The sequence below is a fragment of the Strongylocentrotus purpuratus genome, unplaced genomic scaffold (genome assembly GCF_000002235.5).
Source record: "Strongylocentrotus purpuratus isolate Spur 01 unplaced genomic scaffold, Spur_5.0 spur5_scaffold_13, whole genome shotgun sequence".
NCBI classification, from domain to species: Eukaryota; Metazoa; Echinodermata; class Echinoidea; order Camarodonta; family Strongylocentrotidae; genus Strongylocentrotus; species Strongylocentrotus purpuratus.
Window position 1 is genome coordinate 35,696,569 of NW_022145598.1, and position 72,089 is coordinate 35,768,657.

Sequence of the window (72,089 nt, forward strand, 5' to 3'; positions counted from 1 at the left end):
AATACTAAAGAAAAAGATCACTATAATAAATACAAACAAAATGAGAGCATCTGCTTAGTGTATCATTTCAGATTTGTTAGCAATTGCAGTCTCGCATGGTATTTTGTGCGTAAGCTGCAGAAATAGCAACATGTGTTGATAAAATAAACACCATATAAAAATTCTACGTTATGCTGGTTTAAACAAAGTGGGTTATTATGATAACAACTCCTTTCTGGGGGGAAGTTAAATATTTTTATTCAATGTGCTTGAACTTTTAAAGCAATAGGCACTGAGAATGGAAATGAATACAGAAAGAAAGGGAGACCTACCTGTGAGCCAAAATACCAAACGAGTTTTCCACTACTCGCCTAGCTCGGCTTAGTCTATAACTGAAGATGATCTCCTTATGAACTTGGGACCTATGTGAGAAGGGCTTCATTAGCCAGGGCTTTATCGCAAATGCATCGTCAGCCACAAATTGGAAAGGTATGGGCATGTCATCATTGGGCATTGGTTTCGGTGGCGGCACCCCTGCTCTTTCCCCTTCTATGGCATCATACAAGTTGCAGTTTTTCCAAGTTCCACCATCTGAAGAGCCACCCTCTGCTCCAACATCCACATACAGAAACTTATATTCTGCATCTGCTACAGCCATGAGAACAATACTATGGAAACCTTTATAGTTAAAGTACAAGGACCCAGACTTTGGCGGCTTCCTGATTGCCACGTGTTTGCCATCGACGGCACCAAGGCAATTATGATAGTTCCATCTGGAACTGAACTTCTTGGCCACATCCTTCCACCCATCTTCAGTTTTTGGACAGCTGAGTACTTCCTTTTTATACACTTCAATGAGTGCATTACATACTTCGGGAATAAATCTCGATATGGTGCTTTTCTCAACTCTAAAGCTGTACTGTAATGTAGCATATGAATTTCCTGTTGCCAAGAAACGGAGAGTGACGGCTAGTTTCAGTCCAACTTCTAGTGGTTCTCGCATAAACGTTGTTTTCTTCTCCAGATGAGGCGTTAGCTTTCCAACCATTTCCTCAAACAGATCAGGAGTGATTCTCAAGAAATTCTTATAGCTCTTTTGATCCTCCCTATGCAGCTCTGCCAGTAAATGATCAAAATGTCCGTGGATGTGGCGTCTTGACAGCCAATCTCTCACCCACAATGTCCTCCTTTTTCTTTTTCCTTTTTTCTCCTCTTCTCGTCTTTCTTCAAGATCTCTTTCTTGTTGATAAACTATTAATGTTCCTGCAGCTACATATAAACACCTTCTCTGTTCTAAATTAGCTTCTTCAGAATTCAACATCTTAATGACGATAGTTATGCTGAATTAATGAAAAACACGAGAGCGAATAGACGTCTGCCTTGTTTTTTGTGATAGTTAACACAATGCGCAAACTAGTTGTGAATATGCGTGAACTATGCGTGAACTATTCGTGAACTATGCGTGAACAATGCGTGAACAATGCGGGAACTATGCATGACAGTGCGTGTCACTGAAGTGGCACGCACTGTCACGCAGTGGCACGCATTCAATGCGGGGCAGTGCGGGACCAAAAATCGTGAAAGTGTCAACTAGGCATTTCCTTCCTGCCCGCAACGGCGCGTGTCGATCGATGGGATGAAAAGAGAAAAAGAAAATGGCTACAGGTAATGATATATCCCAGTTGATTTGTAGTCAGGTTTATTGTGTGGCGGCTCTTTTATGTTTCGATCTGCCATTGCTAGGGGAGGATAACATTAATTTTGTAAGCATTGAAAACACGTGTCGAGATCAGTGTTTGAGGGTTTCTTCTCTCTTTAGAGAGACTGAAAAAGAACAAAGTCAACAACACAATGTATTGAAAGTTGAAAGAGATAAGTATTGACGGATCAGGTATGTTTACACGCGTCAGCTTGGCTTTCTTGTTGGTAAAGGGAAAGTCCACCCCCAAAATAAGTTTGTTTCGATAGAGGCAGAATAATAAGAAAATCAGGTGAGTGAAAGTTTTAGCAAATTCTGAATGAAAATAAGAAAGTTATGAATTATTGAAGTTGTGATCAATCAAATACAAATTGGCAACTGTGACTTATTATACGAGCTCTCCTTCATTTGCTTTGTGCATAATATTCCATAAAATCATGTTTTCTTCGTTATTGATGACGGAATATATATTTGTTCCTTGCAGGGGGAGTATAGAAACATATTTGCAATTATTATATTTAGGGTGCATGTATGGTTGAAATTTTTCTTGAGGGAAAATGAAAATTTTAGATTTTTTTTAGTACTGAGCAAATGGAAGTTGAGCTCGCATGATACGTCATAGAGTTGCCAATTTGTGTTTGATTGATCACAACTTCAAAAATCCTAACTTCCTTATTTTAATCGGAATTTGCTCAAACTTTCACTGACTTGTTTCTCTCATTTTTTCTACTCCTATTAAAACTAACTTAATTTCAGGGTGGACTGAGTTTTGGTGTGCTGTAAATGAGATCATTGTAAACAATGCACCAATTTCATCGATCGCGGAAGACACGTGGGGGTTTATGTATTTTACGTCTTCACTGCTTCTCCTGATCTGTGGTCGCACGTGATACTTTTAGAGGAGCGATCTCATCAAGAATTGAAAAATGCAATTCCATTGAAAGGCGTATAAATACACGACTATTAAAGATAAAGAGAGTAAGTCGTGTTTACTCTTTTCCAAATGTCCCACTCACCTTTCTTGTTGATTTAAGTAATGCTACGCAATTCGCAATACAAAATACGAGTTTGCATTGCAATTTCACGTTTCAGATGCTTGTTTATTAAACACAATAACACTATCATTCATTATCTGCGCAATCCTTTTATTTGAAAATGTACATAAGCCTAGTGAACTACAATGCAATGAAAAATACATAAATGATTTTCAGTGATGTAGAAAAACTAAAACTGCACAATAGAATGGGTGTAGAGATTTGCTTCGTACTAATACATAAGCCATTGTAAAACATTCTGAAGAGCTGTCCAACTTTGCAATATCTGTAAACTTCAGTTCAATGCAGTTTTAATCATAGTTTTGTAACACTATGATGATAAAACTTCAGAGAACATAAAATTATGTTGCCGCATTTATGTCATTAAGTTCCTGAATAATAAGGACTATGATACATATTCTGAAAGATGTGCTTAAGGTTTTTTATTTTTATTTTACTGGAACATTATAAGTGGCATGCACAGCTCTTTGGACTCTTGGCTGACATACAATTTACTCTCGATGTGCTTTTTATATATTTTTTTCTTGTTTTGTATTTATCATCATATGTCGATTCTCCTTTGCTGATTATGCTAGCATAGCATGGTCAGCACTCGAGTGACAGTAAAATGGCGCCTGGGCTCGAATACTCCCCAGGGAGTGGAGGATGTTCACATATTATGTGCGGGCGAGCTTGAATCCGATGACTGGGTTAATTATATCTGTAAAGCGCTTAGAGACATCGTCGATGTATTAAGCGCTGTATAAACGCTGAATATAAGTTGGAATATTTCGATTTAATCTCAACGGACCAAATCTAACTATCAAAGCGGAACAAAAATAAACAGACGATAGACATACAATGTCCTAACACTATGAATATGACTGACAAAGAAAGCGGACAAAATTTACAGTTCCGCAGGTAGACAAAGGATCATCCCTTCACTGCTATTATGTAAAAATGTGTAGAACAGGTGTCACATGCATATTCACCTTTTTACATAATAGCAGTGAAGGGATGTTCCTTTGTCTACCCGAGGAACTGTATATTTTGTCTGCTTTCTTTGTCCGACATATTCATAGTGTAACAGGCTTTAGACCAACAACTAACTCTAAAAGTCATTGTCAAAATTCATTGTCAAAAAGTCAATGTACGAAGCAGCAAACGTCCATCACTCACTCACTCACTCATTCAGCCAATTATTTCATTCATTACCCATCATCTATCAAAGCAACCAATGAACCAACCAATCACTACCATCAAATTATCCAATCAATATTATTTATCAATTAATCAATCGATCAATTAATCAGTCAACTAACTTTCCCTCCAATCAATCAATACATCAATCAGTCAATCAATCATTAGTTAATCAATCATTCAATTAATCAATCAATAAATCAAACTGTCAATCAATCGACCTATCGTTTAATCAAGGACAATTATAGCTACTGTCTATGCTGGTCAGTCATCTTTTTATTTCGGCAACACACCACAAGACCGATATCCCACTATACCGCCATTGGAGGTTGTCACTGTCGGGGGCAATCTGATAATTCTGTGAGGATTCACTTAAACGACAGCCACTTGCGTACTGGTGGGGGGGGGGGGGGCTTGGGGGCGCTAGCCCCCCCCCCCCCCCCCCAAAAAAATAAAAAAAATTGAACCATGACTTATTTTCAATTCCGTGATGTATAAATGTTCGTGATATCACATTATTTTCAACAAAATGCGCGTTTCTCCATTTCTGTTGCAAACGGACACATTCCCAAATAGCCAGGAAGAGCATATGTTTTTTTATAGTCACTAATTAGGGGCCGTGGCCACTAACATTAACACTAGTAATTAAAAAAAATCCTTTCCAGAAGCATGACAAGCACTGCCGGGCGTTCCATACTTACATCATGTAACACTGCAGATGTACCGTTAAGGGGCCCAGTGGGGAAATTGATTTCAGACAAGATTAAGAGTAGAGAACGGTAGAACGAATCGTCTTCTTTCTCTTATAATTTAATAAAACGGCAAAGCTTCCGCGCTTCGGGAGGGGGGGGAGCAACTGAAGTCAGACTAGGATTAAGAGTCGAGAACAGTACAACGAATCGTCTTCTTTCTCTAATAATTTAATGAAGTGACATAGCTTCCGCGCTTCGCGCGGGAGGGGAAAACTGAATTCAGACAAGAACACGATACAACGAATCGTCTTCTTTCTCTGAGTCGAAAACGGTACAACGGATCGTCTTCTTTCTCTAATAATTTAATGAAGTGTCAAAGCTTCCGCGCTTCGCGCGGGAGGGGAAAACTGTTTTTTTTTTTTTTTTTTGTTTTTTTTTTTTTTTTTGTAGTATTGTTTTATTGTATTCATTCAGTACAAAATATATAACAAACAAACACACAGCTTCATTGATTTACATATATCAAAATATAAAGAAAATTGTACATTTCTCAAAAAATACATAAGATAGTTTAATACACAGTACATAATGTTTACATTTAATTATACTGAACGAATATTATAAATCAAAGAGTTACCTACAGACAGACAGACACACCACACACGCTCACTTACTCAGACACACATACAAACTGACATATCCCCCTTCCCCCTTCCATTCCAAAGCTTAACAAATCCCCCCTCCCTGCCCGAGAATTCACATCTACATATTTGTTGGAAATCCTGTCTCTTCCTTTTCCTTAAGACCAAACTATATATGTTTTAAAAAAATGTCTGAGTATGAAAAAGAAGTATTTGGCTCGCCGTCCTTAACTGTGGAAGTTGTCCCATTTTCTGAAGTGAAGTGTTAAAGTGCCTCTCTCCCCCGCTAATTCCTTTTCTTCTTGCCTATTTTCTATAATTCTTTTTTTAATTTCTTGAGGAATTGGGGGTCTAATTTGAGTTGAACTATATTTAAAAATCATATGTTTTGTTAAAAGAATAATGTGATTTAACAGTTGTTCTTCTCCCACATTGGATCTTTTTATCCCGATATGAATTTCTTGCCAATGTAGATTTTTTAACGCTGATAAAGAAAAAAGGTCACCGCAGTCCTTCCAAATATTTGCTACCTTTTCACAGGTAAAAAACAGATGCTCATAGGTTTCTTCGTGTTTATTGCAAAAGGAGCAAAGATTGCTCACTACATGTTTGAAAGTGTATAGATGCTTATTTGTATAGATTAAATTATATAACATTTTATATTGAAATTCCCTCAGCTTTCTGTCTATAGTGGATTTTCGGGGTCTTAAGAAAATTGTTCTCGTGTCATTTTCGACCATATTGTACGTACGTTCTAAGTTGCATGTAGCATAAGATTTTTCCGTTCTCATTTTTAACAATGTACTATAGATATATTTTGATGTTATGCCTTGCAAAGAGTGAGGGTTTCCGTTAATAATGAATTCTAAACTTAATTCAGTATCCTCACAAGGATGTTCATATATATTCAAAAGAGTTTTCCATAAGAATGGAATGCCTTCATATAACTGTTTTATTATATTTATTTCAATGTTGTTTAAACCCATTTTCTTAAATTCTGTGATAGATTTCAATTCACCTTTCTTATCAACAATATGATGTATTTTAAAAACATTTTTTAGAAATAGGTCTTCATGGAAACATATTTGCCCCTGAATGCGGATACATCTATTATTGTAAATAATTTGATTTCTTTTTGAAATTTCGTTCTTAAGCAAAAAGGCTTTTGTCCCCAGCCAAGCCTCCAGCATGCTACGGTAAAAGTCTGGTAATGACAGTGCAAGTAAATCTGGCGATACATTACTGAAAAAAATCAAAAGGCCGCCATATTTTCTAGTCAGGTATTTAAAATAACGTTTCCAAATCATATTTGAATCTCCTGTTATAAGTCTTTTCATCCACATGATTCTTTGTGTTCGAATAAATAATTGAAAATCTGTCAATTTAAGACCTCCCTTATCGTAATCTAAAAACATAGTACTCCGTTTGATTTTATCTTTTCCATTCCATAAAAAATCAAATATTAACACTTCAATTTCACGGAATGCCCACGGCGGTACAGGTGTGAGTGATGATACATATACTAATTTTGATAAAACAAAAGTCTTAATTAGTTGAATTTTCCCCATCAAAGTCAAATCTCTTTGTTTCCACCACATAAGCAGCTTTTTAATTTTACTTAAGATTTCTTTGTAATTGATTTTTTTTCCTGGCTTTCCACGTCTTACGTAAACTGTATACCTAATATCTTTACAATGTTTACTATCTTACCAAATGGAACTATTACATCTTTATCCGCGTTAGGACCCAACAATAATACAAAGGTTTTGTCTCTATTCATCTTCAATCCAGACATATCTGCAAAACTAGTAAACAATGAGTTTAGTCTATTAAAAGATTCAATATCTTGAACAAACACCGACATGTCATCTGCATAAAGAATTTGTTTAACGTGAATATCATCAAAGGGAATCCCATGAATAGCCGAGTCGCTGCGGATTGCGCGAGCAAGAATCTCAATGCAAAGTAAAAATAAATATGCAGACAAAGGATCGCCTTGTCTTACACCTTTCTGAATAGAAAAATATCCAGTTGATACGTGTCCATTGAAAACACAACTTTGAATAAAGATAAGAACACGATACAACGAATCGTCTTCTTTCTCTAATAATTTAATAAAACGTGAAAGCTTCCGCGCTTCGCGCGGGATGGGTGAAAATGAATTCAGACAAGGATTAAGAGTAATAGTTTATTGAAATGTCAAAGCTTCCGCGCTTCGCGCGGGAGGGAGAGGAGCGGGAGGGGGGGGGGGGGGGGGGGGGAACTGGATCCAGATAAGGATCGAGAGTCGGGACCTGTACAGTGAATCGTCTTCTTTCTCTAATAACTAAATGAAACGTCATAGCTTCCGCGCTTTGCGCGGGAGGGGCGAAACAAGAATTAAGAGTCGAGAACGGTACAACGGATCGTTTTCTTTCTCTAATAATTAAATGAAACGTCATAGCTGGGTGAGGGCGAAACAAGAATTTAGAGTCGAGAACGGTACAACGGATCGTCTTTTTTCTCTAATTATTTAATGAAGTGTCAAAGCTTCCGCGCTTCGCGCGAGATGGGGGAAACTGAATTCACACAAGAACATGATACAACGAATCGTCTTCTTTCTTTAATAATTTAATAAACCGTGAAAGCTTCCGCGCTTCGCGCGGGATGGGCGAAAATGAATTCAGACAAGGATTAAGAGTAATAACATGAATCGTCAAAGCTTCCGCGTTTCGCGCGGGAGGGAGGGGGGGGGGGGGGGGGGGACTGGATCCAGAAGAGGATTGAGAGTCGGGACCGGTACAATGAATCGTCTTCTTTCTCTAATAACTAAATGAAACGTCATAGCTTCCGCGCTTTGCGCGGGAGGGGCGAAACAAGAATTAAGAGTCGAGAACGGTACAACGGATCGTCTTCTTTCTTTAATAATTTAATGAAGTGTCAAAGTTTTCGCGCGGGAGGGGGGAGGGAACTGAAAAATAACTTAGTTCCTGGCTCCGGGTTTATAGGGTTAAATTTGTAGACATTTGGACATTGGCATTAATATATTTGTCGGTAATTGGTTGCTCGTTTTGTCGGTAATCGGTGGCCTCTACACCCTCCCCACTCCCCAACTGAAAAAGATCTAGCGATGCCCTTGATAACGACACAGTTTATACACTCGAGATAATTTTTGCAAGTACTACTGATGAAGTACCAGACCACCGTCTTTGTGCATTGTGCGGCATCAAAGCATATACAACGTCTCACGACTTGACAGATCACTTTTCTCTAACTTCTAACCAATCAGAAGGCCTCGTTTTTTGTTTTATAAAGGTTAACTTTACATTATTATCCTATTTTTTATCGTTTTGGGGGGCTAGGGGGGCCGGGCCGGAATAATCGCTACGTGGATCCGCCCCTGGTACAGCAAGACCTCTGTTATATCATGGAGATTCTTATCTCCATGGTTATATCCAGTCAGTTGGTATTCAACGTTGTACGGACGCGGTGCGACTTCAGCCGAATTAGGGTTCACGACATTTTTGCCTAACTCTATGATAGACGCTGAAATCTATGCCATCACAAATTGTCAAATCGTAGTGAACCTAACTAGACTTACATGTGTCGAAATAGATTGAATCACACGAAAGAATTAACATTTGTTGAGATGTGCCCGTACATGTAGGTCTTATAATCTATTTTCTTACTGAAAACCGTAACTTAGGCCAATATAGTAAAATCAAGACTTTAAGTGCTGGAACGGCTGAAAATCTCCTTAAAATTGCATATTCTATGCCTCAACATAGGTTTCTACTACAAATCTGAAAATATGGATTGTTTTATTGATAATCTTTTTAAAGAAATACATTTTAGCTAATAAGCCAAGATGGGTAAGTGCAGTAACTTCTTGGTAAGTGCAGGTCCACTTGAGTTGTATGCATTGACCTATTCTTGCATCAATTGACAAACATTACTGTATGTTCTCATCGAACAGCTGATTCCTGGAGACCGGCATAAGGGTTCCTGAATACATTATGAAGTGTAACGCGTTAAATGCCGGTACCGGCTCCGCCCCTTAAATAAAGTCAGTTATCTCATTGGTCAGAGCTCGTCGCGTGCTTGGTACACCACACCCCCTGCTGGCCTTGTTACACATCGAGAGTAGTAATCGTGTGCGAGATAGAGACAGCGTAGTTATATGATAATCACGATAAATGTATGAATGTTTCCCTCTTTATCATTCAATAATTTTGAGAAAACGTTAAAATGCTGAATTCAGTAACTACTTACGGAATTATGACCAAAATAAATCATCACTGTACGGCCGTGTGCTACATATACACCGTCCTGTCTCGCAAGTATAGTACGCGGGGGTGTACCCCCTATTACACATGTTGTACAGTTTAATTGTGTGGTGAAGCGGCTGAAAGGGAAGTATCAGGTTTATTCATCTTCCATAGAAAGGAATCACCAACGGATTTTTTAGATGTAAGGTGGAATTTAATAGTGCCACCGACATGAAGACTTTTCGTAATATTAAGAGAACTTTCAAAAGGAGAACTGCTGAACGTTAGGAAATAAGACAAATATTTTTTTCCAATCGTTATTTTGCTATATGAAAATTGATTTACCAGATTGAGTAAAGTAATCCTTGCGTCGCTGCTTCGCAAGTTTAGTGAATGAGACAGAATCAATTTGACAATGTTGTGTACCAGTCTACCATTGTATTTACACGAAATAAATTTTGACGAATTTAATGAAATTAAGACATGGCTTCTTTATCTCTTTTTTTGTCTTCTTCTTCTTCCTTATCTTTAGTGCTAGTATTTTTACATTTATGCCAACCATCTCTTTTATTTCAATTTCGAGGGACTTAATTGGTAATGACGACGAATGCCTTACCAAAGGGCACTAACGTATACTATCGAATTGGTTTCGAACCTGGGACTTCCCGGTTACGAGGCCACTGCTCTACCAATGAGCCATCGCTCCTCACCTCACTCATGACTGGGAAATATTTCCTACTGATAGGCGCCTATACATGTTTTTAACGCTTTTCAAACATTTCAAACATTTTCTAATTTCTGCAATCTTGGATTCGACAATTAACATCACGTCCACACCATCCGATTATAACATAGCAGTAATACCCCCGGTCGCGCCGCGATATAAGCTTCAGCGCTTGTGATGCGGTTTTTAAAAGGGTAATGTATGCAAGCATTACTTGTGCGATAATGCTCTTGCGAGTAGTAGAGTTTACGGTACCGCAGCATTTCTCAAGAGTAATATATTACGTCTGAACATACTTCGTTTTGGGTTATTCTGTCTGAGTCAAGCAAGGAGTAGGTCCATGGCCGAGCGTAGTTTCACCAGCAGATCGCCAAACCTCGTCGGGTTTTTGGAATTATACTTTGTCAATTTGCTTCTGTTGCTGGATATTCTTGCACATTTCCGTAAGTATTCTCTTCACTTGTATGTAGTTGAGTTTTCACCTCGATACGGGGTTCTTATGTGCTCATTTACAGCGATTTTTAGAATGAATGAACTCTTTCTCATTTCCTCCTCCAATACTATGCCTAATCTTGCTCGGCAACACAGTTCATTACATTTTTTATTCAAACAAACTTCTCTGTAATAGTACCTTTTGCACTGAAATCCATTCGTGTGATTTCTGACTTATTAAAAAAACGCTGACAAGTTGAGTTTAGAGTCTATACAACTACAGTACAGCAAGACCTCTGTTATACTCCAGGCAGTAATGTTGGTATTCAACGTTGTACGGACGCGGTGCGACTTCAGTCGAATTAGGGTTCATGGCATTTTTGCCTAACTCTATGATAGACGCTGAAATCTATGCCATCACAAATTGCCAAATTGTAGTGAACCTAACTAGACTTACACAGGCGCGGATCCAGGATTTATTAGGGGGGGAGGCCCAAATTTGAAATTATGCGAGCCAAATATTGGTACGTAATGGTGACCAGCCGTGACGTAATTAGGGGTAGGTGCAGAAAGGGGCGAGTTTTCCCCCTTCCTCCTCCGCGGAGCGCGGAAGCTTTGGTATTTCAATAAATTATTAGAGAAAGAAAACGATTCGTTGTACCATTCCCCAAAATAATCCTCGTCTGAATTATGTTTCCCCTCATCCCGCGAGAAGCGCGAAAGCTTTTACGTTTCATTAAATCATTAGAGAAAGAAGACGATTCGTTGTACCGTTCTCGACTCTTCATCCTTGTCTAAGTTCAGTTTTCCCCCAAGCTTTTACGTTTCATTTAATCATTAGAGAAAGAAGACGATTCGTTGTTCCGCTTTCGAAAATAATTTAGTTTCTTCCACCCGCGCGAAGCGCGGAAGCTTTTACGTTTCATTAAATCATTAGCGAAAGAAGACGATTCGTTGTATACCGTTATGATTTTTAATCTTCGTCTAAAATTCAGTTTCCCCCCCTCCCCCGCGAAGCGCAGAAGCTTTTACGTTTTATTAAATCATTAGAGAAAGAAGACGATTCGTCGTACCGTTCTCGACTCTTAATCCTTGTCTAAATTAATTCCCCCTCCCCTTCGACGCGAAGCGCGGAAGCTTCGACGTTTCATTTAATTATTATAGAAAGAAGACGATTCGTTGTAGGCCTATATCCTCGTCTGATTTCAGTTCCCCCTCCCCTCCCCCGCGCAAAGCGCGGAAGCTTTGGTGTTTCATTAATTCATTAGCGAAAGAAGACGATTCGTTGTACCGTTCTCGACTCTTAATCCTTGTCTGAATTTCAGAAATGTTCTTTGTCTATTCCCTTTTCTTCCTATGTCCTTTTCCTTTTCACTCCTCTCTTTTTTTCTCTATGATAGACGCTGAAATCTATACCATCACAAATTGCCAAATCGCATAATTCATTAGCGAAAGAAGACGATTCGTTGTACCGTTCTCGACTCTTAATCCTTGTCTGAATTTCAGAAATGTTCTTTGTCTATTCCCTTTTCTTCCTATGTCCTTTTCCTTTTCACTCCTCTCTTTTTTTCTCTATGATAGACGCTGAAATCTATACCATCACAAATTGCCAAATCGTAGTGAACCTAACTAGACTTCTGCTTCTGCTTTCCATATCCAGTGGCGGATCCAGGGGGGGGGGCGAAACGGCCGCGGCCCCCCTATTGGCGGCGCAAAAAAAAAGAGAAAAAAAAGAAAGGAGAAGAGAAGAAAAAAAAGGAGAAGAGAAAAGAAAAGAAAAGAAAAGAGAAGAGAAAAGAAAGAAGAGAGAGAGAGAGAGAGAGAGAAAGAACAAAAAAGGAGAAGATACCACCCCCCCCCCCCCTCCCCCCTCCCCACCTCACTCCCACTCCGGGGTCGGAGGGACCGATTTTGTGTTCCCAAAATTTCTGATAAAGGGTTACTTTTCACGCAACAAAGTCCGGCCCGTGATTATCCGGCCCGCACTGACTTTACACACCGAAGATAAAGGGGTGCTTTCAAACTAAGAGAGGGAACATACATGCGCGTACCCTAGATAACACTGAGTGGGTGAGGGGGGGGGGGGGGGGGGGTGGGAAGGGGAAGAGAAAAGTCGGGTGAGAAAGGGGGAAGGACAAGGAAATGGCGCTAAGTGACAGTAACGACGAATAAGGGAAAAACTGTAATCGGGAGATTTGGGGTCATTCCAGAAGGCTTGGGAAACGTTATTGAATAGAGGGGGCCGGGCCGGCCGCATAAAATCTCGAGCCACGGATTCAAAGTTAAACGTTACAAACAGCCCCTGCTTTTTGAAAAAAAATTGAAAAGGGCACAATATTTTGGATGTCTTTCAAATAGAAGCTATATACTAAACAGTCAAATTTTAAATTAACGGTAGGGCCGCTTCACAACTCTTATTTTGCCCTTCATTTGGATTCATCTCATACCAACTCGCTTGTGCTTATATTTGAACTCATGTTGGTAGTGATAATGGACAGCGGCGGCGATCCTGGGCCTGATAGAGGGACACGTCCCCCGGAAATTTAGATATATAGCTAGAAAGAAATATACATGTAGCGGAAGAACGTACATATTGGACTAAAGGATTTTCTAGAATGCATAATTTCAGCATTCTACATTGCAAAATCTCGCTTGGTCGCTACGCCCCGGCCCTCGCCCGATAACACAATTTTAACTAAGATATGACGCTCCCGGTCGCGATTATTTCATGGTTGGTGTATAAATAGATTTTGTTTTTCCCCTTTCATTTCTACTGACCTAATTGTATGCTATCACAATCATGATTGTTTCATTTTCCCTTTAAAGCATGCATAGCTAGGGGTGGTAGGGGCAGTAAGAGGACATAGGACGAAAAAAGGAGCAGACAAAGAAACATTTTTGACAAGTCTAAAACGGTACAACAAATCATCTTCTTTCTCTAATAATTTAATGACACGTTAAATTCTGCGCTTTGCGCTGGAGGGCATAGGCGCCGGAAGTGGGGGGGGGGGGGGGGGCAGGGGGGGCAGTTGCCCCCCAGTCAAAAAAGTGGGGGGGCAAAACGCATTTTTGCCCCCCCAAAACGCCCCCCCCCCCTCCAAAAAAAAAAAAAAAAAACAGTAAAGGAGTAAACATGGTTTGTATTTTTAATCCAAAAGAACGTAACAATAATAAAAACTTGAATTAAATCACATATACAATTCCATTCAAAGAAAAAGAAAGTTCACAGGAATTAAATTTCATAAACATTGCGCATGCCACCTATACGGTATTTTAAATGGAGGTCTCTATAATAGCGATACGCGCATATCGTGGACATATTGTGCGAGAATGGGAAAGCGTGTCCGTTTTTTTTGTTATAGGGGTGAGAAAGACATGAGCCCCTGAACACTGGCGTACATGGGGGGGGGGGGTTACGTATTTCTTATTCGAAACAAGTGATTTACAAATGTTGATGTTGTGACATGATTTCCGGCATTTTTTCTCCATTTTTTTTGTAAGTCATACGTTTTTATGCGTTTGTTGGAAAATAAGAAATTCCCACATTACAGTCAGGCGAAATACGCTTATTCAGAAGCCTTTATGTCATGGTCTGCAAAGTGGCTGGGCTGCCGAAAAAAAAAGTGACCTGCCAATGTCACAAATAAGGTATAAAAAATGCTGATCTGACCGTAATTAAATGCTTAAAACCCCACAGCTTACGGGGGCTCCACCCCCGGACCCCACCAAGAGACCTAAGGCTAGCCCCTGGATGCTCATCTGACCGTAATTTAATACCTAAAACCCCCGAGCTTCCGGGGCTTTGCCCCCTGGACCCCACCAAGGGCCCTAAGGCGGCCCCCTTGATGCTTATCTGACCTTAATTAAATACCTAAAACCCCTGAGCTTCTGGGGGCTCTGCCCCCTGGACCCCACCAAGGGACCTAAGGCGGGCCCCTGGATGCTCATCTGACCGTTATTAAATACCTAAAACCCCTGAGCTTGCGGGGGCTCTGCCCCCTGGACCTCACCAAGGGCCCTAAGGCGGGCCCCTGGATGCTCATCTGACCGTTATTTGAATACCTAAAACCCCTGAGCTTCCGGGGGCTCTGCCCCCTGGACCCCACCAAGGGCCCTAAGGCAGGCCCTGGATGCTCATCTGACCGTAATTAAATACCTAAAACCCCTGAGCTTCCGGGGGCTCTGCCCCCTGGACCTCACCAAGGGCCCTAAGGCGGGCCCTGGATGCTCATCTGACCATTATTTGAATACCTAAAACCCCTGAGCTTCAGGGGGCTCTGCCCCCCCCCCTTGGAACACATCAATTGCCTTACAGAGGGCCCCTGGATGCTCATCTAACCGTAATTCAATACCTAAAACCCCTGAGCTTCTGGGGGCTCAGCCCCTTGACCCCCTGCTGAGGCTCATGCCCTGGACCCCACGCCAATTTACGCTCTACCTGATCGATAATACTCCACTTTGAAAAACGTTCCGCGGGACCTGCATGTAACGTGTAAGACTGGTGGTGATGCAGATTTTTCGTCTGCCCCCCCCCCCCCCTTCCGAACTTTTTTTCTCATTACGTCACTGCCCCTGGAAAGTGAGCCCCCTGGAATGTTTGCCCCCCCAATCCCAAACTGCTTCCGGCGCGCCTGCTGGAGGGGGAAACTAAAACGTCAGAAGATTACCCTCTACGCGCGGGAGTAGTAAAAACTAAATTCAGACAAGGATTTAGAGTCAAGAATGGAACAACGAATCATCTTCTTTCTCTAATAATTCTATGAAACGTCAAAGCTTCCGCGCTTCGCGCGGAGGGGGGAACTGAATTCAGACAATGATTAACAACCGAGAACGGTACAGCGAATCGTCTTCTTTCTCAAATAATTTAATGAAACGTCAAAGCTTCTGCGCTTTGCGATGGAGGGGGAAACTGAATTCAGAGAAGGATTAAGAGTCGGGAATGGAACAACGAATCATCTTCTTTCTCTAATAATTTAATGACACGTTAAATTCTGCGCTTTGCGCTGGAGGGGGAAACTAAAACGTCAGAAGATTACCCTCTACGCGCGGGAGTAGTAAAAACTGAATTCAGACAAGGATTTAGAGTCGAGAATGGAACAACGAATCATCTTCTTTCTCTAATAATTCTATGAAACGTCAAAGCTTCCGCGCTTCGCGCGGAGGGGGGAACTGAATTCAGACAATGATTAACAACCGAGAACGGTACAGCGAATCGTCTTCTTTCTCAAATAATTTAATGAAACGTCAAAGCTTCTGCGCTTTGCGATGGAGGGGGAAAGTGAATTCAGAGAAGGACTAAGAGTCGGGAATGGAACAACGAATTATCTTCTTTCTCTAATAATTTCATTAAACTATGAAAGGTCAAAGCTTCCGCGCCTCGCGCGGAAGGGGGAAAATGAATTCAAACAAGGATTAAAAATCGAGAATGGGACAACGAATCATCTTCTTTCTCTCATAATTTAATGAAACAACAAAGCTTCCGCGCTTCGCGCGGAGGGGGGAAACTGAATTCAAACAAGGATTAAGAATCGAGAATGGGACAACGAATCGTCTTCTTTCTCAAATAATTTAATGAAACGTTAGAAGCTTACGCGCTACGCGCGGGAGGAGGAAAACTGAATTCAGCCAAGAATTTAGAGTCGGGAATGGAACAACGAATCATCTTCTTTCTCTAATAATTTAATGACACGTTAAATTCTGCGCTTTGCGCTGGAGGGGGAAACTGAAACGTCAGAAGCTTTCCCTCTACGCGCGGGAGGAGTAAAAACTGAATTCAGACAAGGATTTAGAGTCGAGAATGGAACAACGAATCGTCTTCTTTCTCTAATAATTCTATGAAACGTCAAAGCTTCCGCGCTTCGCGCTGAGGGGGGGGGGGAACTGAATTCAGACAATGATTAAGAATCGAGAATGGGACAACGAATCATCTTCTTTCTCTCATAATTTAATGAAACAACAAAGCTTCCGCGCTTCGCGCGGAGGGGGAAACTGAATTCAAACAAGGATTAAGAATCGAGAATGGGACAACGAATCGTCTTCTTTCTCAAATAATTTAATGAAACGTTAGAAGCTTACGCGCTACGCGCGGGAGGAGGAAAACTGAATTCAGCCAAGGATTTAGAGTCGAGAATGGAACAACGAATCATCTTCTTTCTCTAATAATTCAATGAAACAACAAAGCTTCCGCGCTTCGCGCGGAGGGGGGAAACTGAATTCAGACAATGATTAACAACCGAGAACGGTACAACGAATCGTCTTCTTTCTCTAATAATTTAATGAAACGTCAAAGCTTCCGCGCTTCGCGCGGGAGAGGGGGGGGGGGGAACTCAATTCAGACAAGGATTAAGAGTCGAGAACGGTACTCTTTCTCTGATGATTTGATGAAACGTCGAAGCTTCCGCGCTTCGCGCGGGAGGGGGTATGGAAACTGAATTCAGACAATGATTAAGAATCGAGAACGGTACAGCGAATCGTCTTCTTTCTCTAATAATTTAATGAAACTTTAAGCTTTTGCGCTTCACGCGGGAGAGGGGGAACTCAATTCAGACAAGGATTAAGAGTCGAGAACGGTACTCTTTCTTTAATGATTAAATGAAACGTCAAAGCTTCCGCGCTTCGCGCGGGAGGGGGTATAGAAAATGAATTCAGACAATGATTAAGAATCGAGAACGGTACAACGAATCGTCTTCTTTCTCTAATAATTTAATGAAACGTTAAGCTTCTGCGCTTTGCGCTGAAGGGGGGAATCTGAATTCAGAGAAGGATTGAGGGTCGAGAATGGAACAACGAATTATCTCCTTTCTCTAATAATTTCATTAAACTATGAAAGGTCAATTCTTCAGCGCTACGCGCGGGAGGGGGAAAACTGAATTCAGACAAGGAATAAGAGTCGAGAATGGTACAACAAAACGTCTTCTTTCTCTAATATCAATTAATGAAAGGTCAAAACTTCCACGCTTCGCGCGGGAGGGGGGTGGGGGGGAACTAAATTCAGACAAGGATTAGGAGTCGAGAATGTTACAACGAATCCTCTTCTTTCTCTAATAATTTCATGCACCATTAAAGCTTCTGTGCTTCGCGCGTAATGGGGGGGGGGGGGGGGGGGGGGACAGCGAGCTGCCCGAATATGAATTTGTTATATCTTTTCTCGTATATTTTGGTGATAAATTACACTTTCACAAAATACATAATTATTATCCTCAAATTTTTGCTCGCTCGCTTCGCTCATTAGCCGAATTGTGAAACCATAAAATTACTTTTTCGGGCAAGAGGCTTCAGCCCCCCCCCCCCCCCCCCCCGATGTAAATGTCAAAAAAATTACCGGTATGGTGCTTCTAATATGACCTTGTCAGTATTGGTATGTTGAGTTGAAAAACGGTCTGCGCAATTTTCAAATTTCCGGCCCCCCCCCCCCCCTTTTGGAAAATCCTGGATCCGCGCCTGCATATCTATGTGGATTATACTAGCTGTGTAACTTTCAATCAAATGTTCTTGTGTAAATTTACTACGTTTGGCTTCATAGTCAGGCATAAGAGTTAGTAGGTTCTATTAACTCAAAATCTTTTTGACAATAATTATTGCATGGCCTCGACGATTCCACTCAAAACTGTTTTGCAAAGTTGAATTGCGATCGAGCGAGAATTAACGTTTTATTTTCCTGTTCCCCATATGGAAACGTTTGCTTGTCTCATAAAAGAAGTTGATCACAAACTGCCTCCCACACGGTGTTGAGTGCTCAGGGGTTACAGGCACTGATCTCTACGGAAAAAAAAGATTTTTCCGTAGAGATCAGTGGTTACAGGCCACTGGCTTCATCGGGCAGGTAGTTCCATTATATGAATGGGTAAATTAACTATTACAAAATGAGGGGACACATACATTGTACAATAGGGACACACATTGTTTTTATTGTGCAGAACATACTCTTTTATTGACTTACTTGCATGAAACTATAAAACCAAAATGCTTTTTGTATTCTAACAATCGGTGGGGTCACTCCCCTGCAGAGGGTGACACGTATGACCGTTACCACAAATGCAAATAACCCCCTTTTGCGGTCAATTTCAAGGACATTTTGTGAAATGTAACCCCCTTTTTTACATCAAAACAAAGACAAAATCGTACTTTGGAATACCCCTATTTATAAGATTGTAAGGACACTTTCGCAAATTTATCCCTATTTTACCATATTTTAAGGACAAGACTCGGCTCCGAGAATTTTTCTTCCCAGTTTTCTCTTTTCCCTTTTCCTGACCCCCTATTTATCAATTTCGAGGACACCTGTGCACCCCTATTTTCTATATTTCGAGGAATATTTTGTGCGCGGACATTGCTTGAAATTGACCCCTTTTTCCGCGATTTTGGTAACGGTCATGTGACCCCACCAGGGGTATTCCCCGATTGCGTACACATGCAACGTATAACAACACTCACAGGAAGTGCGCGTGCGAAAGCACCGGTAAAATTCCGTACATTTCCTCCACTCCTCCACGTTACTCCGCCATTTCCTTCCGGCCAAAACCAAAGATCGCATCGCGTAGTACGTACTCTACTTCTACACTTCTACTGAACGAATGTTCCTGAATCCTGCTTACAAAACTCGTCAATTTTACATATTTGCATCGTGCTTCTCTTCTAAAATAACAAGGATTCTCAAGCAAAAGTTCTGGTGAGTTTAACTAGTCTAGATACTAGCTCACTTTTAATTTATTATACCGTAGGCGAGGCGTACTAGCCTGCCTGCAGCTGGCCTAGGTCTACACCGTCATGATTTCATCATAGTCTAGGGACTTTTTTTTGCACGCCGACATAGTGGACTGCTACGTGTACATGCAGGCGCGTACGCAGGATTTTTTCAAGGGTTGGGGGGTTAAAATTTGAAAATCACGCCGAAAATTTCGCAACGACTCAGCCACCCGCTGAATAAGCGGGGGGGGGGGGGGTAAAAAGACGAAAAAATTGAAAATTTAGCCGATCAATATTTTTTTTTTGGGGGGGGGCAGGTAAATATGGTCAGTTTTTGGGGTCATCATTACCATAATCTTTTTTTTTAAATACAAAAAAAATGCAAAGGGGGGAGGGTTTTCTTCAAAAACATACATGTAAAAAAAGTCAAAGGGGGGGGGTTCGACCCCCCAAACCCCACCCCCCCCCCCCTTCGTACGCACCTGTGTACGTGTGACATTATTTTTTAGGCCACTTAAAAAAATATACATGTTTAGCGTCCCCGTCCGCTTCCTTTTGGGGGGCCGCCTCCTTTTTTTTTTTTTTTTTTAATTTTAAATTTTAAATTTTGTTCAATTTTGTTTTGTTTTTAAGAAGCAAAAAACATGAAAAATGGATCTATTTCTGATTTACATCAACAACAAAAAAATATCGGTAGCCATCTTGAAAAATAGCCCGACTGTCAGGGAAAATGTACAGAGCGGCCATTTTGAAGGAAAAAAAAAGGGCCTCCTCCTTCCTTTTTTTCGAAAAAAACAGGACGCTTATCACTTCCTCATTCTATCTTTCCTTATGTTATTCTTTGTTTCTTCCTTCTATCACCTTCTCTTATGTTATTCTTTGTTTTATCATTCTATCACTTTCTGTCTCTCCTTATGTTATTCTTTGTTTTTATCATTCTATCACTTCCTCTTTCTATCTTTCCTTATGTTTTCTTTGTTTCTTCCTTCTATCACCTTATGTTATTCTTTGTCTTGATCATTCTATCACTTCCTCTTTCTATCTTTCCTTATTTTATTCTTTGTTTCTTCCTTCTATCACCTTCTCTTATATTATTCTTGTTTTTATCATTCTATCACTTCCTCTTTCTATCTTTCCTTATGATTTCTTTTGTTTCTTCCTGCTATCACCGTATGTTATTCTTTGTCTTTATCATTCTATCACTTCCTCTTTCTATCTTTCCTTATGTTATTCTTTGTTTCTTCTTTCTATCACATTTTCTTATGTTTTTCTTTGTTTTTATCATTTTATCACTTCCTGTTTCTGTCTTTCCTTATGTTATTCTTTGTTTCTTTGTTCTTTCACCTTCTGTTATTTTTTTTTCTTTGTTTTTATCATTCTATCACTTCCTCTTTCTATCTTTCCTTATGTTATTCTTTGTTTCTTCCTTCTATCACCTTCTCTTAATATGTAATTGTTTTCTGTCATCATATTATTCTTCATATCAGATTTTCGCGCACTGAATTTATTACCTGATTTAATCACCTGATCTAAACAAATTGGTCACATGACCGACGAAAGCACCGACGTGAAAAATTGAAAGCACTGCCGCGAAGGGAATGGACGTGAGCTGCACAACGTCTCCACGCTCCAGTACCTCATAGTAGCCGACGTCGGGTGCCTAAATCGAAAGCTCGCTATTAATTTCTTTGTCAAATAATAAGCACTTCATATGAATTAGTTTTGCTCGATTTGGACAGTTAACGTGACGTAGAAAATACCAGCACTTAACACTGTGCGGAGTCAAACGCATATTTTACTGATACGCGCTGGATATACGCGTCGCACAGGAGCGTAGATGAACAAACGTATATTGGACGTATCCATTATAACAAATGGGGGTGTATGATGTTAGGCTCATAAACCTAGCTGTGTACAGTGGAAATTGGGACTCCGACCGTCAGAAAAAATATATTAATTTGTTAAAATTAGAGTGCATGATATCAGTGTTTTGATCACATGGGTCTTCTGAACATGTATTTTGCCGTTACACACACACAGGCCCTATACACACCCAACGCATCACACACACAGTAGGCCTATAGCAACACACACGGCATATTAAGCGCATTCGATGGCAATACAGTGCGCGTAGTATGGGTACACTGCATTAGTACACGCATGTACCCTGCATGTAGAATGGATACAGTCCGGAATCCTGTTACACAACAAAAATCTCTTAATCATGGCTATATACATACCTATAAATACATCTTAATTTCACTAATTTTGAAAACGTATTGTTATTTATGATATGGAAAGATTTGTTCCTATATAATTATTTTATAGTTTGGTTACATTCATTTAACTAATAGATATGAATAAGTGGCATTTTGTTACCATTAAACGTCATGCTCAATTAGACATCAGCGTTGTAAGAGCGAGCAATACATAGCTATGGCACACGTCGCATCGACTAAAGAAAGCCACTTCAGTATTTTCTTACAGACATAACAATTTGTCAAGTCATTTTGACGGACCTATTTTTCAACCAATCATAATAAATCTAATATATTATGAAAGCTGAGGAAATGACCTGTGTTCTCGACATGGTATATAATTTGTAGCTTATACCGTTCACACGTAAGTCCAATGGAAAAGTCACACAGGGGGCATGAACAAGCACATTTCTTGTAAATTACGCTTAAATCTCTTCCAAATTCTACCCATAAGTGTTTTGAAATCTTAAAAATGACGGAATCATTTATTTTCGAAAATTATTAAAAGTTACATGATTACAAAGAGGAAATATCAGGCATTTTATAGATGTTGGTATCTATTCCGGACAGCCTCCACAACTAATGCTAAACCTATCAAACCCGGCCAAAGTACGATTTTTCTGATTCCTTCCCATGCCTTTATAACGGGCGCTGAAAATCTCTTTCTTTAGTGCGGACGGGGGTGAACGCTTAACTGTCCCATGAAATTGATGTGTCAAATAATTAAAGCACTCTGTCAAATAATTAAATGCAAATACAAGTACCAATTGGAAAGTTGTAATATAACAATAAAAGAACATATCAGGAATAGTCTGGACCTAGTTGCATAAATTATGAGAGGCAGGTTAGTATACCGGTAGATTAGATGATGATACTAGATCTATTTGCTAACAAAACTGACAAATTTGATAAAAATGGTAATTTTTTAGAAGATTTTGATGTGTCGAAAGTATTATTTAATCGAGTTTCCCAAATTATTTTCAGTTACGATGTTGCATTTTTTTTTTTTTTTGGGGGGGGGTGGGTTTTCTTCTTTTTTTTTCTTTTTCTTTTTTTTGGAGGGGGGCGGGGGAGGGTTTGTTTGCTTTTGTTTTGTTTTTTTTTGTTAATAATTTTTTAATATATATTTTTCAATGTATAGTTTTATCATATTATTATTATTATCAATATATAATGCTTTCATTTATCGCTTATTATATTCATAATGTATCTCTCTCTCTCTCTTTCCGTCTCTCTCTTTCGTCCCCCTTCTCTCTCTCCTCTCTCTTTCTTTCTCTCCTCCTCTCTTCCTCTCTCTTTGTCATCACTCCAACTCTCCCTCTCCTACACCTCCCTTTCTCTTTTTTTTTAAACAAAAATTTGAATTTGATCAAAGAATTTTTATGAAATGTCTATATGTTTGATTTTTTATTTATGTCATATTTTGTGTTATTTCAATTTAAATTGCAATTGTATTGTATGTTTGTGAAATGGATCGCAATTCAGCCATTGGTTGCGATGATCTTTTTAATAAAAACCATTTCTATTCTATTCTATTCTATGTACCGGTATTCAAAAATGGGTCCCAAAATTGGAGAAAAAAATTCTTTCTTCTTTAACTTAAATTATAGTTATGTTACTTATGTAAGTGCATACATCTTTGATGCGGTCATTCTTTTCCGTGCAGTCCATTTTCATATTAGATCAGAGTGAGATGTGATGGAAAGGGGGTATGAGATTGAGATAAATAATTAGAGAGAAAGAGTGAGTTGCTACCGGCACAAGCTGGGCAACAAGTGGTTAGGAAACCTAAGCTTTCTCACTGAGAACGATTACATCTGGGCCATCAAGCTAAGAACAAACCTAATCCCCACCAGGGAAACCATGGGGAGGGGACAGGGTAGAGATCAGGTTAATCGTAGACATTGTCAACAAACAATCGAGACAATGGGACAAATCTCTGGATATTGTCAGTCAGTCCTGGACCTACACAAAATCAGGCATGACCGTGTTTGCAAGGCCTTGATTAAAGACAGAAGAACCCAGATTAGTGGGGAATGATGGAAGGAACTACCTGCCAGATCTCGTTCTCAGTGCGGGAGCTGGGGAGCCCTGCTACGTAGTCGATCCAACTGTAGTATGGGATGACAATCCCAGGAAGCTAAAGGCGGCCTGGAGAGGCAAAGTACAGAAATACGCGCCAATCAAACCGGCGGTCGAAGCGATGTTCCAACCATCATCAGTTGAGACCTTCAGATTCGTGTGCGGTGCAAAAGGCACCTGGTGCTCACTCAACGATGATATCGCCAAGACTGTCGGCCTAAAAAACTCAGGAATCACCAGGATACTTCAAAAAGTCCTGTGGGACACCATCAAAATGGTGAAGGCCTTTATGGCAAGATAAGCCTTTCCTCCCCGGGCCTCCCACGGCAGATAGACAAGTTACGTTATACCTGTTATGCATGTATCAATACTATGTCATAAGCTCAGTACCAGCCGAAAAGCCTCGGCACAGGTTAATATAACCTTATTAATTTTTGGATCGTTTTAAAACAGTACGATAAAGGGAACTAGTTGATACCCCACCTCAGGGTAGTAGGATCCTACTGATCAATTAAAGCACTGATCAGTTAAGGATAATACAGTAGATAGAGGGAACAATTTTTGGATACCACACCTTAGGGTAGAGGATACACATACACTATAGGGTCATAAGAACCCAACTGCTTGATGGGGTAATGTAACCAAAACCCTGGGGGGAACCGACGAATTCGGTTAAACATTGTAAAGGATCAACTTCTGTTAGGATCCAGTGTCAATAACATGTAAACATGTATTTTTCTCCCCTTCTTTTATACAGAATATGTCCGTCCATATTAATGCGTGGCAAGAAGCGCGTAAAGCCCAGAAAGTGCGGAAAAGCGCCCTGACCTGTCGGTCGCACCCAGAGCGTTGGGGGGGGGGGGGGGGGAAGGGAGCACGGTGCTCCACTAGATAAAACCAGGTTCCCTATAAAAAACATAGGCAAAAATGAGGGAGCTTACGTCGAAGGACGGGGTCTCAAAAGCCACTCTTTTTATAAGCTCACAGAGTTTTGGCCAAGGACCTGCGTTGTCATTCGACAGGTGCACCGCCCAGTCAACTGCACCAAGAAGGGTGGGAAGTTAAAATTCAACCATGTTCGTTTGTTTCGTATCGATCGGAAGGAGAGGGTCACTCCAGCCCTATGCGTAAGTGGGGTAAAGGAATTCCAATTATATGGACTCCAAATATAATAGCCATAATTTTCATATCCGCTGGGCTTGCTGCCCGCACCCGTGGGGCGGTAGGGCAACAGCTCCGCTCGTGTGTACGAGACGCTAGCTTCTTGGGTGTGGTCATAGTCAGAGGGCAGACAGGTTGTCAGCTTAAAAAAACCTCGTAAACAGCAACACAAACATCAGTAACAAGGTCCATCTGAAGCCTAACAAATGAGACTCCATTTTTTTATAGTGATAGTGAGAATAAACAATTTTATCACAAAATTTCACTGCGTGATGATCCCGGTGGGGTCACTCAATGTGACTTTCGGACCGCATGACCGTTACCAAAATCGCGGAAGAAGGGGTCAATTTCAAGCATTGTCCGCGGACAAAATATTCCTCGAAATAAAGAAAATAGGGGGGCACAGGTGTCCCCGAAATTGATAAATAGGGGTCAGGAAAAGGGAAAAGAGAAAACCGGGAAGGGAAAAGAGAAAACCGGGAAGAAAAATTCTCGGAGCCGAGTCTTGTCCTTGAAATATGGTAAAATAGGGGTAAATTTGCGAAAGTGTCCTTACAATCTTATAAATAGGGGTATTCCAAAGTACGATTTTGTCCTTGTTTTGACGTAAAAAAGGGGGTTAAATTTCACCAAATATCCTTGAAATTGACCGCAAAAGGGGGTTATATGCATTGGTGGTAACGGTCATATGTGTTACTCTTTGCAGGGGAGTGACCCCACCGGGGTGATGATCACATAAAATTATAAATGACACCGTTTGCAGATGCTGCAGGTGCTTCTCCATTTGTGATCCTTTGACCTACCCGGTATGACCTTGATTGAGACAAGCATAACACAGGCCATTGTCCCTCATATACTCCTTACGATCTGCCAAAGTCTTGGAGATAAAGTCCTTAAGCAGGGCTCCCATTTAGCCGAGTTGGAGCCTCGAGTTGTGGCGAGCTGGCGCAAGCTTTTGGCAAGCCATTTTCATTAAAACATATTTCTTGATATCAACAAATAAAGCAATGGCAATTCTTGATATCAAGAATTCAATTTCGTGATATTAAGAATTGAATTCTTGATATCAAGAAATATGTTTTAATGATGAAATGGCTAGCCAAAAGCTTGGGCCAGCTCGCCACAACTTGAGGCTCTAACTCGGCTAAGTGGGAGCCCTGCTTAACACGCAATCTAAGTTTACATGAGTAGTCCTGCTTCTTGCTCTTGCCTGGTTAAGAGCTAGGTTTGACCATCATCCGTCAAAGTGTCCATAGATGTCCTGGCTTTCATTGTCTGTCTCTTGTCACGCCTTATCTCCCTCCTACTATTCAGAGAGGCGACAGGATCACAGGTGATGATAGCTTCTTTTTCCATGAAGAAGAAATAGAAATGGTTTGATGCAGCACTATAGAATCCATTTCATGCCCATTTTGTTGTCGCAGCTATACAATATAGCAATTTCAGTCTTTTGTAAATATTGCAACATTACAAAGAATATGAGTTTTCTCAGTTGGTAATATTTCTGTACAATTAATACAAATTTTAATAGTTAATGTTTTTAATGTTTCAGAGCTTCACTGTGCTGCACTATATGCACATTGATGTGTGGTGCACAGCATCCATCTTCCAGCACACTTAATGTTTTTGTTGATTTAAATGAAAGCACATATTATCCTTCTATTCTAGATACCAGTAACCGGCACCATGGCCGAGATGAGCATTCTTAAGAAGAAAGGTGAAAGTGTCACCACAGATGGTAAGATAGCAAAACAGCAACATTTGAAATTGAAATGTCAAAACTAAATTGTGTGAATATGAAGGAAAGTCTACTATAGCGGAGTAATGAACAAATAAAATTCGGTCCAAGGATTTAGGTTGGATTAAACTTGTTTGCAGTTCTTAATACCGGTATGATAGAATTTGTATAATTTGCTCTTCAGGGAACTGCGTATCAACAACAAACCAAACTATTAATTATTTTTGTTGGGGGGCCTGTATCTCTCGCAAATGTATGTAGTCCCATGGACAAGTTAATGACACAAGAAATACTTTTTATTGACTATCGATGATTAGGCCTTATAATAACAATTTCATAACCTACATCGTAAAATGAAAGGGGTGGGGGTCTTACTCTGGTTTGTCTTACTCTGGTTGCGAAATATTGACATAATTATACATAATTATACCGGTAGGAAGGAATTCCTTAAAATGCTGTGAGCGTCGAACTTGGCAGCCTAGCATAGCCGGGTAATGTTGGAGCGCCTTGAGGACCTTGCAAGGTCGATACGTGCGCTATATAAGAATCCAATATTATTATTATTATTACATGTACATGTATATATTTCATATTTGATATGCATGCCTGCCCTAATACAAGCCTGTTTTCTTCTTTTATTCTAATCTTAAAGGGAAAGAGGGACCTGAAGGAGCAGCGGATAAGTACACATTTAGTCCTTTCGTCAAGATGTCCATAGATGTCCTGGCTATCATTGCCTGTATCTTGTTACGCCTTATCTCCCTCCTACGATTCAGAGAGGCGACAGGAACACAGGTGATAATAGCTTCTTTTTCCATGAAGAAGAAATAAAAATGGCGTGATGCAGTACTTGAATCTATTTCATGTCCATTTTGTCCTCTCAGCTATACATTACAAAGAATTTGAGTTTTCTTCATTGTTCAGGTCAGTTGGTAATATTTCTCAATCAATACAAATTTCAATAGTTTCAACTGTTTTTTGTTATGTTTCAGAGCTTCACTGTGCTGCACTACAAGCAGGGGTGGCAAACCGGGGAGGGGGACAGGGAGGACAGGTCCCCCCCCCCCCCTCCCCAGAAAATTTGAAAAAGTGCACATAAAAAAATGTATAGCAAATACTGACTACCGGTATAGACTGCAACACACTTTCAGACTCGGGAAGGCCCAAGAGTGCAGCGTTTAGACTAATGAAAATATTCACGCTTGGTTGCTACGCTCCCTCGCTTAATATCCTTCAAAATATATAAGTAAATATTTTAGAATATCTATATTCTGTTTGTATCTTGTAAGCACAGTCTACACTGTATGTTTACAAGATTAAGAGTTATAGAAATAGATCAGTGCTACACAAATGAATATTCCGCTTGCTCTTTTAAGAAGTCCCTTCCCACCTACTTACTAAAATGTACCTACTAAATATTTACAACCTTTCGGACTGCACACTGGATACCGGCAAAGTAAAGGTGAAGTGTGGAAAAAGTATATTGCTTGTATTTATACTTTAATTTTGCTAAAGAATGTAATTTTTTGATACAACAAAACTTCAAAAACCTGTGAGGAGTAGCATAGAGCCATATAATAAGACTTATCATATAGCTCTATGGGGGTAGTCACTTCCGTCATCTACGTCACATCTTCGCCCCACAAAGGGCCCTAAGGCGGGCCCCTGAATGCTCATTTGACCATAATTAAATGCCTAAAACCCCTGAGCTTCATGGGCCTCCGCCCCTTGAAATTCGTTGGAGCTTAGCTCATGGACCCCACGCCAATTTACGCTCCATTTGGTTTTCTAGCTTTGCGCTTTGAAAAACGTGCCGCGTACCATGGCAGAGTGGTGGTGCTGCAGATTGTTTTTTACTGCCCCCCCAACGGTCAAAAAATCCCCTGGTGCACAGCATCCATCTTCCAGCACACTTAATGTTTTTGTTGATTTAAATGAAAGCACATATTATCCTTCTATTCTAGATACCGGTAACCGGCACCATGGCCGAGATGAGCATTCTTAAGAAGAAAGGTGAAAGTGTCACCACAGATGGTAAGATAGCAAAACAGAAACATTTGAAATTGAAATGTCAAAACTAAATTGTGTGAATATGAAGGAAAGTCTACTTTAGCAGAGTAATGAACAAAGAAAATTCGGTCCAAGGATTTAGGTTGGATTAAACTTTTTTGCAGTTCTTAATATCCACTTGATAGTATTTGTATAATTTGCTTTTCAGAGAACTGTAACAACAACAACCCAAACTATTAATAATATTTTTTTTTTTTGGGGGGGGGGGCTGTATCTCTTGCAAACGTATTTCATGTTTTTCATGTAGCAAATGTTTTGGTCTGTAACTCTTGCAAATGCATGTACATGTAGTCCCATGGACATGTTAATGACACAAGAAATACTTCAGTTGCTGACTATTGATTATTAGGCCTTCAATAATTTCATAACCTACATTGTATTACAATGTAGGTAGAACCTTAAAGGTGAAAGTGCAAAATATTGACATAACTATACAGTGCATCCCAGAAAGAAAAAAAAAAAATTTACTTGATGCATTGATTGTCAATGAAACGAAGTTAAGTTTTTTGTTAACTCTGTGTGTTGCTATGTCAGGCAGCCAGTGAAAACAACTTTGTTCAAACAAATTATGGAATAGCAAGCATTACTTTAAACAAACAGATTTTTTTTTTTCCTGGCTCATTTTTCCTGATTGAGGTGTCATATGAAAGGGCTGAAAATGAACTTACTATGAATGTAATTTTCTCTATGAAATTCAGATACCGCCCGCCAAATGACTTTTTGGTTTCCTCTCTTCAAATTGTTTTTAATCGCTCATGCGTGCAATATACTTCATATGGGCTGCTTCAAATGAAAGAGGAGGATTTAAGCTTTACAAATATGTGTCATTTATTTGTTATAATAGTGATTAAGTTATGATAAAACATCAATAATTTTTCGGTTTCGTTTTTTCTGGCATGCACTGTAGTGTACATGTACATGTATATATTTTGTATGTGATATGCATGCCTGCCCTAATACAAGCCTGTTTTCTTCTTTTATTCTAATCTCAAAGGGAAAGAGGGACCTGAAGAAGCAGCAGATGAGTTAACAATCCTAGGGTATGTAAACTTGAAAATGCTCCAAATAGTGTTGGTGGCAATAATAACCACTGGAGGTATGAGTTTCAAACCTGTATGGTGATAGTGTGTGATACCTTAGGAAGACGTCTGATCAGGTTTTGGGATAAGAAGGTCAAATGTCAAAGAGGTCAATTTCTGAAAATAAAGGTTTTAGTCTCATTATCGCATGATACATCAAGAACCACTTAAGGTATAAACTGCAATCTTGGTGTGAGACAAACATCTCAATAGGAAGACCGTTTGATTTCGGTGGTAAATAGTGAAAAGGTTATATAACAGTTAATTTTCATGAAATCTGGTTTTATCCCTTTATAGCAATGTACATGTACTTAACCAGAGTATGATTTCATACCTGCCAACCCTCCCAAATAATCCAAAATATCCTGTTTTTCTGGATTTTTAGGGCCCCAAAATCCGGAATCTCCTGAATTTTCAAAATTTTGATTTTTTTTTTTTTTGATTTTTTTTTTTTTTTTTTTTTTTTTTTAAATTTATTTATTATTATTTTTTTTTGGTGTTGCTTAAGCCAAATTAAGATTGTTTTATCATATGCCGCGATGTGAGAGTTAACGTATTGCGTGGGTTGAAGGGCTGCATGATTGAGCAGCGAATTTGTATTCGCTTTTTTGCACAGATTTACCGCGTATTGCCAGTTACACTGCCGCTGCATGTGCGAACGCCTGTTAAGGGTACAGATTTCTTATTGTCGAGGGCATACCGTGCTAAAAATTCTTAATTCTCATTTTCAAATGTTGGCAGGTATGTGATTTGAGCCATGAACTATTGTGATGCACACTAATACTAATTCTTGCTTGTCCCAAAATGCCTGGGTGTAAATTTCATGTCCCAATTTCAACTGCACTCTGGGATAGCTTGGTGCCTTAGTTGCTTCTCGTCCATTTCACACAGCTGTGTACGTGTGACGAATCTCAATTGAAGGTAGGCAGAGGCATATCGGGAAGACCCAGTCTTATTTGTCTCATTATATTTTCTGTTGCAAGTTTTTAAGAGACATGGCAGATAAACATACAGTACATGCATATATTCACTGTGCAACTAAGAAGTTGCTTATTGGTGAAAGTTTAAAAGAATGTCTTCTCTAATTTAGTGTGGTAATTTCTATTGGTGTACATGTCAGTGACACTTTTAATGTAACAATTTTAAAGTAACAATTATTTATTAATTTTAGGCCGTGGAAGGAGGGAGAAACTCAAAAGAAATCCCAAGGATTGGAGGAGGGAGAAAGTCGCAGGGAATCCCAAGGATTGGAGGAGGAAGAAAGTCACACGGAATCCCCAGGATTGGTGGAGGAAGAAAGTCACATGGAATCCCAAGGATTGAAGGAGGAAGTGAGTCACACGGAATCCCAAGGATTGGAGAAGGAAGAAAGTCACATGAAATCCCAAGGATTGGAGGAGGAAGTAAGTCACAAGAAATCCCAAGGATTGGAGAAGGGAGAAAGTCACACAGAATCCCAAGGATTGGAGGAGGAAGAAAGTCACACGGAATCCCCAGGATTGGTGGAGGAAGAAAGTCACACGGAATCCCAAGGATTGAAGGAGGAAGTGAGTCACACGGAATCCCAAGGATTGGAGGAGGAAGTAAGTCACAAGGAATCCCAAGGATTGAAGGAGGAAGAGAGTCACACGGAATCCCAAGGATTGGAGGAGGAAGAAAGTCACACGGAATCCCAAGGATTGAAGGAGGAAGTGAGTCACACGGAATCCCAAGGATTGGAGAAGGAAGAAAGTCACAAGGAATCCCAAGGATTGGAGGAGGAAGTAAGTCACAAGGAATCCCAAGGATTGGAGGAGGAAGAGAGTCACACGGAATCCCAAGGATTGGAGGAGGAAGTAAGTCACAAGGAATCCCAAGGATTGGAGGAGGAAGAGAGTCACACGGAATCCCAAGGATTGGAGGAAGAAAGTCCAGAGGAATCCCAAGGATTGATGGAGGAAGAGAGTCACACGGAATCCCAAGGATTGGAGGAGGAAGAGAGTCACACAGAATCCCAAGGATTGGTGGAGGAAGAAAGTCCAGAGGAATCCCTAGGATTGGAGGAGGAAGTAAGTCACAAGGAATCCCAAGGATTGGAGGAGGAAGAGAGTCACACGGAATCCCAAGGATTGGAGGAGGAAGTAAGTCACAAGGAATCCCAAGGATTGAAGGAGGAAGTAAGTCACAAGGAATCCCAAGGATTGGAGGAGGAAGAGAGTCACACGGAATCCCAAGGATTGATGGAGGAAGAGAGTCACACAGAATCCCAAGGATTGATGGAGGAAGAGAGTCACACGGAATCCCAAGGATTGAAGGAGGAAGTAAGTCACAAGGAATCCCAAGGATTGAAGGAGGAAGTAAGTCACAAGGAATCCCAAGGATTGGAGGAGGAAGAGAGTCACACGGAATCCCAAGGATTGATGGAGGAAGAGAGTCACACAGAATCCCAAGGATTGATGGAGGAAGAGAGTCACACGGAATCCCAAGGATTGGAGGAGGAAGTAAGTCACAAGGAATCCCAAGGATTGGAGGAGGAAGTAAGTCACAAGGAATCCCAAGGATTGAAGGAGGAAGTAAGTCACAAGGAATCCCAAGGATTGGAGGAGGAAGAGAGTCACACGGAATCCCAAGGATTGATGGAGGAAGAGAGTCACACAGAATCCCAAGGATTGATGGAGGAAGAGAGTCACACGGAATCCCAAGGATTGAAGGAGGAAGTAAGTCACAAGGAATCCCAAGGATTGAAGGAGGAAGTAAGTCACAAGGAATCCCAAGGATTGATGGAGGAAGAGAGTCACACAGAATCCCAAGGATTGAAGGAGGAAGTAAGTCACAAGGAATCCCAAGGATTGAAGGAGGAAGTAAGTCACAAGGAATCCCAAGGATTGATGGAGGAAGAGAGTCACACGGAATCCCAAGGATTGGAGGAGGAAGAAAGTCACACGGAATCCCAAGGATTGAAGGAGGAAGTGAGTCACACGGAATCCCAAGGATTGGAGGAGGAAGTGAGTCACACGGAATCCCAAGGATTGGTGGAGGACAAGAGTCACAAGGAATCCCAAGGATTGGAGGAGGAAGAGAGTCACACGGAATCCCAAGGATTGGAGGAGGAAGAAAGTCACACGGAATCCCAAGGATTGGAGGAGGAAGAAAGTCGCAGGGAATACCAAGGACTGGTGGATGAAGAGAGTCACACAGAATCCCAAGGATTGGAGGAGGGAGAAAGTCACAAGGAATCCCAAGGATTGGTGGAAGACGAAAGTCACACGGAATCCCAAGGATTGGTGGAGGAAGAGAGTCACACGGAATCCCAAGGATTGGAGGAGGAAGAAAGTCACACGAAATCCCAAGGATTGGAGGAAGAAAGTCCAGAGGAATCCCAAGGATTGATGGAGGAAGAGAGTCACACGGAATCCCAAGGATTGGAGGAGGAAGAGAGTCACACAGAATCCCAAGGATTGGTGGAGGAAGAAAGTCACACAGAATCCCAAAGATTGGAGGAGGAAGAAAGTCCAGAGGAATCCCTAGGATTGGAGGAGGAAGAGAGTCGCAAGGAATCCCAAGGATTGGAGGAGGAAGAAAGTCACACAGAATCCCAAGGATTGGAGGAGGAAGAAAGTCACACGGAATCCCAAGGATTGAAGGAGGAAGTGAGTCACACGGAATCCCAAGGATTGGTGGAGGACAAGAGTCACAAGGAATCCCAAGGATTGGAGGAGGAAGAGAGTCACACGGAATCCCAAGGATTGGAGGAGGAAGTGAGTCACAAGGAATCCCAAGGATTGGAGGAGGAAGAAAGTCACACGGAATCCCAAGGATTGGAGGAGGAAGAAAGTCGCAGGGAATACCAAGGACTGGTGGATGAAGAGAGTCACACAGAATCCCAAGGATTGGAGGAGGGAGAAAGTCACAAGGAATCCCAAGGATTGGTGGAGGACGAAAGTCACACGGAATCCCAAGGATTGGTGGAGGAAGAGAGTCACACGGAATCCCAAGGATTGGAGGAGGAAGAAAGTCACACGAAATCCCAAGGATTGGAGGAAGAAAGTCCAGAGGAATCCCAAGGATTGATGGAGGAAGAGAGTCACACGGAATCCCAAGGATTGGAGGAGGAAGAGAGTCACACAGAATCCCAAGGATTGGTGGAGGAAGAAAGTCACACAGAATCTCAAAGATTGGAGGAGGAAGAAAGTCACAAGGAATCCCAAGGATTGGAGGAGGAAGAGAGTCGCAAGGAATCCCAAGGATTGGAGGAGGAAGAAAGTCACACAGAATTCCAAGGATTGGAGGAGGAAGAGAGTCACACGGAATCCCAAGGATTGGTGGAGGAAGAGAGTCACAAGGAATCCCAAGGATTGGAGGAGGAAGAGAGTCACACGGAATCCCAAGGATTGGAGGAGGAAGAAAGTCACACGGAATCCCAAGGATTGGAGGAGGAAGAAAGTCGCAGGGAATACCAAGGACTGGTGGATGAAGAGAGTCACACAGAATCCCAAGGATTGGAGGAGGGAGAAAGTCACAAGGAATCCCAAGGATTGGTGGAGGACGAAAGTCACACGGAATCCCAAGGATTAGTGGAGGAAGAGAGTCACACGGAATCCCAAGGATTGGAGGAGGAAGAGAGTCGCACGGAATCCCAAGGATTGGAGGAGGAAGAAAGACGCAGGGAATCCCAAGGACTGGTGGATGAAGAAAGTCACACAGAATCCCAAGGATTGGAGGAGGGAGAAAGTCACAAGGAATCCCAAGGATTAGTGGATGAAGAAAGTCACACAGAATCCCAAGGATTGGAGGAGGAAGAAAGTCACATGGAAACCCAAGGATTAGTGGAGGAAGAAAGTCACATGGAATCCCTAGGACTGGAGGAGGAAGAAAGTCGCAGGGAATCCCAAGGATTGGAGGAGGAAGAAAGTCACACAGAATCCCAAGGATTGGAGGAGGATGAAAGTCACACGGAAACCCAAGGATTGGTGGAAGAAAAAAGTCACATGGAATCCCAAGGATTGGAGGAGGAAGAAAGTCACACAGAATCCCAAGGATTGGAGGAGGAAGAAATTCGCAAGGAATCCCAAGGATTGGTGGATGAAGAAAGTCACAAGGAATCCCAAGGATTGGAGGAGGAAGAAAGTCCAGAGGAATTCCCAGGATTGGAGGAGGAAGAGAGTCCTAAGGAATCCCAAGGATTGGTGGAGGAAGAAAGTCACAAGGAATCCCAAGGATTGGTGGAGGAAGAAAGTCACACAGAATCCCATGGATTGAAGGAGGAAGTGAGTCGCACGGAATCCCAAGGATTGGAGAAGGAAGAAAGTCACATGAAATCCCAAGGATTGGAGGAGGAAGTAAGTCACAAGGAATCCCAAGGATTGGAGGAGGAAGTAAGTCACAAGGAATCCCAAGGATTGGAGAATGAAGAAAGTCACATGAAATCCCAAGGATCGAGGGAGAAAGAAAGTCCAGAGGAATCCCCAGGATTGAAGGAGAAAGAAAGTCAAGAGGAATCCCCAGGATTGAAGGAGAAAAAAAATCCAGAGGAATCCCTAGTATTAAAAGAGAAAGAAAGTCCAGAGGAATCCCCTGTATTGAAAGAGAAAGAAAGTCCAGAGGAATCCCCAGGATTGAAGGAGAAAGAAAGTCCAGAGGAATCCCTAGTATTGAGAGAGAAACAAAGTCCAGAGGAATCCCCTGTATTGAAAGAGAAAGAAAGTCTAGAGGAACCCCCAGGATTGAAAGAGAAAGAAAGTCCAGAGGGATCCACGGGATTGAAGGAGAAAGAAAGTCCAGAAGAATCCCCAGTATTGAAAGAGAAAGAAAGTCCAGAGGAATCCCCAGTATTGAAAGAGAAAGAAAGTCCAGAGGAATCCCTAGTATTGAGAGAGAAACAAAGTCCAGAGGAATTCCCTGTATTGAAAGAGAAAGAAAGTCCAGAGGAATCCCCAGGATTGAAAGAGAAAGAAAGTTCAGAGGAATCCCCAGGATTGAAAGAGAAAGAAATTCCAGAGGAATCCCCAGGATCGAAGGAGAAAGAAAGTCCAGAGGAATCCCCAGGATTAAAGGAGAAAGAAAGTCCAGAGGAATTCCCAGGATTGAAGGAGAAAGAAAGTCCAGAGGAATCCCCAGGATTGAAGGAGAAAGAAAGTCTAGAGGAATCCCCAGGATTGAAGGAGAAAGAAAGTCCAGAGGAATCCCCGGGATTGAAGGAGAAAGAAAGTCCAGAGGAATCCCCAGGATTGAAGGAGAAAGAAAGTCCAGAGGAATCCCCAGGATTGAAGGAGAAAGAAAGTCTAGAGGAATCCCCAGCATTGAAGGAGAAAGAAAGTCCAGAGGAATCCCCAGGATTGAAGGAGAAAGAAAGTCCAGAGGGATCCCCGGGATTGAAGGAGAAAGAAAGTCCAGAGGAATCCCCAGGATTGAAGGAGAAAGAAAGTCCAGAGGAATCCCCAGTATTGAAAAAGAAAGAAAGTCCAGTGAAATCCCCAGGATTGAAGGAAAAAGAAAGTCCAGAGGAATCCCCAGGATTGAAGGAGAAAGAAAGTCCAGAGGAATCCCCAGGATTGAAGGAGAAAGAATGTCCAGAGGGATCCCCAGGATTGAAGGAAAAAGAAAGTCCAGAGGAATCCCCAGGATTGAAGGAGAAAGAAAGTCCAGAGGAATCCCCAGGATTGAAGGAGAAAGAATGTCCAGAGGGATCCCCAGGATTGAAGGAGAAAGAAAGTCCAGAGGAACCCCCGGGATTGAAAGAGAAAGAAAGTCCAGAGGAATCCCCAGGACTGAAGGAGAAATCAGAAGAACAGGATAAATCAAAGGTAAAGGATACAATTAATGTAGGTCACTTCCACGTTCAAATAAGAAACGCAAATGCGAGGTATCTGCATTTGTACATATATTCAGTATTTTTGCACACATCCAAGGCTTGTTAAGTCATGCATGCAACATAGCATACATACATTTAATCTTTGATAGATCTTCTTTATGGGGCATGAATCTGATCCATTTCTATCATAAAAATATTTCTTCTCATGAATCAGTGACAAGGTATGGTGTAAGTTTCAAGTTGGTAGCTGGAAATATCTCCAACCACGTTTTCATTACATTTTGTGTCACTTTATTGCAAGACAGACCAATAAACATGACAGACAAAAACAAAATAAATGTAGGAATGGCTGTCTCGTATCAAACCAATTTAAGGTTGACCTGGTCATTATGTTAAACATTAAAAAAAGATGTCCAATACGATTGTGTACTAAGATAATATTTTCTTAAGTTAGGTACATGTAGCTATCACTCCATGAATTTTTATTTTTTATTTCAGAAATTGTGAAAAATTTAGAGCTTTGTCCAATTTTCATGAATTTGCTGTCAAAAATGTGCATGAAAGAGCTGAAAGATTTTTGTTTAAAGGCATAAAGTAAAATATGAGAAAGAGATGTTGGATGGTTTCAATGATAATGTATATTTCAAATGTTTATGCCTAAGTTATTGTACTTGTATTTTTCTTTCACAGATATGTACCACCAAGCTTGCAGGAATTGAGCTGCTCATGTACAAGAGGATGCTCCTTTTAATACTTGTAATATTTTTATCAGGAGCTAATGGAAAAGGAGGTTAGAACTGTGTTTAAAATTATTTTTTAATAGTTAAAATATAAATTTGGGGAGATTCAAGCAAAAAGTGTGTGATAGAAGAAATGTATATCATTTTTTGACAAATGTAGCTATGATCATACATGTTACATACAAATGTCTCTTTTTTTTTAAAGGGAAAGGGTCTTACATGCATGGCAGAAGAAAGGATAGAGGAGATTATGGGAGATTTCTTTCCTGGTAGAATATATCTGCTTTGTATTTGATCTTTTTATGTCCGAGAGATCCAAAGAAACCCAATCAATTTCAGGTCAAAGGGCAAAGGTCGTAAAGATCAAATGACATATATATAGGCATTTGGTTCTCATCGTGATATTCCAAGAATATTTCAAGCCACGATCTTAAACAGAATTTAGGCAGAGGCATATTGGATTACGCAGTTGCATTTGTCTTGTTAATTTTATTACTATCTTCATTTGTTTTTTTGTTTGTGCTTTTTCTTCTTTTTTTAAACTTCACATTCTCCAGTTGATGTTCAACGGGAGGATTTCAGGAGCATTACTATAGCAACCAGCGAGACTGAATTTGCCACGCACTCAGTTCCTACACCAGTTGATGGGGCAAACTACTTGATCTTTGCTGGGGACAAAAATTATCATGGAAGCTACAAATGTACAGCGGAGTTTGTGACAGATAATAAAATTTGCAGCCTTGAAGTGGGGGACAAGGATAAGACTAAGTGTGAGGGATTGCAGATCTTTAGGAATGACACTCACACTTACCTTACTGTAGATGGGTCACAGCTGACCCATGACTACACAGTATTCTGCATCCTACAGCACTTCCCAGGATTGCACTCGCTTTACCCTCTAGTGGTATTCAAGGAACACGATCAAGGTAAGCAGATATTGTTTAGTTTTATAGGAGAATGACATTCTACAAATGGAATGGAAAATGGATATTGTTATTACAAATTGTCAGTCTGTTAAAGAAGATTGTGAAATTACTCCTACACCTATTGATTACTCGGCAAGGAAACCTATCTCTCCAGAGTTCACAATTTCCTTGCTTCCCATCTCCTATGAAATTCGACATGTTGATTGAGTTGTACGACTTGGGAGAATGCGAAAATGAATGCAAAAGCTCTCACCCTGAAGGGGAGGGGGGGGGGGGCAATCCTAGATACGCCACTGATATTTGTATTTCAGAGGATAAAATCAAGAGAATAATGATTCTGCATATATTCTTTTTCCTCAGAAAAGTTTACCAGGCTCTGATATTTTAAAGTCCAAACGAAAAGCGTAAACGTGTTTAGGTGCATACATACAAGTATATTCATTACAGCAAACCTTAAAAGCGCATACGGTGAATACAGTGCATCCTTTATATGCCTCCACTACAAAGTAGCTGGAGGCATTATGTTTTCTGGTTATTTTCTGGTCATGTATGTATCTTGCAGAGCCAATGAACTGATTAGCTTTTAGGGTCATGAGGTCAAAGTTCAAAGGGTCATACATGTATATGAAAAATAGCTTAGATGCTGCTTATAAGTGTCGGCTTGCATGGTGATGTAGATATACAGTGAGCTTAGTAGGCTCCTGACGACGGATAGTCAACCTGTTCAAAACAGTTTGAGGCACTCCTACCACCCATCCTCTCCAACCAGCGCTATAGTTCTCCTTAGAACTATAAGCTAAGAAAGATAACCAACAGTCTTTTTCATGACTACACCAACAGTCCTTTTCAGCACTAAACACAGTAACACTCAAGAAAGAAAGATTTACGAGAGTCCTTTTCAGGACTCCCCAATCCTCCCCCTCTCGCACATGGTGCAACCGCAAGCCTACTGTAGAAAAATAGCTTGTAATCATAATATTCTGAAAATCTGTTAATGGATTACATCAAACTTTAATTTTTAAAATTGCTTCTGTTTTGGTTTGTAAAATCGCTCTATGACGGAGGCATCATTTTCGACTGCATGCAGTTGAACATCCATCTAGTTGAAATAGTTAAGTTTGTTCTTCCGCATCAGATTTTGATGAGCTTGATTGATTATGCAAGATGCAAAAGATATTATATTAATGATGTCTTGAGAGCAATGTGTTATAACTGGTGCATATATATGTTTCATGTAATTTTTACCACTTATATTTTCATTTGGTTTTAAAGATTGTGTGTTTTAAAATTGCTATTCCTTTTTTTTCTTCAGGTTCCAATAATGCCTTCATCGGTGTATCAGTTGTGGCCATAATTCTGGCCATAATTTTGATCTTAACTCTGGTCTACTTCCTATGTTGCAGAAGTAAGTTTAAGCGGCAGGGATAGTAGTAGAGCTTGATTTGTTATTAGGTTGGTTTTTTCTTTCTTTTTTTCTTCTTTTTCTTTTTGTGTCCTTAAGATATAGAATCTACTACATTGCATATCAAAAATAGTACGCACATTGAAAATATCCTTTAAAAAAAAAATTGAATTTCATGATGCATGTATCTGCATAATATATTATGAACTATTGATGAATGTCTATTCAATCAGATGGCACTTAAATTATTGGCAATATTGTATGCTTGAGTGAGCACCGGCTAATTTCGAAAAGCTTGCAAAAAATTGTTTGCACAAAAATGTTTCAGTCTTGTATTGGATCAAAGTGAAAAGCAGGCATTTGATCTTTAACCCTATACTAGAACCTAGCCGTGCATATATACCCCCAGTGGCATATCCAGAAATTGATAAGGGAGAGGGGCGGCATCCTCCCAAGACTTTGGTTCAGTAAATGTTGGGCAGCCCCTTTCTTGTACCCATATAACAAGTCACTAAGTTTTTCTTGGCTCTTCAAGAAGCTACACTAGCTTCACCCAATGCTGGATACGTCACTGCCCCATCACCGCCTATGACTTTGCAGGTGATGTCTTTCTAGCACAGATCATCTGCATCAGTACTCACTTTTTTCTAGACAGTGTTAATTGGAATGATTGAATAAAGGGACAGCAAAGATCCTATCGTTTTCACATGTTTTTCTTCTCCAAATTTCTAATTCATCTTAAAATCACATACCCAAGAAACAAGGTGTTGCATGTTGAATTAGAAATTTAGCAAAGCCAGGAAACGTATTACCTGCAAAGGTAATGCTTTGTTTTATGTAATTAAACATGGATGTGAAAGATGCCTTAATTACACTGCATGTTTCCCACTTGCTCCAGACGGCAAAGAATCATGAAAATTAGATGAAAGAGATGTGACAAACAAAGGAAACAAATTACATATTATCAAAAATTGTTTTTTATTTCTCTTTTATGAATATTTTATGAACAATTTATGTACATCTTTTGTACTGGCAAAACTGCAAAAACAAAAATGGAAATTCAGTGCAGAGGAGACATAGTCTCCTATGTTATATGTGCAAGTGGGTGCAGATGTAAGTTCAAAGATCAACTGATGCTTCAAAAATATAATTGACAGTTAACAGAGCAGCTGCAATTGATGGCTGAAGATTTAGTTTTTCAAAATTAGCCAGTACTGTAAATCTCTGTGTATAAGACGCACCCCTATTTTGGGGCCAAGAATTTTTTTTTTTTTCCCAAAAAAAATAAGAGGTGCATTTGAATGCATAAGATCATTAATGTAAATTAAAAAACAGTAGAGGACCTAGGATAGAACCTTGTGTGCGCCGTGTGTAATAGAAGAAAAATTGGAGGAATTATTATTATCAACTACATATTGAGATCTATCAGAAAGATTACTTTCAAACCAAGATGACAGACAAATTTGAGTGTTGTTCTAGTTTCCGAGTGGTGAGTCAACACATCGATTACTGATCTACGAGACATTGCCAGGCATAGCGCCAGGTGGAGGGGCATAAATTGAAACTTTTATTTATTTATCCCCCCCCCCCCCCCCCCCCCCCCCCCCCCCGACTTTTTTTTTTTTTGGCAGTAAAAAAGTGTGTCTTATACACAGAGATTTACGGTACTCACTCAAGACATTTTATCAATACTTTGAATGCCATCTGATTGAATAGAACCTCACCCATAATTTAATATGAAAAAATCATGCAGTGTTTCCTTTTTTTTAATGCTATGTAGTCTCAAGAACTTTGAAACACTAACAGTTACCAACAAAAATTATGTGTGTTTGTGTATCCAATTTTTCTTCAACTAGTATTGAATTTACATCTTTCATTCGCATAAACAGACTTTTCTATTGTTATTAAAATCAACAATTATTTTTGAAATTTCATTTATTAAAAACATTCTATATAACATTTACAAATATTTATACAAGAAAAGACATTTAAATTAATTAAAGTGGTGAATTTGATTGTATAAAACTTTGCCATTGTTTATTATATTATATTTTTCTCAACTTGTGCTGTTTGATGGTGCCATACATGTAGGTGATAATTAAAAGAGCTAAATACAACTGTTTGAGAAAGTATCAGTTTTCCATTTCTTTTGTGCTTAAATCCCCCACCCTTGCTCCACACATTTTTGTGGGATTCTAATTTTACTTTTATATTCAACCCTTTTATATGCAGAAAAATTGATGGAACGAGTATCCACAGATGACCCTGATCTGACCCGAAACACTGAGTAAGAATTATTTTCTCTTTTAAATGTGCATGTAGTCAAAGACCAACAATGATTCTCTTTTTCTTTCTTTATTCCCAATAAGTGTAGAACATTGAAGTTAGTTTTAAAGAAGAAAATGACAACATAGTTGTTTATTATTCAAATATACATATATGTTGTTATATAATGTACATGTAGAATTCAGATGTGTATTTGTTATTTTTTGTTTGTTGTTGTTGTGTTGTTGTTGTTTTTTTTTTTTGGGGGGGGGGGTATAATTGTGATCGAAATATGGAATCATTGTAACCCACCAAACTTATAAAATCAAAAGTCAATGCATTTCCCAAGAAAATTGAAGTTTCCTTCTAAAGTTTTTACAAAAAAATCAGAACATCACTGACAGGGCAAAAATGTGCTCAGGATCAGGTCTAACAGCACATTCCATTAAAAATGAACTGAACATGAAAGTACTCACCTTTTTAATGAAAGGGGGGGTTAATGTGTGAAGTGGGATGAGAGAGTGGCTTTACATGTGCAGTATACTATGATCCATGAGCAGACACGTACACAGGATTTTTTTCGAGGGGGGGGGGGGGGGGGTAAGAGGACATTTTTTTTTTTTTTTTTTTTGGGGGGGGGGGTCTCAAAAATTTCGCAACGACTCAGCCATCCACTGAATAAGCGGTGGGAGTGGGGGGAAAGAGCTCTTTTTTGGGGGGGGGGAGGGGGGGGGTAAGGTCAGCTTTTTTGGGTCACCCATTACCACAATTTTTTATTTTTTTATTTTTTTAAAATTAAAAACAAACAAAAAGGGAGGGGGGGTTCAACCACTCAAACCCCCACCCCCCCCCCCCCCCTGCGTATGCGCCTGTCCATGAGCATGTTATCGTAATCTTAACTGGGGGATCAAATGTGGATGGGGGGGGGGGGTAAAAAAAAAAACACCTTTTTTAGGGGTAAAAATATAAATGTTGATATTTAATTTGTATTGTCACTAGGCACATTGTTGATGGACAATAGAGTACTGCAACTTCGTCCTATTTTGTTTCTGTTTAATTTGCAAGACCAATGATATAAACCATGCTCAAAAATTATAATTCATGGTATGGTATAAGTAAGGTAGACTGTTGGTCCATGCAAGATCTCATTGTTATATATTTGTTTTTTATTCTCTTCTGCAGGATGAGTAATGGTCATGCTGCCTAATGCTTAACGAGGAGATGAAGGAGCTACCGAGTTTCGCTTTCCAGTGCAAGGCCTTTGGGAGGGGGGGGGGGGGGGGGTTCATTTGTTTGTTTTAGGATGTGTTTAATTTTTTTCAGTTGGGTATTGGATGTAGCACATTTTTAATCTTCCTGTACATCCAAGAGATAGGATAGTCCCTACCAAGTTTTATTTCAACTTGCACTCAAAATGAGATGGGCAATAGCGTTAGAGTCGCGCATGTTCATTACTATAGTTTCTGGAGAGGTAATTAAAGATAAAATCTGAGATATAAAGTGGTCTTAGATTACCGGTACCTATTATATCTATTTTTAAAGATAAAATCAAATATTTGGGAGATAAAATCTTGCTGATCAGAATACCACCCCTGGGTTATATATCCTGCCTACAAAATGTATTGTTTTTTGATTGGTTGAGAGCTCTTCACGTGACCAGAAACATTTCAAATTGTTTACAGTTGCACTGAAACAGTACTACCGGTATTTAGGAATACTATTTGGAAGTAGAATTTCATTTGGAAGTACAAGTTCTATTTGGAAGTAGAACTACTATTTGGAAGCCGAAGTTCTATTTGGAAGTAGAAGTACTATCTGGAAGTAGAAGTACTATTTGGAAGCCGAAGTTCTATTTGGAAGCCGAAGTACTATTTGGAAGTAGAAGTTCTATTTGGAAGCCGAAGTTCTATTTGGAAGTAGAAGTACTATTTGGAAGTAGAAGTACTATATAGGAGTACTATGTGGGAGTTGAAAATTCAGCGAGCGTACATGATTTCAAATACCTCCAGCGGGTCACGGCGCTCACGCCATACAATTTACGCTGAGCAGTAACTGCAGTACCTTCATTTGGTCTACTTGTTGTAAAATTTCACCACACAGCTATTAAAATGGAACTGTTGTGGATGAATGAAACATTGAAGGATGTGAATATGTTTGAAACATTATTCGTTGAACGTTTAAGACACTGTAAAATATGTTAATCATTGACGTTAGAACTTGTTCGAGATGATGCATTCAGATTCATTGGAAAACCAGTTGGAAACCTCAAGGCAGGAGTAATCACCTCTTGCCAATAGTTTTTAACCAGAACCTCTCAAGACAGTGTATATTTGTATACTACACTTAGAACATGTCTTGATAGTACATGTAGTTTACCATGTTAATAACCCTTCTGTATAAGTATGATGATCTTCAGTCAAACCTGTTTTAACACATATTGTTATGTTAAATGTAAACATGTCAAGACCATGTACCTAGCTAGAGAGAACACTTTTTGTATCAGCTTTTGGTGCTCTTTCTATACAGGTTTGACCATATATACTGCCCCTAGCTTTAAGGGGTTTGTGGTAGTAGTTTTACAAAGGTTTAAATGTATATACTAGCTGCTCCTAATTTAAAAGCGTTTGTGATGGTTACATTTATCAGAGATTCACACTAGTTATATTTACCGTATTTGTTTGTATATTATGACATTGGAAATATCCATAGATTTAAGCAGTGTCTCTTAAAGAGAAGGTTGAGTTCTGGGAAGAAGTGACAAATAATTTGTGAGCGTTATCATTGTATTATGCAAGTGTGGAAGAACATCAGAGAAAAAATGTTCCCCGAAAAAGCAAAGATGATACAAAGTGGGACAGATTTTTATGTGACATGTTCGTGTAGTCCCATATCCATCTTTCTGTGTACAGTGCTTGTAACTTTACCAGGACTGGGCCAAATTTCTTATCATTTTGATGATTTCAAAACCTTTCAGTACGGTACACACCAATACTTATATGCTAGATGATCAACCTGTTCTGTAAGAAAAAACATATATATGTAGCTGTCAATTTAGAAAATTGCTGTAGATGTTAAGGTAGGTTTGTAATATGAGTTGTGATAATGGGGCAACCAGCACAATTTCTGTTAGCGAAGTGAGATTTCTGTATACTCCCAATATTTGGGCAGCATGGTGCCCAAATATCCATATTCAGACAGGAGGTACCTGAATATGCAATTTTTGTACTTTTTCATGACCCAAAATTTTCAAATAAAATTGCGGAAAATTAAAGAGTTGATATTCTGGCAAAACATCTTCAGCCCCTTGCAAAAATGTGCCTGGATGCCTATATGGTTTCAAATCTTGTTGTGAATGATTAATGTAACATTTGAATTTGTAGTTTATTTAGAGAGAGTATCTTTATGTATAAGGTTGTAAACAGAATCTATATATTTGGTGGATGGTGTAATGGTTCAAATGTATATACTGCTCCTGGTTTGTGATGTTTATATGTTTCAGGTTGTAGTTTCACTGTAGGTACATTTTGTAAATTCAACACAGATTTACATGGTATGGTGGTATGACCATAGTTTGTGCATGACCTTAACTCGCAAACAGTTCCATATCTTTAAAAATTTGACCTATATAGATAAAAATTCTTTGGATTAGGGTGTGAAATTGAGAAAATATTGACAAAAGATCTGCAAATTTTGCCAGTCTTTTGTGTCTGTTCGTTAAAAATATGAACTCACTGACAATTATGGTCTATCTTAATTTTGAGAGAATATGTCATCAAATTGCAAGTAAAAAGTGATACCAGCTGATTGTTTGATAATTTGACTTTCAATTTATGCAATTACCTTACCTTTGATCAATCGCTTTTTTTAAAAATAAATCACTTGTAAACTCTCGTACGCAAATTAAGGACCTTGTTTTCTTTTGTTCAGTTCATGTGTATATAGCACATTTGTAAAGCACATTCCAATCTGACATCAAATTGCTAGTTGCACTCAATTGTAATCTACAATTTGGATGTTCATTTGGTACTAATTGATCTTAACAAATTTGTATAGAATATGAGAAATTCTGGGTCAAATATCACATTCCTGTTTGTTCATGTTAGATATCCACTAATTTTGGTCACCCCAAGGCCCATCAAACGTTTAATTTGAAATTTACTCATACATGTACATGTATCCTAAATACCTTCAGATTTTTTGCTTGATGTTCAATGTATGTACATGTACGTAGAAACTTTATTTGTTTGTATATTATCTCACATTGTAAATATCCATAGATTTGAGTAGTGTCTCTATAAAGAGAAGGTTGAGTTCTGGGAAGAGGTGACAAATAATTTGTGAGCATTATCATTGTATTATGCAAGTGTGGAAGAACATCAGAGAAAAAATGTTCCCAGAAAAGCATGGCTCTTCAAATGCCATAATATTCTAAATATGGCATGTAACATCATAACAATTGGGACAGATTTTCGAATCCACAATGTTTCTTTTACAATGCAGTTGCGTGACCAGAACTCAACTTAATCTTTAAAAGGGGATTAAAAATCATAATGTGTATGCTTTGGGTTCCTTGCTAGTATCGCTTCCGGGTTTTGCTGTAAAAAACATATATAGCAAATTGCCGTAGATGTTAAGGTAGATTCGTAATATAACACTGATTATTAAACTGAAGACGCTGAGAAGGGCTATTCTAGTAATCTCATATTTTACATGATGTCACAGAGACCCTTCTGTGTTGAGTTTACTGCATGTTGATTCCTTTTACCAGGGGGTGTTTCATCAAGCCTTAAAATAGACTTTTACAATCGAAATCAATTTTAGTTGATGGAACACCCCTCTGGCCCAGGTTGAATGTGTGACTACTGTATTTATGTATACTAAGGTTGCCTTAATTGGTAGATTGCTAGCAATTAAGTCTTCAGTTAGTGTTCACTCATTAGGCAGCAAAGGAATCATAATTCAGGTATTAACACGCAGCTTATTAGGTTCACATAGGGGCCTTTGTAATGCCCAGCTATTTTCTTCTTACCTCGCTTATTACTATTCATTTACTTGTTAAACAGAATATCATTTTGATACAGCAGTAACTTGAAGCGGTCAACTATTTAATATGGCAATGGATAAAAGTTGTGATTATGGGGCAACAAATACTTTTCAATTTATGATTACCTTACCATTGATGGATCTTCTTCTTTAAAAAAAAATATATATGTATCACTTGTAAACTCTCATACTCAAATTAAGGACCTTGTTTTCTTTTGTTCAGTTCATTTGTAGTTCCACCCATTTGTAATCTACAATTTGGATGTTCATTTGTTACTAATTTAGAAAATCACTGTAGATGTTAAGGTGTATTTGGAATATATAACTGTTCTATCGTACGTTTGATATTAATTGCCTGAACTTAGATAAAGCAGAATTACTTTGAACTGCATATACTTGAGCCTGCATCTTTATTTTCTGGATTTACTACTGTAGTCTATTGAGAGAGTGTATCTTATTAGTAATTTTTAAGGTTGTAAACAGAATCTCTGGTTATTTTTAGGATTATATAAAGGCATTTCTTACCCCCATTAACAGGTGGGGGATGTTTCATCAAGGAATATCATCACATGTGCCTCACAAACAAAAACAGAAACGAAAAACAACTTCTAAAACAAAGTCATGTATTTTTGTATTTTGTATTTTTCTATGACACACCGAACAAATGAAATGCACAGAGAGAGAGAGATGAAGCATTTTTATGAAAGGAAGAGAAGATGACAGCAGGCAGGTCTAACAAAAGCAAAGATGAACAACTTCCCTCCTTGAGCAAGGAGACATTAAGAACAGAAAAGGGGAATACTATACCCATGACCTAGTTGATGATTAAAGAGGTCCAGGGCCCTGCACTGTAAAGAGTTGTGATTGATTCAAATACATTGCAACTGTACTAAAGATATAGGAGTAGCAATTAAGTTCAAGTTGCCATTGATTTGAATCAAATGCAACTCGTTATAAGATTGGCCCCAGAACGCCAAATCATTGATGAGGGTCCAAACATTCTTAAATCAGAAGAAGAACATGCTCTACATTCACTGCGGAGAGCTTCTAAAGCTGAAGGTCCAGATGGGATAGCAAAGGAAAAACTTGATAGCATAAAAGAATTTGGTATTGAATATTTGACCAACATAAATATGCCAGAATATATACAACACAGGACATATTCATGAGGATCTGAAAAGTCCATATAATATGTGCCAACCCCTAAGAAATCAAAGGCAAGTGTACGTGAAGATATCAGAACTATTGGTCTTACGAGTCATGTAACCAAATTTCTCTTTGAAGATCGCACTAGCTGGAATTAAACATCTAATTGAAAAAGAAGTAGATATTAAAGGAACAGTTTAGTTCAGACCTCAAAGTGGTACAAGGGAAGCCATAATATTTGGTAGGAAATGTCATAATATTTTACACTACAAATAAATAGATTTCCTTCAAATGTACTATATGCAATATGTTCTGTCTAATATTAGTTTTACGATTGAAAGTCCATTTTTACATTTGTTATAAAATGAGAGAGAGGGTGAGATGAGAGGGACGGGAGCTATGGGAGGAGAGAGAGGGTGAGATGAGAGGGACGGGAGCTAGGGTAGGAGAGAGAGGGTGAGATGAGAGGGACGGGAGCTAGGGGAGGAGAGAGAGGGTGAGATGAGAGGGACGGGAGCTAGGGGAGGAGAGAGAGAGGGTGAGATGAGAGGGACGGGAGCTAGGGGAGGAGAGAGAGGGTGAGATGAGAGAGAGGGTGAGATGAGAGGGACGGGAGCTAGGGGAGGAGAGAGAGGGTGAGATGAGAGGGACGGGAGCTAGGGGAGGAGAGAGAGGGTGAGATGAGAGGGACGGGAGCTATAGGGGAGGAGAGAGAGCCGTGAGATGAGAGGGACGGGAGCTAGGGGAGGAGAGAGAGGGTGAGATGAGAGGGACGGGAGCTAGGGGAGGAGAGAGAGGGTGAGATGAGAGGGACGGGAGCTAGGGGAGGAGAGAGAGGGTGAGATGAGAGGGACGGGAGCTAGGGGAGGAGAGAGAGGGTGAGATGAGAGGGACGGGAGCTATAGGGGAGGAGAGAGAGGGTGAGATGAGAGGGACGGGAGCTAGGGGAGGAGAGAGAGGGTGAGATGAGAGGGACGGGAGCTAGGGGAGGAGAGAGAGAGGGTGAGATGAGAGGGACGGGAGCTAGGGGAGGAGAGAGAGGGTGAGATGAGAGGGACGGGAGCTAGGGGAGGAGAGAGAGGGTGAGATGAGAGGGACGGGAGCTAGGGGAGGAGAGAGAGGGTGAGATGAGAGGGACGGGAGCTAGGGGAGGAGAGAGAGGGTGAGATGAGAGGGACGTGAGCTATATAGGGGAGGAGAGAGATCGAGGGTGAGATGAGAGGGACGGGAGCTAGGGGAGGAGAGAGAGGGTGAGATGAGAGGGACGGGAGCTAGGGGAGGAGAGAGAGGGTGAGATGAGAGGGACGTGAGCTAGGGGAGGAGAGAGAGGGTGAGATGAGAGGGACGGGAGCCAGGGGAGGAGAGAGGGTGAGATGAGAGCTAGGACGGGAGCTAGGGGAGGAGAAAGATGGGAGTGAGGGGAGGAGAGGGTGAAAGAGAAAGAGAGAGAGTATGGGAATAGAACATTTGGGAAAGAGAATACGTACTATGTACGAGGGGCGTATGAAACATGAGGGAAATGGGATGGCGCCTAGCTATATATCGAGAACTTGCGGATGCATTGATGAATTAGTTTCTTTACTCTTCTCAGTTCGATCCTTGCATGTAGCTTACATCTTGTGACAGGACAAAGTGTCCAGTGGCGGATCCAGGCCCCCCCCCCCTTGGGAACAAAAACGTGTAAAAACACGTTAATTTGATCTTTTTGGGGAGTTGGCCCCCCCCCCTGGCGCTCAAGGGGGGTGCAAATTTTCGAGGGCCAAAAAAAATTGTGCTCACTACCCCCCCCCCCCCCCCCCTCCCATCCATTTTTTATATTATTTACTTCCATTTAAAGTTTGAGGTAGACCTACTCACATGTTTTTAGATTCAAATTTAATTCCCCCCCCCCCCCAACATTGTTTTTATCGCTGTCATTTGAACTTCCTATTTTTCCTTACCCTCAATGATCGATGGTTGCCACCCGCCCACCCCCCCCCCCCCACCACCCCACATTACCCTGGCCTGATTCCAATAACTCTTGTTTTTCTGTTCGTTTTCCAAATTTTAGGTGATTCTGAAAAATGTGCCACCAGCAACCAAATAGTCCTCTTCATTATGAGATAAAAACCTTAAAATAAAAATACCGCTATAATACATGTTTTTTTTTTTTTTTTACCCAATTTAGATTTATACCTAGGCCTACTTGTATGTGTGTCCAGACGGTGATTTTAAAAAGTTTATAAAAGCAATCTTTCATTAAATCTTATATACTTGGTCAACTAGAATAAATTGTAAAAGACAAAATATATTCTTGATGGTCAGTGCTATTTGATGAATATTTTTCATTAAATTCGAAGGCGAAAGTTAAATTTTTATGTTTTAATTGTTAAGTGCAGGGGCAGCGGAACGTCTTCCAAAGTGGGGAGCCGGGGCACAAATAAAAAGGGGTAATTTCTGGGGGAAAACTTGGTACCAAGCTTAGGCTAGCTATATTATAGAAGGGGAAACTTCAAAGCGAAAATATACCATTTTTAGACATCGGTATATACCAATAGTCCGATTACGTTATCAGGATGATTTTAATATTTGTTTCTCTCTTTTGGTCAAAGTTACTGATTCATTAAAGGTAATAGTTTTGGCAAATTTTAAAAATTGACTGGATAGTGATTCTTTACAATTTTGATATGTTAAGATAAGATAAGATAAGATTTTATTCGTCTTTCTTTCAAATGACATACAGATCATAACATTGGATCATAACACATTTACAATGCAAAATAACAAATTATGGCAATGATAAAACAAAGTTAACTAAAAGAAAGACGAGGAGACCCTGGTAAAAGCAGAGCTTGTAATTATTAGGGTCCCCTCTGAGCCGGATAAAACATGATGAATAGATATTTGTGACTACCTAAGAATACAATAGGGAAAAGGGGGTATAACAAAACAAGAAGTGTACACACACAACAACAACAACAACAAAACGAGAGACGAGACTAGACAAGACGGGAGAAAAGAGAAAATATGAGAAATAATAGAAGTCTACAGCACATCGACAATAGGCACAGCACACAACGGGCACAAGACAACAGGGGGAGGGAATAAGAGGTTGACAATCTGAAAATATTCAGTTAGACACATATTAATATCAAGAAGAAAATTTACATTTATAGTAATACATAATATATATATATATATACATATATATAAAATATATCTTGTTTGGATGCCACTGTTATGCCACTTTCATGACCCCATTCCAAAACTTTGCATTACCTTTAAGCATCACATTTTGCCACTTGGGTGTGATGGTCTGAATGGTTTTTTTTTCGAGCGAGGGAAGCGAGCAAGCAAAAATTCAAACATTATGAGGTCGCATTCCAAAAAGTATATCTTATAAAGAAGAAAAAAAAACATAATCCTGATGGGGTTTTAAGGACAATCTAATCAAGGAAGACTGACAAAAATGTTAAGGAGCGAGCTGTGGGGAATGTTTAATAACAAATTGCTCTTAGTCACTTTTAATTATGAGCACATGCTCTCGAGAAAGGGGCACTTATCACAAGGGAAAATTACATCAGTAGAAAAGAAAAGGTGCACATATAGGGCCTATATCACTGATTTTTTTTTTTAAAGGGCAATAATCAGAGATGGAAAGAGTTCTTTCTCGCACTTGAACAGGCACTCAGCAGAATTGAAAAAAAGTCTCTTATGAGAATGGTAAAGGGATACATATTATAAAGGAACTGACGGTAATTAATATGTCAAAGGAAAATGGGAAGGGGCTCTTATTAAAAAGGAAAAGGAGCACTTATCAGAATGAAAAAGGGCACTTATTAGAAAGGAAAAAAGGGACGTGTATCAAAATAAAAGGAGAGATCGAGAAACCACTGCACGAGCAGTAGTTGTTTTGTGAGGAGAGAGGGGGAAAGAGAAACCACTGCACGAGCAGTAGTTGTTTTGTGAGGAGAGAGGGGGAGAGAAAAACCACTGAACGAGCAGCAGTTGAAACCCGAGCTTTATAGACGTATAGTCGTATATAGTTGTATGGTTGTTGATTATGGCACGCTGTAAACTATACATGCGTTCGATGGATGCATAGCCGTATAGTCGTATAGTTGTATGGTTGTATAGTTGTACAGTTTCCTGCGTTCTGATTGGTTAAAACCCTACATCGATCGAATGGATGTATAGTTGTATAGCTGTCATGTACGGAAGCGTTAAAGTGCCATTCTACTTGACGACATGACGAGATATTTCATCTTGTCAAGTCGACTTAATATCCATATCATGTCGACATGGCGACATAAGTTATCTTACCAAGTCGACTTCTAAATAAATACATGTCGTCATGGCGACATATATTATCTTGCCAAGTCGACTTCACAAAAATTTCATGTCGTCTTGGCGACATGTATTATCTTGCCAAGTCGACTTCACAAAAAAGTTCATCTCGTAATAGCGACATAAATTATCTCACCAAGTCGACTTCCCAAAAAGTATATGTCGTCATGGCGAGATATGTAGTGTGACGACTATTTCATGCAGCGCGCGTATATGGCAAGCCCTTTGTGTAAAAAACCAGATAAACTCTGTTTTTGTCAGATAAACTCAGTTTATCAACTGATAAACACAGTTTATCAGAAAAGCTCAGTTTATCAAGAAAAACTAAGTTTATCAATGATAAACTCAGTTTATTTGATTTGATTTGATTTGATTTCTGCATTTTTTCCATATAAAATATAACTGAATAACAAAGAACATATAAATGTAAGGTATAATACAACATAAACAAACAATAATTTCTTCATGTCAAAATGTGTTTTTACATAATATATGTATAACGAAACTTAATATTTCCATAACATATAATCATAAATTTAAAGTATATTATCCGAACTTCTCTATTGGAAAAGTGCAGGAGACCGCAAACATAAGCAAACCTTGACAAGGATGGCGACCTCAAAAAAACAAAAACAAAAAAATCTTAAGGTAAACCTTAAAATGAAAAAGTGTTCAAACGATCTTTGTGTATGAGTTTGTGAGTGTGTTGTGCAAGTGTATATATATATATTTATATATATATATATTGTGTGTGTGCGTGTGCGTGTGTGTGTGTGTGTGTGTGTGGGTGCGTACGTGCGAGTGTGTGTGCATGTGCACGCAAGCGTGCTTGTTTGTATATGTTTGTAATGAATAGTGGAAGTGCACGTAGCTCTGTGTGGTATAGTGGAGTGGAAACAAATATAGCCTTTACAATAAAGGAAACTAAGAATACGAAATAGAAAACAAAATTTGCAAAACTGAGTTGCAATGTGACCAAAATTTGACAATTGCCTCCTGCAGGTTGAAATGAGTTATGTAGATACTTCGATATGAGAGTTTTTTTGAGAGATGCTTTAAAAGAATAGAGAGATGAACAATGCCTTATTGAATTTGGTAAGGAGTTCCAAACAACTGAAAAACTCAGTTTATCAACTGATAAACTCTGTTTATCTGTTGATAAACTGAGTTTATCATTGATAAACAAAATTTTTCTGATAAACTGAGTTTATCTGAGAAAAACAGAGTTTATCCGAAAAAACAGAGTTTATCTGGTTTTTACACAAAGGGCTTGCCATCTACGCGCGCTGCATGAAATAGTCGTCACACTACATATCTCGCCATGACGACATGAACTTTTTGTGAAGTCGACTTGGCAAGATAATTTATTTCGCCATGTCGACATTACTTTTTGGGTAGTCGACTTGGTAAGATAATATATGTCGCCATGACGACATGTATTTTTTTAGAAGTCGACTTGGTAAGATAACTTATGTCGCCATGACGACATGAACTTTTTGTGAAGTCGACTTGGCAAGATAATTTATTTCGCCATGTCGACTAATAAAAGTTGTTAAGTCGACATGGTAGATTCAATATCTTTACATGTCGACATGATATGGATATTAAGTCGACTTGACAAGATGAAATATCTCGTCATGTCGTCAAGTAGAATGGCACTTTAACGCTTCCGTAGTCATGTATATGGCATGTTTCGCCCGCCATACCCGCACGCTGTAAACTATACATGCGTTCGATGGATGCATAGCCGTATAGTCGTATAGTTGTATGGTTGTATAGTTGTACAGTTTCCTGCGTTCTGATTGGTTAAAACCTTACATCCATCGAATGGATGTATGGTTGTATAGTTGTCATCAATATGGCATGTTTCGCCCGCCATATCCGCCCGCCATACACGCTGTGCATGCATATCTATCTAGGCTATGACAGCACATCTGCACTACCGATTCAGCAAGAGAATATATGTATTTCACTACACTTGTATTGTTTTGAATACATTAATTGCATCTATACTTGCATCAATTAAGTTAGTGCATTTCTATATTTGTATTGTACTGTTGTGACTTCATACTTGCATCAATATAAGTTATTGCATCTAACCTGTTCCAAACTGCATTTTGCGTGTCCCAAATTTATATCTTTGTCATGGGTGCATTGTTTGCATCAATCAAGTTATTGCATTGTACATGTTCCAAGCTGCATTCTACGTGTTCCAAAATTTCTATCTTTAGGGGATAATATTGTTTTGACTACACACTTGCCTCAATCAAATTATTGCATTGTACATGTTCCAAGCGGCATTCTACGTGTTCCAAAATTTCTATCTTTAGGGGATAATATTGTTTTGCCTACACACTTGCCTCAATCAAATTATTGCATTGTACATGTTCCAAGCTGCATTCTACGTGATCCAAAATGTCTATCTTTAGGGGATAATATTGTTTTGACTACACACTCCCATCATTCAAATTATTGCATTGTACATGTTCCAAGCTGCATTCTACGTGTTCCAAAATTTCTATCTTTGGGTAATTGTATTGTTTTGCCTACACACTCCCATCATTCAAATTATTGCACTGTATATGTTCTAAGCTGCATTCTACGTGTTCCAAAATTTCTATCTTTAGGTAATTGTATTGTTTTGCCTACACACTCCCATCATTCAAATTATTGCATTGTGCATGTTCCAAGCTGCATTCTATAGCCCCTTGCCCGAAAAGTAATTTTCTGGTTTCACAATTCGGCTAGTGAGCGAAGCGAGCGAGCAAAAATTTGAGCATAATATGTATTGTGTGAAAATGAGAAAAGATATAAAAAAAATCATATTCGGGCAGCTCGCTGTCCCCCCCCCCCCCCATTACTGGCGAAGCGCATAAGCTTTGACGCTTTATTAAATTATGAGAGAAAGAAGATGATTGGTTGTTCCTTTCTCGATTCTTAATCCTTGTTTGAATTCAGTTTTCTTTAAATTATTAGAGAAAGAAGACGATTCTTTGTACCATTCTCGACTCTCAATCCTTGTCTGAATTCAGTTGCCCCCGAGCGAGCGAAGCGCGGAAGCTTTGACATTTCATTTATTATTAGAGAAAGATAACGATTCGTTGTACCGTTCTCGACTTGTCAGAATTTCCAAAAATGTTGCTGTGTCTGCTCCTTTTTCGTCCTATGTCCTCTTACTGCCCCTACCAGGCGCGGATCCAGGGGGGCCGAGCGGGCCTTGCCCCCCCCCCCCCCGCAAAAAAAGAGAGAGCCGAAGGGAAAGGGAAAGAGGAGAGAAAGGGAAAGAAAGAAGAAGAAGAAGAAGAAAAGAAAAGGAGGAAGAAGGAAATCGGGGGGGGGGGGAACGAAAGGGCTTTGCCTCCCAGGCTGTTGACCCCCCCCCCCCCCCCAATCAAAAAAATAAGAGAGGAGGAAGAAAAGGGAAAGAAAAAAGGAAAAGAGGAGATACTGGCGAACTAATAGGGGGGGGGGGCTCTGGGGAAATCAAATTCAAACGCGGTTTATTTCTAATTCCACAACGGTGGATTACAAACTGAAATGACATAATTTCCGAGATTTGTCCTCATTTTTTAGTAAATTATACGTTTGTATATGTGTTTGTTGGAAAATGACAAATTCCTAAATTTACAGCCAGGCACGAAATATGATTCTTGAGATTCCTAATAGTTAACTGCCAGTGTTAAAAAATGAGGCATCAAAATATGCTCATCTGACCGTGATTAAATGCCTAAAACCCCTAAGCTTCCGGGGGCTATGCCCCCTGGATTCCACCTAGGGCGCTACGGCGGGCCCTTAGATGCTCATCTGACGGTAATTTAATGCCTAATACCCCTCTTTTGGGGGGATCCACCCCCTGGACCCCACGCCAAATAGTGACCTGCCAGTGTCACAAAATAATAGGTATTAAAAAAAAATGATCATCTGACCTTAATTAAACGCCTAAAACCCCTGAGCTTCCGGGGCCGGACAAGTTATCAAAATGTGTTTATCATATGACCGCAGGCGCGTAGCCGGGGGGGGGGGGGGGGGGATGGGGGGGGGGGGGGGCCGTCCCCCCAAAAAAAAAAATCGGAAGAGGACGTATAGGAAGTAAAAGGAGCAGACAAATAACATGTTGGAAATTCAGACAAGGATTAAGAGTATAGAGAACGGTACAACGCATCGTCTTCTTTCTCTAATAATTTAATGAAACGTCAAAGCTTCGCGCAGGAGGGTAAGGGGGGGGCTGAATTCAGACAAGGATTAAGAATCGAGAACGGTACAGTGAATCGTCTTCTTTCTCTCGTAATCTTATGAAACGTCAAAGCTTTTGCGCGGGAGGGGGGACCTGAATTCCGACGAGGATTTTTTTTCGAGAACGGTACAACGAATCGTCTTTTTTCTCTATTGATTTAATGAAAATTAAAAGCTTCCGCGGGGGGGGGGGGGGGGGAACCTGAATTCAGACGAGGATTAAAAGTCGAAAACTGTACAGCCAATCGTCTTCTTTCTCTCATAATCTTATGAAACTTACAAGCTTCCGCGCTTTGCGCGGGAAGGGGGGGGGACCTGAATTCAGACGAGGATTAAGAGTCGAGAACGGTACAACGAATCGTCTTCTTTCTCTAATGATTAATGAAAAGCTTCCGCGCTTCGCCCGGGAGGGGGAGGGGGACCTGAATTCAGACGAGGATTAAGAGTCGAGAACGGTACAACGAGTCGTCTTCTATCTCTAATGATTTAATGAAAAGCTTCCGCGCTTCGCTCGGGAGGGGGGAACCTGAATTCAGACGAGGATTAAGAGTCGAGAACTCTACAACGAATCGTCTTCTTTCTCTAATAATTTAATAAAACGTAAAATTTTCCGCACTTCGCGCGGGAGGGGAAAACTGAATTCAGACGAGGATTAAGAGTCAAGAATGGTACAACGAATCGTCTTCTTTCTTTAATAGTTTAATGAAACGTCATAGCTTACGCGCTTCGCGCAGGAGGGGGGCTGAATTTAGACAAGGATTAAGAGTCGAGAACTCTACAACGAATCGTCTTCTTTCTCTAATAATTTAATAAAACGTAAAATGCTTCGCGCGGGAGGGGCAAAACTAAATTCAGACGAAGATTAAGAGTCGAGAACGGTACAACGAGTCGTCTTCTTACTTTAATAGATTTAATGAAACGTCAAAGCTTCCGCGCTTCTCGCAGGAGGGGGGCTGAATGTAGACAAGGATTAAGAGTCGAGAACTCTACAACGAATCGTCTTCTTTCTCTAATAATTGAATAAATCGTAAAATTGTTCGCGCTTCGCGCGGGAGGGGGAGGGCAAAACTAAATTCAGACGAAGATTTTGAGTCGAGAACGGTACAACGAATCGTCTTCTTTCTCTTATAATTTAATGAAACGTCAAAGCTTCCGCGTTTCTAGGAGGAGGGTGGGGAAAACTCGCCCCTCCCTGCACCGACCCCCCCCCCCCCGCATTACGCCACTGTAGGTCACCATTACGTACCAATATTTGACTCGCATAATTTCAAATTTGGGCCCCCCCCCCCTCCCTAAGAAATCCTGGATCCGCGCCTGGCCCCTACCGCCCCTAGCTACGCGCCTGCTTTAAAGGGAAAATGAAACAATCATGATTGTGATAGCACATAATTAGGTTAGTCGAAATGAAAGAAAAAAACAGATCTACTACACCAACCATGGATAAATCACGACCCGGGAGCGTCATATCATAGTTTTGTGTTATCGGGCGAGGGCCGGGGTGTACGTAGCGACCAAGCGAGATTTTGCAATGTTGAATGCTGAAATCATGCATTCTAGAAAATCCCTAAGCTCAATATGTACGTTCTTTGATTCTTTCCGCTAGATTTTTTTCTAGCTATATTTCTAAATTTCCTGGGGGACGTGTCCCCCTATCGGAACCAGGATTGCCGCCCCTGTCCATGATTACTACCAACATGAGTTCAAATATAAGCACAAGCGAGTTGGTATGAGCTGAATCCAAAAGAAGGGCAAAATAAGAATTGTGAAGCGGCCTACCGTTTATTTCAAATTTGACTGTTGAGTATATAGCTTTTATTTAAAAGAGATCCAACATATTGTGCCCTTTTCAAATTTCTCACTAAAGAGTGATGACCTTTGTAGTGCAGGGGCTGTTTTTAACGTTTAACTTTGAATCCGCGGATCGAGATTTTATGCGGCCGGCCCGGCCCCCTCTATTCAATAACGTTTGCCAAGCCTTCAGGAATGACCCCAAATCTCCCGATTACAGTTTTCCCTTATTCGTCGTTACTGTCACTTAGCGCCATTTCCTTGTCTTTTCCCATTTCTCACCGGACTTTTCTCTTCCCCATCCACTCAGTGGTATCTATAGGATACGCGCAGGGGCGTCGCTAGACCTTTTTCAGTGGGGGGGGGGGGGGGGGGGGGGTGTAGAGGCCAACGATTACCGACAAAACTAGGCACCAAATACCGACAAAATTAAATGTCCCAATATCTACAAATTTAACCCTATAAACCCGGGGCCGAAGGCTAAATTATTTTTCATATGGATCATTTTCCTCGACGACATAAAATATACGAATTATTTCGTCAACTTAGTCAGCATCAGGGGCGGCGATCCCGGGGGGACGGGGGGACACGCCCCCGCCCCCTCAATTTTTTTTGGGGGGATCGTCCCCCCCCCCTGAAAAATTGAAAAAGTGAGAAAAAAAGTGTAAAGCAAATACAGACTAAAGACTGTAACAAACTTTTAGGCTCTGAAGGGCCCTAGAGTGCAGCGTTTAGACAAATAAAAATGCAAAAATCTTCTAGCTCCGGGGCTACGCTCCCCCGCATAATATTCTTCGCAGTGTACAGTAAATATTCTAGAAAAGTGAAGTGTAAAAAAGGTATATTGCTTGTTTTTATACTATTCTTTTCCTAATTAAAGTATGTAATTTGTTAATACACCAAAACTTCAAAAACCTGTGAGGGGATAATCACTTTCGTAACCTCTACCCCTCTCGTTCTCTTTGCTACCTCGCCTTGGCGTAATGATGAGGGGGGGGGGCTTGGGGGCAGTTGCCCCCTAATAAAATTCAAACTTGATTTATTTCTAACTCGATACCAGTGATTTACAAATTTCGATGAAATGGCATGGTTTTTCCCTGAGCTTCTGGGGGCTCTGCCCCCTGGACCCCACCAAGGGCCCTATGGCTGGCCCCTGCTTGCTCATCTGACCGTGATTGAATGCGTAAAACCCTGAGCTTCCGGGGGGTCTGCCCCCTGGACCCCACCAGGGGCTCTAAGACGAGCCCCTGGATGCTCATCTGACCGTTATTAAATGCCTAAAACCCCTGAGCTTCATGGGCCTATGCCCCTGGACCACACGCCAATTTACGCTCCACTTGCTATGCTCGCTTTGATCTACCTAATAAAATACTTTAGCCTCCCCCTCTATGAAAAACGTTCCGCGAGGCCTGCATGTACAATGTTAGAGTGGGGGTGCGGATTCCCCCCCCCCCCCAACGTTTTTGTTCAATATACGCCACTGCTCCCCGTCCCTCGCATTTCGTCCCCCCCCCCCCCCCCCCCCGGTCATGAAAAGAAATCGCCACCCTGGTCAGCATCATAGCTATTTATTTCAATGCAGGCGCGGAGCTAGGATCTTATTTGAGGGAGGGGCGGTAGTGAGCAAGCGAATCACTTAAAGAGCTCATTAGAGTGGTGTGGGTGATAGGAACATGTACAATGCAATAATTTGGATGATGGGAGTGTGTAGGCAAAACAATATTATCCCCTAAAGATAGAAAAATTGGAACACGTAGAATGCAGCTTGGAACATGTACAATGCAATAATTTGGATGATGGGAGTGTGTAGGCAAAACAATATTATCCCCTAAAGATAGAAAAATTGGAACACGTAGAATGCAGCTTGGAACATGTACAATGCAATAATTTGGATGATGGGAGTGTGTAGGCAAAACAATATTATCCCCTAAAGATAGAAAAATTGGAACACGTAGAATGCAGCTTGGAACATGTACAATGCAATAATTTGGATGATGGGAGTGTGTAGGCAAAACAATATTATCCCCTAAAGATAGAAATTTTGGAACACGTAGAATGCCGCTTGGAACATGTACAATGCAATAATTTGATTGAGGCAAGTGTGTAGTCAAAACAATACAATTACCCAAAGATAGAAATTTTGGAACACGTAGAATGCCGCTTGGAACATGTACAATGCAATAATTTGATTGAGGCAAGTGTGTAGTCAAAACAATACAATTTACCCAAAGATAGAAATTTTGGAACACGTAGAATGCAGCTTGGAACATGTACAATGCAATAACTTGATTGATGCAAACAATCATGCACCCATGACAAAGATATAAATTTGGGACACGCAAAATGCAGTTTGGAACAGGTTAGATATGCAATAACTTATATTGATGCAAGCAGGGGCGTAGACAACGGGGGGGATGAGGGGGATGCATCCCCCCACCTCACAAGGTGGGGGGGATGGCATGTACAATCATCCCCCCCAGGTTTTGGGGAATGATATTTGCTTACTTAATAAGTCATAATGATGATAATAATAGTAATAATAATAATGATAACAATTATAATATTAATAATAATAATAATTATGATGATGATAATAATAATCCTCATCATTATTGTAATTGTGTTTATTGTTATTAGCCGCATTCACACGGTGAAAGCCAATTCAGACGGTAAAAAAAAGAAAATCTTACAAGTATTTTGTGGTTATCTTGTGGTTTGGAAACCACAAGATAACCACAAGATTAAACAGGCGCGGATCTACGGGGGGGGGGGGGGTTTAGGGGGTTTAAACCCCCCCCCCCCCTTGGGCGGCCCAAAAAACAAACAAAACAAAAAAGGAAAAAAAAGGGGAAAAAAAGAAAAAAGAAAGAAAAAAGAACGCACGCTGGAGAGAAACCCTTTCAAGTGCAAATATTGTGAGAAGATATTCAACTCATCTGGTAACTTAACCAAACACATGATAACTCTGGATATAACTGTGTATTTAACTGTTACTTGATTTAAAAAGACGTTATCATGCACTGCTTTTTATGGTCTCCATTGTGTTAATAGATGCCAGGAAAACATCACTTACGGGGTTCAAATAAACACCCCAAAAAAAATCGGTTCGCCGCTTCGCGGCTCGTGGACGATGCTCCGCATCGTCATTATTTTGGTCAACCCCCCCCCTCAGCAAAAAGCTAGATCCGCCCCTGAGTCATCCCCCCCAGGTGTACGAACCTGTCTACGCCACTGGATGCAAGTATGAAGTCACAACAGTACAATACAAATATAGAAATGCACTAACTTAATTGATGCATGTATAGATGCAATTAATGTATTCAAAACAATACAAGTGTAGTGAAATACATATATTCTCTTGCTTGAATCAGTAGTGCAGATGACTGTCATAGCCTATTTTACGTACGCACGCCGTGTCGGCACAAGCATAATGCATATTCATTAGGGGGCGTCAACGTTTCCTTTACGTAGTGACGTGCGCAAATTCCGGTTTATTCATTGCATAATCATAACAACTCACAAAACGGAAGCGCGCGCGTGAACGTACGTACGTACACGCCGGCAGCGTCTTATTTTTTCGTACCACGGCGAGGCCGGATTCCTGTTTTATCATGAATATTCATTAGGCAGGGCCGGGGAAAGTCTCGATTCTCTTGAATATTCATGTATGATCGAGGCATGCGCAGCATCGAATATCGTGTGTAACAAGTACGTTGGATTAATGGCAGGCCTATAATATGACATAGAAAAGCAATGTCATGGTCATTTAGATAATACAGTCATAAATGCTGTGTTTAATTACTAGTAAATGCCAAAATGTCAGTACCGGTAGACAAGATATATAGCATATATTTCAAGTAAGAGTCTTGATAGGCAATTTGTGAGTAGCCTAGGCCTACTTTTCTGAGATTAATGGGAGTCTAGTTCTTTTCATGAATTGGTAAATAATCAGTTCTAGGTTTGCTTTTTAAATATTACAAGCAGAGGTTGCATTATGGTATTGAATATGTGATACAGTATTATAAACTGTATAAAATAGATAACAAGAATAGGCCTACATACAGACATTTATCAAAAATAAAATACTTGTGTATTGCACTTAAATTATTTCTATGATCTATGCTCACTTAACTGCATAAGGAAGAAAAGGAAGAAAGAAAAATGGGATTAGAAAGAAGAATAACAAAGTTAAAAAGTAAAATATATATAAATAATAAATGAATGGAAGAAATAAAGAATACGGAATATATAGATACCAAGGAAGAAAGAAATAAATTGCAAGAAAATTGAAATGAAAAGAAGACAAAAGAAAAAGGGAAAGGAGCAAGATAATATTGATACCATATCTTCAATCTTGTTTTCTTTTATCTTGCCTCTTGTTTTTGTTTAGGCCTAGCTACCATTTTTTCCTTTCCTTTCTCTTTTTCTCTTAAAAGTTCTCTTTGGTTTCTTTCTAAAATAATGAGGGAAGGGGGGGGGGGTGGGGGACTCGATGATAATTCATCATTTGAAGGTTTACAATGTGAAGTCCACGATTTATATGCACCCACTGAAGAAAATCCATGTACAGGGTTGCTGCAGGAACCCCAGCACCCACAGATCCCACGCATGATGAGACAAACTCGAGAGAAAACTACACATTCTTTCACATACATTGAAGAAAAAAAAGAAGAAAAAAAAATCCAAGATCGGTTGAACTCTTTTTGACCCCTCCCCAGGACGCGTCTTATTTTTTCGTACCACAGCGAGGCCGGATTCCTGTTTTATCATGAATATTCATTAGGCAGGGTCCGGGAAAGTCTCGATTCTCTTAAATATTCGTATCGAGGTGGGAATGCACGACGCGCGCTATACTCGCACAAAGTGAGAAGATTTAGTTCACGGAGAATGCATATGGGTGAGTAATTGATTGAAATATCAGTAGATTAAGAGAATTTAGTCATTAATTTGAAAAAGCTGTAATTCGTGATCTACTGTAATTTCTTTACATTTTGAGACTGTTCTCAACAGATTTGTGGGGAAAAGGCTAGGAAAATATTTCTCTTGAAATTGCACTTTGATTTTCATCGTCGTGAAGTAGTTTGACTGCGGTTTGCCTTCATGTCACCCTTTAGAGCCCCGGGGTTCCGGCAGGCCCACGTTGGGGAATTTCGGTGCTCATCTGCATCAAGATAAAACTTTCTGATCAGGTCTTATTCCAAATTTGATCGTCATCGTGAATCTAATTCACCAATCATCCATTGAATTTAAATCTAGATTTAACGTTACACCTTAAAATAATCAATGAAGTATGACTTCTTTAATAATCCAAGAGGGTTAATTCGTGTTTATATCTTTACTTTAGTAGATGTCGACTCTGTTGGCTATACTAGTATTACTAAGACTAAGTGCTATCCGTTCGCTCAGTGCATCATTGGTGCGTGTCAACTTTTAGACCAAAATTGTTTGTGACCATGGATAATCAAACGGCTCCAAACCATATTTCATTTAGACGTAAACCTGGAACTTATTAATAAAAATATTCAAAAACAAACAAACTAGACCTAGGAATAGGATTCATTTATTTAATGTTCAGATGTTGTGTGTGTCCAGTGTGCTTGTCAAGTTGTCATAACTTTTCTAGATCTAGACCTATAATAAAGATTTTTTCTTCTCCAAAGTGTGCAGTTCATTTGATAAATCTATTTTTTGTTGGACGTTGTATAAGAGAAGACCCCTAGGGTAGTCGACAATTATGTTTACTTATACGCAGAGGCGGCGGAGCCTTTGGGCGGAGCAACTTCCAAAGTGGGGGGGGGGGGGCACCAACAAAAAGGGCACTTTCTTGAAAAAAGGGCACCTTCAGAGGGAAAATATACCATTTTTTGACATTGGTATATACCCCTATTTTGTGATTACATTATCAGGGATGATTTCAATATTTGTTTCTCTTAATACAGCATTTAAGATATTGCTTAAGTATCATACTTTGCAGTTTTTGGCTTGCAGTGCGAAAAATTACATCTTATAAAGAGGAAAACCCAATCCTGATGGGGTTATATAAGCACAATCTCATAACGGAAGACTGAATAGATCTGTGATAAGTTACATAATTATAACATCTATAACTATGGGCAAGCGTAGCGAGCGAGCTTTGTGGGAAATTGCTTTTAGTCGCTTGAAATTAGGGACACGTTTAATGATGAGAGGAAAAGGGGACACTTATCGAAAGGGTTAAGACACTTATCAGAAAAGAAAAGAAGCATGTGTCAAAGTACAAAGGCTAATTATCAGAGGTGAAAATGGGGCACTTCTTACACCTAAACAAAGAGGCATGCACCAGGGATGATAAGAACATGGGCATTTGTCGACGGAAAAGAGGCACCCATCAGATTTTGATAAGGGGCATTTATAAGCAGTGAAAAGGGGCATTTATGAAAAAGGGATAGGTTCTTTATAAGAAAGGAAATAGGGTACATATCATTGTTAAAAGGGTAATGAGAAGGGGAAGTGGCTCTTATTAAAAAGAAAAAGTGGCACATGTTTAAATAAACGGGGCACTTATCAAAGACGAAAAGTGGTACCGGTAATTATGATAAGGGGTAAGGGTGCTTATAAGGAAAAAAGGCATTATATAGGAAGGAAAAGGAGGACGTGTCAAAATAAAAGGGGCATTTATAAGAGATGAAAAGAGTACTGACTAGGAGGGGAAGGGGTGCTTGTCAAAGTAAAACAAGTATCTCTCAGAAGTGAATAGGGTCATTTACAAGAGATGAAAAGGGGCACTTAAGAGAATGAAAAGGAACTATTTTCATACATGTAGATGAAAAGGGGCATTTATGAGAAGGGAAAGGGCCTATTTTTAAATGGGGGCACTTATAAGAAAAAGGGCACTTATTAAAAATGAAAGGGAACACATGTGAAGATATAAGGTGCGCTTATCCAAGTTAAAAGGGGTAGTTATTAAAAGGGGAAGGGGCACTTTAAAAACTTAATAGGGGCACTTGTCAGAGTAAAAGGGGCACTTTCCTATGTAAAAAGGGGCACTTTTCCTATGCAAAAAGGGGCACTTTTAGGGTACTTGACCAAATGGGAGGGCACTCTGCCCCCCCCCCCCCCCTCTTGGAGCGCCGCCTCTGCTTATATGGTATGTAGTCCACCTCTTCTTGTTATAATTTACATAACTTATATAATTTACATTTCCCTTTAGTTGAATTGAGTGTGAAGAAGAAATGCAGGAAACCATGGATTACTCCAAGTCTTCTGAAATCTATTAATCAGAAACATAAGCTTTATCATACATATATTAAGAACCAAAATAAGATTAATCGGAAAAGTTATGTTGACTATAAAAACTTGTTGACAAACCTTGTTCGTCAAAGTAAGAAGGATTATTATGATAATGTTTTTCGAACTACTCAGAATGATATTAGAAAGACTTGGTCTCATATTAATGGTTTGCTTGGGAGGGGGAAGAAGACGCCACTTCCAAATGATATGTATCATAATGATTTACTGTTAAAATCAGACTTACAAAAAGCAAAATATTTTAATGAATATTTCATTGATTTGCCCTCTAAAATAAACAAGGAAATTCCTCCTGTCCAAACATCATACAAACAATTTTTGTCAGTGCAGAATCACTCCTCGTCCTTGTACTTTAGACCAACGTCTGTTCATGAAATTTCTAACTTTGTTTTAACTCTAAAACCATCCAAGGCATGCGGTTCTGACGACATTTCCCCAAAAGTCATTAAAACTTGTATTCAATGCATTGTTGAACCCTTGTGTGATATTTTTAATAAGTCCTTGTTTCAGGGTATTGTCCCAAACAAATTGAAAATAGCTAAAGTAATCCCTGTATTCAAGAAGAATGATCGTAAGAACATTGAGAATTATAGACCAATTGCTTTGTTACCCATATTTTCAAAAATTCTAGAGAAAATAGTGTATAAAAGGTTGGATGACTTCCTTCGACTTCATGATATTCTGATCCCACAACAATTTGGCTTTCGAAAGAATTGCTCTACAAGTATGGGTGTCTTGAATTTGGTAAACACTATTATAAATGCAATTGATGCTGGGAAGTTTTGTCTTGGTGTGTTTTTGGATTTATCGAAAGCATTCGACACTATTGATCATGATATATTATTAAGCAAGCTTGAGCATTATGGCATTCGTGGGATAGCTTTGAAATGGTTTAAAAATTACTTACATAATCGATTACAGTATGTAGTGGTTAATGGAGTTAAATCACAATCTAGGAAGGTAAAATATGGCGTACCCCAAGGCTCAGTCCTGGGCCCCTTATTGTTCTTGATTTATATTAATGATATTATAAACTCATCTCAGTTGTTTACTTATTCACTTTTTGCTGATGATACTTGCTTGCTCTCTCACCACAAAGACATGCATAATCTGATTTTGTCTGCAAATAATGAAGTTCACAATATATTTAAGTGGTTTTGTTGCAACAAACTTTTGTTAAATGCTAGTAAGACTCAATATGTTGTTTTTAGATCAAGGGGCAAAAGAATCCCAGATAATATTGACCCCCTGACAATAGGTGGTCATCTGATCAACCGGAGTCAAAATGTAAGGTTTCTTGGAGTTACAGTTGATGATCATTTAACTTGGAAAGATCACCTCAGCAATGTTTGTACCAAGGTCTCGAGGAGTGTTGGTGTGATTTTTAAGTTACGCTTTTTTTTACCAGAGCAAACTTTAGTAACTCTTTATAATGCTATCATTATGCCTCACTTAACTTATTGTAATGTTGCATGGGGAAATACGTATAGGAGCCATATAAACAAGTTAATAGTCCTTCAGAAGAAAGCTATCAGGCTCATTACAAATTCAAATTACAGAAGTCCAAGTAATCCTTTATTTGTGCAACTTCAGATGTTGCCTCTTGATGAATTAGTCTCCATGAATTGTTTGATATTCATGTACAAATCTCAATCTGCTCAAAATAATTCATTTTTAAAAGATGCGTTTATTGTTAATTCGACTGTCCATTCGTACAACACACGTCAGAGAAATCTTATCCATCAGCCGTTTGCGAGAACACAAACTGCTTCGAACTCTTTTGTAATTAATTGTATCAAAGAATGGAATAAGTTGCCACAAAACATCAGATCCAGTCCAACACTACCTATGTTTAAACATACATGTCGAGAATATCTTTTTGAGAGATTACAAAATATGTTAAAGTAAATCCTGGAAAGCCATGTGTGTATGTGTGTATGTGGGTGTGTCTGTGTGTGTGTGCGTGGGTGTGTATGTGTATGTGTGTTATCTTTTTTTCTGTTCCCATATTTACTCATTAGTTATCATTGTAAATATGTTTTTGTCATCGGTTATTCTAAATACTGTTATTTTGTTTTTGTTTATGTACCTTTTAAGGGGCCCCTTATCACAAGCTCTGCTTCTCCGGGGTCCCAAACCTATCATGTTTTTTATTTCTTTTGTGTCAATTGATTGTAAAATGTTGTGTTTGATTGGTTTGAATAAACTTGAACTTGAACTTGATAATAAACTAATTCTACTTAGTACTGCTTCGTGTTCATAGGCCATAGAAACCACTGTTTGATGCACAAGTTAAATCTTCCATTTAGTTTTACTTTGTACTGTGGTTCATTAAATAGGAATGTTGATTTCCACACCATATTAAAATTAAGGCCAACCATGACATAAAAATATCTATTAATTTGAATTATGCTAGATCTATTTTATTTTGTTAAGGAGAAAGGGATGCCTTGATTGTCGTATTGATTTTCTTCTTCTTTTTGTTCCAAAAGATTGAAACTGAAGAGCTGGAAGGAGGACATTACAACATCTCTTATATTTGCAAGATGAAGCAGAAAGTCCCATGCAGGTACAGTTACCAGGTTATTTAGCACACACATATTAAACGACCACCTATTAATTCACTCAAAAGGAAATGGAACTAAGTTGACATTGCAAGCATATATAGTGGAGGGTATATTTTATTCTAGTTCTGCACCTAGTATACAAATATTGATGTCTTTTCTTTCTATGTTTACAAAGGAAAATTTGTCCTTATTTACAGGAGGTCCTGTGTTTAGAAGAGCCATATCAAATGCACATTGTAAGCACTACATGTAGGGTATACACAGGACCCCTCATTTTTTATTTTTTTGTAAGGGGTACTTTCACTTCTTGAGCAATGAAGATGAAGAAGAATACAAAATAAGATTGATAAAAGTCTGTTTATAGGATGTATTATGGTTGATATGTATCCATCAGTATCAGTTTTTAATTGAAGTACATGTACCTACGTTGTTTTCTCTCATGTAGGATGATGCCTCTCTACAGTGGATGATGAAGGCATTCTGGTTTGCAAACTCGGGAGAGGAACAAAGAACAGATGTTGACGGGATCATATCTAGAGATGCGGGTCTACTACACTTCATACGAGCAAGTGTGCTAATATACATGAAGGTACCCCCAATACATTTTTGTGGAACAAATGTCATGGAGAAAATTATAGATCTGAAACAGATATTTTTCATTGTCAGTTGACTTGTAAAAGAATAATTGACTTAATATCACAATTGTAATTTAGATTAAAAATTAAATGTCAATATAGATGAAATATAAGTCTACATTACGTATGTTTCAGTAGCATTATTTCCAGTACATTCTCTGGTCAAAGTTGTTTGGTCATTTTATGTCCCATACTTAACCGAGTATTATTCAATTACCGGTATGAGCACGAGTTGTATTACATTGTATTACTTATTTCATACCTTGTCTGATCCGAGCTCCAGCAGGCCTATCGTCTTAATGGGATCATCAGTAATAATTTAAGATGCGGTCAGTATTTAAACTAGTCTTGTACAAAAAATAGTTTAGGTTTGCCCACTAGAACCCCAAGTGAATTTCAGTCCTTCCTTTTTCTGAGCAGGTATCAGGGTGTATGTTATTAGTCATTGTTGATTTTTTTATATCTTATTTCATTTTTCCATTCAACAGACTTGGGTTATATTTTTTTCTGAAAACTAGGCTACAACTTTAGTGATGGATGCAGAAGATATCTACACGAGACTACGTCTTAAAGATGCCACCCTCATATAATGAAAGGGACAATAGAGATGGGTTTAAACTGGAATATTTACATGATATTTATTTGTTATTTGTATTATATGTTTGTAGAATACTACATTCAATAAAGCTAATGAAGTTTATCATCTTGTCGACTTTCAAATAATTAAAGATAACTAATCCTCAACGAATAAACATTAAAATTCTAACAATGTCAACTACCATCTTATAGGATGAAACTGAGGACTGGGCAGAAAGATTCTCCTTCAAATTTGATTGATAAAGGTCTATCAGTCTATATCAAAAATTGAATTAATCAATGATATTTTGATTATAATTATACATGTTAAAATTCATTTACCTCTATGGACTTCTGTATGGGAAGTTTTGTAGATTATGAAATTATTGCTACTTCAAGTATTGTATGTAAGAAGGTTTGAAAGACAACACTCTAAATGCATTAAATATGGAAACTGCTAATCCTCATTGCCTTTCGTATCCAAACTGGTAGCTTTCATAGAATCATGTTTCGATGCTTCCCAACTAAAGAAAACAGGGAGTGGGGGGGGGGGGGGGGGGCTTGCTATCCTCTTATCTTATCCTCTGTACAAATATGATTATATGTTTATATTAGAAGGATTTAGAAAGTGAAATTTTGAATTATAGCATTACTGTTTGTAGAAGTAATGGCAGTGTCGGGAGGGGGTTCCTGGTGAAATTTACGGTATGCCAATGTCAAATTAATAAAAAAAGAGAAAACTATTCTTAATAATAAAAATTATACAGTACATGGGCCTCCTAACAAAAACCCTGGTACCACTGTTGTGTTTTGAGTGTTTTTTTTTTTTTTTTGGGGGGGGGGGGGGCTGGCAAACCAATTACAAATTTCCAGTGTTAATTCAAATTTTTTTTCTTTAACAAAATTATGTCAATATATTGTAATTAAACAATGTTTCACTTTCCTTTTTTTCAAGTTAGATATTTGAATAAAATGATTAACATACTTTCCGGTTTCTCTGGCCTCTACATTAAAAATGTTCTACTTCTAGCAAAGCTCCTGGAAAGGCTGCAAAAAGGGAGAGTGAAGAGAATGAAATTGAAATGTGGACAGTAATGGAGTGAATATGGAATGGTTGATGGTAGTTGATAACGAGTGAATGCAAATGAGTGGCAACAAGTACGACTGAAAGTGAGACAGAAAGGAATTGCAACAGGTTGCTCAGTCAAGAGAACAAACCTTGCAGAAGATAGTTTTCGAAAGACAGAGAAAGAGAGAAAAGGGGAATTATACAAAAAGGAAAAGGGGGCATGTGTCAAAGGGGCATTTATGAGAAAGGGTTGGGGTTGGGGCTCCTATTAAACAGGGAAAGGGGCACATATCAAAAGGTAAAAGGGCACTTGTTAGAAAGTTTAAGGGGACGCGTGTCAAAGTAAAAAAAATGAAAGGGCTTTTATCAGATATCACAAGGGGCACTAATGAAAATGGAACAGTGGCACTTATTATGAAGTTAAAGGGGCATTTGTTGAAGAAAAAGGGGCACCTGTCAGATTTGAATAGTGGGTAATTATCGCCAGGGCCGTAGCCAGAGTTTGGGGGGGGGGCACATACATGTAATTGATCGACGTCCTGGGGAGGGGTCAAAAAGAGTTCAACCGATCTTGGATTTTTTTTTCTTCTTTTTTTTCTTCAATGTATGTGAAAGAATGTGTAGTTTTCTCTCGAGTTTGTCTCATCATGCGTGGGATCTGTGGGTGCTGGGGTTCCTGCAGCAACCCTGTACATGGATTTTCTTCAGTGGGTGCATATAAATCGTGGACTTCACATTGTAAACCTTCAAATGATGAATTATCATCGAGTCCCCCACCCCCCCCCCCCCCTTCCCTCATTATTTTAGAAAGAAACTAAAGAGAACTTTTAAGAGAAAAAGAGAAAGGAAAGGAAAAAATGGTAGCTAGGCCTAAACAAAAACAAGAGGCAAGATAAAAGAAAACAAGATTGAAGATATGGTATCAATATTATCTTGCTCCTTTCCCTTTTTCTTTTGTCTTCTTTTCATTTCAATTTTCTTGCAATTTATTTCTTTCTTCCTTGGTATCTATATATTCCGTATTCTTTATTTCTTCCATTCATTTATTATTTATATATATTTTACTTTTTAACTTTGTTATTCTTCTTTCTAATCCCATTTTTCTTTCTTCCTTTTCTTCCTTATGCAGTTAAGTGAGCATAGATCATAGAAATAATTTAAGTGCAATACACAAGTATTTTATTTTTGATAAATGTCTGTATGTAGGCCTATTCTTGTTATCTATTTTATACAGTTTATAATACTGTATCACATATTCAATACCATAATGCAACCTCTGCTTGTAATATTTAAAAAGCAAACCTAGAACTGATTATTTACCAATTCATGAAAAGAACTAGACTCCCATTAATCTCAGAAAAGTAGGCCTAGGCTACTCACAAATTGCCTATCAAGACTCTTACTTGAAATATATGCTATATATCTTGTCTACCGGTACTGACATTTTGGCATTTACTAGTAATTAAACACAGCATTTATGACTGTATTATCTAAATGACCATGACATTGCTTTTCTATGTCATATTATAGGCCTGCCATTAATCCAACGTACTTGTTACACACGATATTCGATGC

General features: G+C 39.5%; 1 protein-coding gene and 1 long non-coding RNA gene across 3 annotated transcripts; both read left to right on the forward strand.

Annotated features, from left to right (window-relative positions):
• The first annotated feature begins 19,057 nt into the window (after positions 1 to 19,057).
• On the forward strand, positions 19,058 to 43,117 carry LOC105445199 (trichohyalin-like). The gene is made up of 11 exons (XM_030983739.1): positions 19,058 to 19,316; positions 26,503 to 26,572; positions 27,225 to 27,367; positions 28,537 to 28,606; positions 29,637 to 29,682; positions 30,893 to 36,503; positions 37,202 to 37,301; positions 37,809 to 38,177; positions 39,490 to 39,582; positions 41,812 to 41,866; positions 43,027 to 43,117. Exons 2-11 carry the CDS (start codon positions 26,521 to 26,523, stop codon positions 43,049 to 43,051), a joined length of 6,564 nt encoding a protein of 2,187 aa, XP_030839599.1. The 5' UTR covers positions 19,058 to 19,316; positions 26,503 to 26,520; the 3' UTR covers positions 43,052 to 43,117.
• A 19,983-nt stretch (positions 43,118 to 63,100) lies between these two features.
• LOC115923156 lies at positions 63,101 to 69,485 on the forward strand. Of its 2 annotated transcripts, XR_004063827.1 has the most exons (4): positions 63,101 to 63,277; positions 68,160 to 68,236; positions 68,680 to 68,823; positions 69,358 to 69,485. It is a non-coding gene; the product is annotated as an uncharacterized LOC115923156 (long non-coding RNA). The 2 variants fall into 2 exon arrangements; XR_004063826.1 differs by lacking the exon at positions 63,101 to 63,277 and having other exon boundaries at positions 68,077 to 68,236.
• The last annotated feature ends 2,604 nt before the right edge of the window (positions 69,486 to 72,089 follow it).

What these genes read in the sequence shown, in the direction of transcription:
- LOC105445199 (XM_030983739.1), top strand. Translation starts at nt 26,521, where the DNA reads ATGGCCGAGATGAGCATTCTTAAGAAGAAAGGTGAAAGTGTCACCACA. An exon ending in GAGAGGCGACAGGAACACAG is followed by an intron (nt 27,368 to 28,536) that starts GTGATAATAGCT and finishes CTTCTATTCTAG; the next exon opens with ATACCGGTAACCGGCACCAT. An exon ending in TGAAAGTGTCACCACAGATG is followed by an intron (nt 28,607 to 29,636) that starts GTAAGATAGCAA and finishes CTAATCTCAAAG; the next exon opens with GGAAAGAGGGACCTGAAGAA.